Source organism: Triticum urartu, chromosome 3A (assembly GCF_056163025.1).
Source record: "Triticum urartu cultivar PI428250 chromosome 3A, HENAU_Tu73, whole genome shotgun sequence".
Taxonomy (NCBI): domain Eukaryota; kingdom Viridiplantae; phylum Streptophyta; class Magnoliopsida; order Poales; family Poaceae; genus Triticum; species Triticum urartu.
In genome coordinates, this window is record NC_141875.1 from 155871212 (window position 1) to 155943300 (window position 72089).

A 72089-nucleotide genomic window follows, 5' to 3' on the forward strand; every position below is an offset into this window, starting at 1 on the left:
GGAAGTAGACGTTCTCGCGACGGTAGTTGTACATGTTGGCGGTAGTCGAACTTGACGTTTCCATTACACGGTTCTTCGAAGACGGTAGTAGTATACGGTTCTTTCGGCCATGGTAGTCGTACACGCAGTCGGAGAGGAACTCAGCGTTTCGGTGCGGTGTAAGGGTACATGTCGATGGTCGTGTCGTGGTACTCAGTGTTTCGTGTAGTAGGTCTTGCCGGTCTCGGTAACGTAGTTGGACAAGAGCGTAGTCGAACTTGTCGAATCCAAATTCTTGGAGGGCCGCCGTGGTACTTGGCGCTAATCCATGTTCGGTGGTCGAACTTGGCGTCAACTGCAACAGCCAGCAGAGGTGCAATGATGATAGTGGGGTGTTGCGGTCGTCCACTACGGCGGACAGGGCAAGCAGGTCGTGGTACTGCTCGAGGTAGCAGTAGGAGAAGGCCGGGCGAGCAAAGGGGCATCGAGGCGCTGAATATGAAGGAGGCGAGGCAAGAGGGACGGCGCAAGACGACGGAGGAAGCTGCAGGGCGCCGGTGGTGGTTGTGGCAGAGCAGCAGCGGGTCAGGTGGTGACCGCGCAGAGAGACAACGCTCGGCGGCGGGGGCTTGCTGGAGCAGCGGCGGAGGAGACAGCAGTGAGGCGCTGGGCGGAGGCAGAGGGGACGGGATGAGGCGCGGGTGAGGGAGCTGCTCAGCGGAGCGCGATTCCGGCAGGGTCAAGGGAGGAGTGGGCGGCGGAGCATGCTCCTGTCCAGATCCCAATGGAACCGAGGCGGGGCTAGAGGCACGACGGCGGTGGACGCGAGCTTCGGCGGTGGCGCTGGCAACAAGGAGCAACTCCGGCGATGGCGCTTGCCAGCGCGGCACCGGAGGCGGCAGGGCGTGAGGTGAAGGCCGGCAGCGTTGGCGTTGAAGATCGAGAGGGAGGAGGGGGGTTCGAGCGAACGAAGATGGGAATCGAGCCAGGGCTCTCTCTCTCTCTCTGGCGGCGCGAGGGGAACATGAGAGGGAGAGGCCAGGGTATCGTGAGGAGGGAATCTGGGCTAGGGTACGGGAGAAGTGGACCTGGTGGATGGATGGGCCGGCCGGTCTGAGGCTGTAGAGAGGCCAAGGTTGGGCCTTCTCGGCGAGAGGAAGCCCAGGGAAGGACTGGCACTAGTGGGCTGTTGCTTTACTCACTGCTGCTTTCTTTTCTTTTCTATTTCTTCACACAGAAATACAAAAAGGAAAGAGCAGGGGAAAAGGAGAGGAGCTAGAGGAATATAAAATATACTCATGATTCTGGAAATGTGCTCTATTTAACAAAGTTGGTTTGGAGATTTTTAAAGGAAGTAAAAATAATTCAAGTTTGAATTAAATTCAAACTTGAACCATTTTAAACCCTAACCAAAACAATTCCAATTAAGATGAAACTTGGCAGAGTCTAGGTACATGGTGTTAGAATATTGGAGAAGAGATGGACATCAAAAGAGAAGGGGAAAATGGCACTTGCAAAAATGGAAGAAAGGGAAGGAAGGAGTGATGGTGCAAGAGCCACACATGGAGCATGCAACAACACAACATGCATGAATATGACAATGCACATGATGATTAAGAGAATGCAAACAGATGCTACCTCTTGAGCTTGCGTTGGATTTCCCCAAGGAGGAAAGGATGATGCAGCAGAGTAGCGTAAGTATTTCCCTCAGTTTTTGAGAACCAAGGTATCAATCCAGTAGGAGGCCACGCTCAAGTCCCTCGTACCTGCACAAAACGATAGCTACTCGCAATCAACGCAATTAGGGGTTGTCAATCCCTTCACGGTCACTTACGAGAGTGAGATCTGATAGATATAATATTTTTGGTATTTTTGGTATAGAGATGCAAAGTGAAAAGTAAAAGGCAAAGTAAAAAAGCAAAGCAAGATTAAAGTGATGGAGATTGACATGATGAGAATAGACCCGGGGGCCATAGGTTTCACTAGTGGCTTCTCTCAAGAGCATAAGTATTCTACGGTGGGTGAACAAATTACTATTGAGCAATTGACAGAATTGAGCATAGTTATGAGAATATCTAGGCATGATCATGTATATAGGCATCACGTCCGTGACAAGTAGACCGAAACGATTCTGCATCTACTACTATTACTCCACTCATCGACCGCTATCCAGCATGCATCTAGAGTATTAAGTTAAAAACAGAGTAATGCTTTAAGCAAGATGACATGATGTAGAGAGATAAATTCATGCAATATGAAATAAACCCCATCTTGTTATCCTCGATGGCAACCATGCAATATGTGCCTTGCTGCCCCTTCTGTCACTGGGAAAGGACACCGCAAGATCGAACCCAAAGCTAAGCACTTCTCCCATGGCAAGAACTACCAATCTAGTTGGCCAAACCGAATGGATAATTCGAAGAGACTTGCAAAGATAACCAATCATACATAAAAGAATTCAGAGAAGATTCAAATATTATTCATAGATAGACTTGATCATAAACCCACAATTCATCGGTCTCAACAAACACACCAAAAAAAGAAGAAGATTGCATCGAATAGATCTCCATGAGAGAGGGGGAGAACTTTGTATTGAGATCCAAAAAGAGAGAAGAAGCCATCTAGCTAATAACTATGGACCCGAAGGTCTGAGGTAAACTACTCACACTTCATCGGAGAGGCTATGATGATGTAGAAGCCCTCCGTGATGACGGCCCTCTCCGGCGGAGCTCCGGAACAGGCCCCAAGATGGGATCTCATGGATACAGAAAGTTGCGGTGGTGGAATTAGGTTTTTGGCTCCATCTCTGTTCGTTTGGGGGTACGTAGGTATATATAGGAGGAAGAAGTACGTCGGTGGAGCTTCGGTGGGCCCACGAGGGTGGGGGGCGCGCCTGGGGGTATAGGGCACGCCCCTACCTCGTGTCCACCTCGAAGCTTCCTTGGCGTAGGGTCCAAGTCTCCTGGGTCATATTCGGAAAGAAAATCACGTTCCAGAAAGGTTTATTCCGTTTGGACTCCGTTTGATATTCCGTTTCTTCGAAACACTGAAATAGGCAAAAAAACTGCAATTCTGGGCTGGGCCTCCGGTTAATAGGTTAGTCCCAAAAATAATATAAACGTGGAAAATAAAGCCCAATATATTCCAAAACAGTAGATAATATAGCAGGAGCAATCAAAAATTATAGATACATTGGAGACGTATCAGGCATCCCCAAGCTTAATTCCTGCTCGTCCTCGAGTAGGTAAATGATAAAAAGAGAATTTTTGATGCGGAGTGCTGCTTGGCATAATTTCAATGCAAATCTTCTTAATTGTGATATGAATATTCAGATTCGAAAGATTCAAGACAAAAGTTTGTGTTGACATAAAAATAATAATACTTCAAGCATACTAACAAAGCAATTATGTCTACAAAATCATATAGTCTGGCTATGCTCTATCTTCACCACACAAAGTATTTAAATCATGCACAACCCCGATGACAAGCCAAGCAATTGTTTCATACTCTAACTTTTTCAAAACTTTTTCAATCTTCACGCAATACATGAGCGTGAGCCATGGATATAGCACTATATGTGGAATAGAATGGTGGTTGTCGAAAAGACAAAAGGAGGGGAAGATAGTCTAACATCAACTAGGCGTATCAACGGGCTGTGGAGATGCCCATCAATAGATATCAATGTGAGTGATTAGGGATTGCCATGCAACGGATGCACTAGAGCTATAAGTATATGAAAGCTCATCAAAAGAAACTAAGTGGGTGTGCATCCAACTTTCTTGCTCACGAAGACCTAGGGCATTTTGAGGAATCCCATCATTGGAATATACAAGCCAAGTTCTATAATGTAAAATTCCCACTAGTATATGAAAGTGACATAACGAGAGACTCTCTATCACGAAGATCATGGTGCTACTTTGAAGCACAAGTGTGGTAAAAGGATAGTAACATTGTCCCTTCTCTCTTTTTCTCTCATTTTTTTTATTTGGGCATTTTCTCTTTTTTTATGGCCTCTTTTTTTTCTTTTTTTATTTTTCGTCCGGAGTCTCATCCCGACTTATGGGGGAATCATAGTCTCCATTATTCTTTCCTCACTTGGGACAATGCTCTAAAAATGATGATCATCACACTTTTACTTTTCTTACAACTCAACAACTCGATATTTAGAACAAAATATGACTCTATATGAATGCCTCCGGCGGTGTACCGGGATATGCTATGAATCAAGAGTGACATGTATGAAAGAATTATGAACGATGGCTTTGCCACAAATACAATGTCAACTACATGATCATGCTAGCAATATGACAATGATGGAGCGTGTCATAATAAACGGAACGGTGGAAAGTTGCATGCCAAAATATCTCGGAATGGCTATGGAAATGCCATAATAGGTAGGTTTGGTGGCTGTTTGAGGAAGGTATATGGTAGGTGTATGATACCGGCGAAAAGTGTGCGGTATTAGAGAGGCTAGCAATGGTGGAAGGATGGGAAAAGGTGCATATAATCCATGGACTCAACATTAGTCATAAAGAACTCATATACTTATTGCAAAAATCTAGAAGTTATCAAAGCAAAGTATTACGCGCATGCTCCTAGGGGGATAGATTGGTAGGAAAAGACCATCGCTCGTCCCCGACCGCCACTCATAAGGAAGACAATCAATAAATAAATCATGCTCTGACTTCATCACATAATGGTTCACCATACGTGCATGCTACGGGAATCACAAACTTTAACACAAGTATTCTTTAAATTCACAACTACTCAACTAGCATGACTCTCATATTATCACCTCCATATCTCAAAACAATTATCATGCTTCAATCTTTTCTTAGTATTCAATGCACTCAAAAGAAAGTTTCACAAATTTTGAATACCAAGCATATTATTATTAAGCAAATTACCATGCTATTAAGAGACTCTCAAAATAATTTAAGTGAAGCATGAGAGATCAATAGTTTCTTCAAAACAAATCCACCACCGTGCTCTTAAAAGATCTAAGTGAAGCACATAGAGCAAACTTATAACGCTCAAAAGATATAAGTGAAGCACACAGAGCAAAACTACATAGCTCAAAAGATATAAGTGAAGCACATAGAGCAAAATTATAATGCTCAAAAGATATAAGTGAAGCACATAGAGCAAAACTGCATAGCTCAAAAGATATAAGTGAAGCACATAGAGTATTCTATAAAATTTTAATTCATGTATGGCTCTCTCAAAAGGTGTGTACAGCAAGGATGATTGTGGCATACTAAAACACAAAGACACAAATAATACAAGACGCTCCAAGCAAAACACATATCATGTTGGTGAATAAAAATATAGCTCCAAGTAAATTACCGATGGAAGTGGACGAAAGAGGGGATGCCTTCCGGGGCATCCCCAAGCTTTGAATTTTTGGTTTCCTTGGATTATATTTGGGGTGCCATGGGCATCCCCAAGATTAGGCTCTTGCCACTCCTTGTTCCATAATCCATCAAAAGAATTTACCCAAAACTTGAAAACTTCACAACACAAAACTCAATAGAAATCTCGTGAGCTCCGTTAGAGAAAGAAAACAAAAGACCACTTCAAGGTACTGTAATGAACTCATTATTTATTTATATTGGTGTTAAACCTACTGTATTCCAACTTCTCTATGGATTATAAACTATTTTACTAGCCATAGATTCATCAAAATAAGCAAACAACACACGAAAAACAGAATCTGTCAAAAACAGAACAGTCTGTAGTAATCTGTAGCTAGCTCAAGATCTGGAACCCCAAAAATTATAAACTAAATTGCTGGACGTGAGGAATTTATATATTAATCATCTTAAAAAAGAATTAACTAAATATAACTCTCCAAATAAAAATGACAGCAGTTCTCGTGAGCGCTAAAGTTTCTGTTTTTACAGCAAGTTCAACAAGACTTTCCCCAAGTCTTCCCAACGGTTCTACTTGGCACAAACACTAATTAAACACAAAAAAACAACCAAAACAGAGGATAAATAAATTATTTATTACTAAACAGTAGCAAAAAGTAAGGAATAAAAATAAAATTGGGTTGCCTCCCAACAAGCGCTATCGTTTAACGCCCCTAGCTAGGCATACAAGCGAGGATAGATCTAGGTATAGCCATCTTTGGTAGGCAATCCATAAGTGGCTCTCATGATAGTTTCATATGGCAATTTTATTTTCTTTCTTGGAAAGTGTTCCATGCCCTTTTTAATGGAAATTAAAATCTAATATTCCCTTCCTTCATATCAATAATCGCACCAACCGTTCTAAGGAAAGGTCTACCAAGAATAATAGGGCAAGAAGGATTGCAATCTATATCAAGAACAATGAAATATACGGGAACATAATTCCTATTTGCAACAATAAGAACATCATTAATCCTTCCCATAGGTTTATTAATAGTAGAATCCGCAAGATGCAAGTTTAGAGAGCAATCATCAAAATCGTGGAAATCTAGCAAATCACACAAAGTTTTGGGGATAGTGGAGACACTAGCACCCAAATCACACAAAGCATAAAACTCATGATCTTTAATTTTAATTTTAATAGTTTGTTCCCACTCATCATAGAGTTTTCTAGGGATAGAAACTTTCAACTCAAGTTTTTCTTTATAAGATTGCATCAAGGCATCAACAATATGTTCGGTGAAGGCTTTCTTTTGACTATAAGCATGTGGAGATTTTAGCACGGATTGCAACAAGGAAATACAATCAATTAAAGAGCAACTTTCATAATTAAATTCCTTGAAATCCAATATAGTGGGTTTAGCAATGTCTAGATTTTTATTTCTTTCAATCCCACTTTCATCAATTTCATCATAAAGATTTAAATACTCCGATTTTTTAGAACGCCTTCTAGGTAAAGGAAGATCATATTCAGTTTCATCAAGATTCATATTGCAAAACAAAGATTTAATAGGAGACACATCAATAACTTTTAGATCTTCATCTTGATTTTCATAGGAATTGGAAGAACACGCTTTAATAAAGGCATCTTTGGAAGCACGCACCCTAGCGGTTCTTTCCTTGCACTCATTAATGGAAATTCTCATGGCTTTGAGAGACTCATTGATATCATGCTTAGGAGGAATATATCTAAGGTTTAAAGAATCAACCTCAAGAGAAATTCTATCAACATTCCTAGCCAAATCATCAACTTTAAGCAATTTTTCTTCAAGCAAAGCATTAAAATTCTTTTGTGAATTCATAAACTATTTAACACTATTCTCAAATTCAGAGGGCATCTTATTATAATTTCCATAAGAGTTGTTGTAGGAATTCCCATAATTATTAGAAGGATTACTAGGATATGGCCTAGGATTAAAATTCCCTCTATAAGCGTTGTTACCAAAATTATTCCTACCAACAAAATTCACATCCATAAATTAATTGTTATTCTCAATCAAAGTAGGCAAAGGCATATCATTAGGATCAGAAGAAACACTCTTAGTAGCAAATAATTTCATAAGTGCATCCATCTTTCCACTCAAAACATTGATTTCTTCTATCGCATGCACTTTTTTATTAGAAGATCTTTCAGTATGCCATTGAGAATAATTAACCATAATAGTATCTAGGAGTTTAGTAGCATCTCCTAAGGTGATTTCCATAAAAGTGCCTCCCGCGGCCGAATCTAAAAGATTTCTAGAAGCAAAATTCAATCCAGCATAAATTTTTTGTATAATCATCCACAAATTCAAACCATGAGTAGGGCAATTATGTATCATTAATTTCATTCTCTCCCAAGCTTGTGCAACATGTTCATGATCAAGTTGCTTAAAATTCATAATATCATTTCTAAGAGAGATGATCTTAGCGGGAGGGAAATACTTAGAGATAAAAGCATCTTTGCACTTGTTCCAAGAATCAATACTATTTTTAGGCAAAGACGAAAACCAAGCTTTAGCACGATCTCTAAGCGAAAAAGGAATAGCTTCAATTTAACGACATCATTATCGACATCTTTTTTCTTTTGCATATCACATAAATCAATGAAGCTATTCAGATGAGTAGCGGCATCTTCACTAGGAAGGCCGGCGAATTGATCTTTCATAACAAGATTCAACAAAGTAGTATTGATTTCACAAGATTCAGTATTGGCAAGAGGAGCAATCGGAGTGCCAAGGAAATCATTATTATTGGTATTGGTGAAGTCACACAATTTGGTAGTATCTTGAGCCATCACGACAAACAAGCAATCCAACACACGAGCAAACAAAAAGGAAAGCGAGAAAAAGGAAAACGGAAAAGAGAGCCGGAGAAGGAGAAGGAGATTCGGAAAGAGAGGGCGAATAAAATGGCAAGGTTGAAGTGGGGGAGAGGAAAACGAGAGGCAAATGGCAAGTAATGTAATGCAAGAGATAGGGATTGTGATGGGTACTTGGTATGTTGACTTTTTGCGTAGACTCCCCGGCAACGGCGCCAGAAATTCTTCTTGCTACCTCTTGAGCTTGCATTGGATTTCCCCAAAGAGGAAAGGATGATGCAGCAGAGTAGCGTAAGTATTTCCCTCAGTTTTTGAGAACCAAGGTATCAATCCAGTAGGAGGCCACGCTAAATCCCTCATACCTGCACAAAACGATAGCTACTCGCAACCAATGCGATTAGGGGTTGTCAATCCCTTCACGATCACTTACGAGAGTGAGATCTGATAGATATAATATTTTTGGTATTTTTGGTATAGAGATGCAAAGTGAAAAGTAAAAAGAAAAGTAAAAAAGCAAAGCAAGATTAAAGTGATGGAGATTGATATGATGAGAATAGACCCGGGGGCCATAGGTTTCACTAGTGGCTTCTCTCAAGAGCATAAGTATTCTACGGTGGGTGAACAAATTACTGCTGAGAAATTGACAGAATTGAGCATAGTTATGAGAATATCTAGGCATGATCATGTATATAGGCATCACATCCGTGACAAGTAGACTGAAACGATTCTGCATCTACTACTATTACTCCACTCATCGACCGCTATCCAGCATGCATCTAGAGTATTAAGTTAAAAACAGAGTAACACTTTAAGCAAGATGACATGATGTAGAGAGATAAATTCATGCAATATGAAATAAACCCCATCTTGTTATCCTCGATGGCAACGATGCAATACGTGCCTTGCTGCCCCTTCTGTCACTGGGAAAGGACACCGCAAGATCGAACCCAAAGCTAAGCACTTCTCCCATGGCAAGAACTACCAATCTAGTTGGCCAAACCAAACGGATAATTCGAAGAGGCATGCAAAGATAACGAGTCATACATAAAAGAATTCATAGAAGATTCAAATATTATTCATAGATAGACTTGATCATAAACCCACAATTCATCGGTCTCAACAAACACACCGCAAAAAGAAGAAGATTACATCGAATAGATCTCCACGAGAGAGGGGGAGAATTTTGTATTGAGATCCAAAAAGAGAGAAGAAGCGATCTAGCTAATAACTATGGACCCGAAGGTCTGAGGTAAACTACTCACACTTCATCGGAGAGGCTATGATGATGTAGAAGCCCTCCGTGATGACGGCCCTCTCTGGCGGAGCTCCGGAACAGGCCCCAAGATGGGATCTCGTGGATACAGAAAGTTGCGGCGGTGGAATTAGGTTTTTGGCTCCGTCTCTGTTCGTTTGGGGGTACGTAGGTATATATAGGAGGAAGAAGTACGTCGGTGGAGCTTCGGTGGGCCCACAAGGGTGGGGGCACGCCTGGGGGTATAGGGCGCACCCCCCTACCTCGTGCCCACCTCGAAGCTTCCTTGGCGTAGGGTCCAAGTCTCCTGGGTCATATTCGGGAAGAAAATCACGTTCCAGAAAGGTTTATTCCATTTGGACTCCGTTTGATATTCCGTTTCTTTGAAACACTGAAATAGGCAAAAAACAGCAATTCTGGGCTGGGCCTCCGGTTAATAGGTTAGTCCCAAAAATAATATAAAAGTGGAAAATAAAGCCCAATATAGTCCAAAATAGTAGATAATATAGCATGGAGCAATCAAAAATTATAGATACGTTGGAGACGTATCGACAGACACAAGCACAAATGCAATATGACAAGGTAAGCATGGCAACACAAGCGAATAACTGGAAGACACCTGGCACGTCGGTCTCGGGGCGTCACAACACTCCACCACTATGAGAGGATCTCGTCCCGATATCTAGGATGGCACCGAAGAGGAGGGGTAAAACTAAGTTGCTTCTTGGCCAAACGAGTGAAACCAATGAACCTTGAGAGGTTAAACAATTGGAAAGAGGAATACAACGGAGATGAACGTAGTTGAAAACACGCCGTTAGAAAAGGGGAATAAGGAACATTACGGGAACCTTGTAAGTTGACAGACATAAGAAAAAGGTTACAATGGATAAGAAGTACGTGCAAGCACTCTGATAGAAACGAAATGTACAAGGAACGATAAGGATCAATTACGACAACACTCCGGTTAGAAATGGAAGGCATAGAATATGACCTTGGCGAAATGAAAGCACTTGGATGAGACTCCGGTTAGAATTGGAATGATAGACACAACACTCCGGTTAAACAAGATATAGAAGGAATAAGAATGATGTAATTTGGGCAGCACTCCGACTGTAAATGGAAAGAATTCAACATGAACTTGACAAAACAAGATGATGGGTCGAAGAGAGCAACATCAGAATGCCTCCGGAACAAATGTAAGAATGGAATCAAAAGAACAGAGGAGAAAACAACATCTTCTACCTCAATTGAGCTTGAAAAAGCATCTTTAGTAGAAGGGTCGAACGGAGTTGTTGGAAAACCAACAACGAAAAGAGTAAGCTTGTTGTGGGCTTATGGAAAACATCTCAAAACTATGAGGTGAAATTCTGCCACCGAAAGCAATGATTGATCGGGAACAAAGAAGACATGAAAACTTCTTCCACCAAGATGATAGAGAGATAACTTGAATCATTGATAAGCACCACAATAGCAACATTCCTTAGGGAAGGCTTTAGGTGAAATATAACCCAAGATAATTCTAAGGAAGAAAGTGATGGGTTTAAATATCTCATTTCTTGACAACTTTTGAATCATGAAACATGAAGGGAAATTGTCAAGAAAGACATAACACCATCTCAAAAGATGAGATATAAAAGAATTGCACTTCGGAATGCAAGATGAAGAATACTTGAGCTCCTCTAAAAAGATTCTTGATGAGAACTTCGAGAAGGAATTAAATCCTTGATGAACCATCATGTAGAACCTTCATGAAGAACTCCAGTAACAAAAGGATGATCACACGAAAGAAAGAGAAGTCGGAAACACAAGGTGAATCCTTGCAATGATTTAGATGAATCTCCGTGGTGATATAATTGCGAGAGCTTGGAACTCTTGGAAAATAAAAGATAAAGGCATCTCGAACCGAGAATGTGATATGATGAACCACTCCGGAAAGCAGAAATTGAATTTACTCGAAGAAACAAGAATAAGAATTACATTATGCTTATCCTTCACCAATTTAAATTGATGACAAGCAGCGGATTTGACATACTACTTATTCTCGTTGAAGAATTAAGATAGATATAGCGCAAACTTGAGAAGGACTTCACTGATCCGCCAGTAGGATTTGGAAAGAACGAATGAATTGCTATAATAACAACAGAAGAGAAATGTTGAACGAACCACCGTAAGAATTGAAAATGAACGTAGCAAAAGCACAAATTCACCGGGAGGAATTGGAAAATGAATGAAGATACTTGCTAGCATTTAGATACCTGAGAACGAAGTGATCCTGAACTGATTAGAGGATGTTTGAGCGATGCACCAATAAGATTTGGAGAACGAGAGCTGAAAGCTGGAATGAATAATTCTGAGATGATGGGCTTTGGACGAATCGAACTGAAAAGAATCATGAATTGCTCCGGATAGGTGAAAAAATTCTCACAATTGAAAACAATTATGAGGGGATGGCATCAAGCTAGAATCACGAATCTTCGAGAGAATGGACAAGATTGAGAGAGAAAAATCTCCTGCGGTCTTCAAATCCGAGAATTGCGACGAGAAACAGCACCATGAATTTTTGAGGCACTCCTGAATGAAAAATAAAAAAAGTTGAACAAACGATGAAAAGAATTTGAAAGATCTTATAGAAAGACATTTGACTGATGATAACTCATTCTTACGTCAAACTTGGAAAAGAATTTGGGAATAACTCCGCAAAAATTAGAAGAGTCAGGTAAGATCCTGGGAAAAAGACCTGTGGGTTAGGTCCCACTCAAAAGATACACCGTTGAACGATTGCTTGAAAAGAGAGATTGCACCGGTTCAATTAAATGGCTTGAATGAGATAACAACCTCAGAATAGGTTGATCGAATGCGGAGTGGAAACATGAATCTTCGAGATATCTTCAGCACTCCGGAACAATTGAATAGCAAGCGGGGAATGATTATGAGGAGCACCGGTCATAAGAAAAGCATTGGGCAAAATGAAATGACTATGCTCAATACCAAAGCTTGAATTTAATCCACTAGAGAAGGAAAAGAATGAAGAATGATGAACTTGAAGCTCCGTTATAATCTTCCTGGGAATCACCGGATAAGAATATTGGCAGAAAAGAATGGAGAGACTTCACATCAATAATATGGATACTTGATTCAGAAAAATCTGAGTCCTTGAAGAAAAAGGGTGGGAGGGCGGAAAAGATAAAGGCAACTTGGAACGGATGAAACAAACACCGTTGAGAAGACTTAGAATTGATCTTGCGAATGGGAAAAATGATAGGATCATCTTGGAGAGAACCACACCGGTTGAAAATGATTGACATGACAATCTCAATTATCATGACGGATTGGTATTCACATAGGAGTATGAGAACACCGCTTCGGAAAGGTATGGAATCAACACTTGACTTCGAAGCAACTCGAATACCACAATCAAAACAAAACAAGGATTGGCTTGCAAAATAGGCCGAAACAAACATATGATTGAGATTTCGTCCGAAGTTTTCATGGTGGGGCCCACACGGGCTCGATCGTACATCACCATCATGTACAAGGCAGTGCACATGACATATGAAGCGTCCCCGAGTCAGCATAGCCAAGGATTCTTTAAGACACAACGAGACCACTGTAAAACCAACCGTGGATAGGCGGACCACTAGACGTCGAACCCCAATCTCATATCATGCATCTGTCGGAAAGATATCCTAGGAGCTACTTGAATTCCCACTTATAAACTCCCGAAACTTTCTGGTTATGCAATCAGGTGTTGGGGATACAGGGGAAGCATAACATCTCACCCAAAACTAGCAAATCCTACATCCAGCTGTATCCATCCTTCAACACATAACCAAGAAACCTTCGGAAATCATTTACCTCAACCTTTGAAAAGCATCCGTTATACGAGTTATGGCAATACACTCGAACTCCTGCCCCAGTACTGGGTGGCGTCGAGGTTATCTCACCAACAACTGCATAAAAGAGATTTTCGATGTCGGCGAACTCAGGTATTCCAGAACTGCAAAGATAAAATTGTGACGACAACATCTCAGAGCTCAACTCCCCGGGACACTGCCACAACCCCTAAATGTCAGGAGGCACCAAGAAAAATGTTCTCGTCACAAAACCATCGAAACGATTCCAAGATACCCGCGTGCTCCTAAATTTTTTTTCATGAAATTTGAGAAGAGAAGAGTCAAAACTCTACGTCAGGAGGCCTCACCAGAGTGATGAAGGGACTAAGGAGTAAAAAGAATCCTACTCTCTGATATATATATAATCCTATAAGACTCAAAACATTTTTCTAGACACAACAACGCCAGTGATTCGATCAAGCAGGGGCCTCCTAAGTCGGGGATGGCTCTGATACCAACTTGTAACACCCACGATGCGGCTATATCTCCCACGTGTCGGGGCATGACTTAGAGGCATAGCCGCATGGTAGGTTTATCGCAAGAGGGGTAATCTTCACACAATCCCATGTACTAAATAAGAAAGGGATAAAGAGTTGGCTTACAATCGCCACTTCACACAAATACAAGTGAAACATACATCATCTAGAATACAATCAAGGTCCGACTACGAAACCAAAATAAAAGAAGACAACCCCAAATGCTAGATCCCCGATCGCCCCGACTGGGCTCCACTACTGATCAACTAGAAACGAAACAACACAACGAACATGATCTTCATCGAGCTCCCACTTGAGCTCAACTGCGTCATTTGCACTGGTATCAACGGCACCTGCAACTGGTTTTGGAAGTAATCTGTGAGCCACGAGGACTCAGCAATCTCACACCCGCGAGATCAAGACTATTTAAGCTAATGGGTAGGAAAGGGTAGTGAGGTGGAGTTGCAGCAAGCACTAGCATATATGGTGGCTAAAACTACGCAAATAAGAGAGAGAAGAGAAGCAATGCACGGTCGTGAACTAGAAGTGATCAAGAAGTGATCATGAAACTACTTACGTTCAAGCATAACACAAGAACCGTGTTCACTTCCCGGACTCTGCCGGAAAGAGACCATCGCGGCTACACACGCGGTAGATGCATTTTTAATTAAGTTAAGTTTCAAGTTCTCTACAACCGGACATTAACAAATTCTCATTTGCCCATAACCGCGGGCACGGCTTTCGAAAGTTCAAAACCCTGCATGGGTGTCCCAACTTAGCCCATCACAAGCTCTCACGGTCAACGAAGGATATTCCTTCTCCCAGGACGACCCGATCAGACTCGGAATCCCGGTTACAAGACATTTCGACAATGGTAAAACAAGACCAGGAAAGCCACCCGGATGTGCCGACAAATCCTGATAGGAGCTGCACATATCTCGTTCTCAGGGCACACCGGATTGTCCAAACTTCCGGTAGGCCAACCCAGAGTTGCCCCTGGTGGCCACCGGCAGCTGACAGGTTGGACTAACACTCAAAGGAGCGCTGTCCCGGGGGGAGGGTTAAATAAAGATGACCCTTGGGCTCCGAAAACCCAAGGGAAAAAGGCTAGGTGGCAAATGGTAAAACCAAGGTTGGGCCTTGCTGGAGGAGTTTTATTCAAGGCGAACTGTCAAGGGGTTCCCATTATAACCCAACCGCGTAAGGAACGCAAAATCAAGGAACATAACCCCGGTATGACGAAAACTAGGGCGGCAAGAGTGGAACAAAACACCAGGCATAAGGCCGAGCCTTCCACCCTTTACCAAGTATATAGATGCATTAATTAAATAAAAGATATTGTGATATCCCAACAATAATCATGTTCCAACAAGGAACAAACTCCAAGCTTCACCTGCAACTAGCAACTCTATAAGAGGGGCTGAGCAAAGCGGTAACATAGCCAAACAACGGTTTGCTAGGACAAGGTGGGTTAGAGGTTTGACATGGCAATATGGGAGGCATGACAAAGCATGTGGTAGGTATCGTGTCATAGGCATAGCAATAGAGCGAGCAACTAGCAAGCCAAGATAGAAGTGATTTCGAGGGTATGGTCATCTTGCCTGAGATCCCGCAAGGAAGAAGAACGAGTCCATGAAGAAGACAAACGGACGTAGATGAACAGATCCTCACAAACGCGACGTTATCGGAACTAACCCGAAGAAGCAACACCGGAAAGAAGCAAACAACATTGTAAGCAACCATCACAAGCATGGCTTGATGCACAACCAAGGATGATGCGTGTCCGGTTTAATGAGGCATGGCATGGCAAAGTGCACAAGCAAAACTACAAGTTAAGTGGAGCTCAATATGCAACAAGTTGCATATGGACGAAAACACCACATGACTTATTTAGTTCACTCCCGGTTATGTACTCAACAATATTAAATGTTGGTTAGCATGGCAAGAGGTGAAGCATAACAAAACTATACTACCTAAAAAATTTAAATGGGGCCGGATATAACAAGCAACAAATCCGGTAATCCTCATGTGCCTTAGTAATTTAAGCAAACAACAATTGAAACATTCTTGATGTTGTTATCATGATGCGGATGACATTGCAAGTTTTATGAAAAAGTTGACATGAGCATAATGAGAAGAATTTGTCACCGTGGTGGAAAGAAAGAGTGCCACGACGACGAATCCGAAAATGATGCCACGTCACCATATCGGTTCCGGTAGCTCACGGAGATACCGGTGCAAAGGAAGTGTGACGGGAGCGTGTCATGCACGGATGGTGGGGTGATCTCGGATACCGAGTTCCCATGGTTCGACGACGGTGCCAAGCAAGGGAAACAAATAACGTTAACGGGAGGATACAACATCCAAACATGCATCTCAAACAACACATGCATTCGTTCACGGGCGGTCGTCTCAGTGGTATACCTTCGAAGCATGCGTTTCGGGCGGAACAATTTCGTAGTGGAAGTGGGGGAAGTAGACGTTTTTGCGACGGTAGTTGTACATGTTAGCGGTAGTCGAACTTGACGTTTCCGTTAGACAGTTCTTTGAAGACGGTAGTAGTATACGGTTCTTTTGGCCATGGTAGTTGTACACGCGGTCGGAGAGGATCTCGGCGTTTCGGTGCGGTGTAGGGGTACATGTCGATGGTCGTGTTGTGGTACTCGGCGTTTCGTGTAGTCGGTCTTGCCGGTCTCGGTAACGTAGTACGAGAGCGTCATCGAACTTGTCGAATCCAAATTCTTGGAGGGACGCCGTGGTACTTGGTGCTAATCCATGTTCGTTGGTTGAACTTGGCGTCAACCGCAACAGCAAGTGGAGGTGCAATGATGACAGTGGGGCGTCGCGGTCGTCCACTACGGCAGACAGGGAAAGCAGGTCGTGGTACTGCTCGAGGTAGCAGCAGGAGAAGGGCGGGCGAGCAAAGGGGCGTCGAGGCACTGAATATGAAGGAGGTGAGGCAAGAGGGACAGCGCAAGACAGCGGAGGAAGCTGCAGGGCGCCGGCGGTGGTGGCAGAGCAGCAGCGGGTCAGGTGGTGACCGCGCAGAGAGACAACGCTCGGCGGCGGGGGCTTGCTGGAGCAGCGGCGGAGGAGACAGCAGTGAGGCGCTGGGCGGAGGCAGAGTGGGCGGCGGAGCATGCTCCTGTCCAGATCCAAACGGAACCGAGGCGGGGCTAGAGGCACGACAACGGTGGACGCGAGCTTCGGCGGTGGCGCTGGCAACAAGGAGCAACTCCGGCGATGGCGCTCGCCAGCGCGGCACCGGAGGTGGCAGGGCGTGAGGTGAAGGCCGGCAGCGTTGGCGTTGAAGATCGAGAGGGAGGAGGGGGGTTCGAGCGAACGAAGATGGGAATCGTGCCAGGGCTCTCTCTCTAGCGGCGCGAGGGGAACACGAGAGGGAGAGGCCAGGGTATCGTGAGGAGGGAATCTGGGCTAGGGTACGGGAGGAGTGGGCCTTGTGGATGGATGGGCCGGCCGGTCTGAGGCTGTAGAGAGGCCAAGGTTGGGCCTGCTCGGCGAGAGGAAGCCCAGGGAAGGACTGGCACTAGTGGGCTGCTGCTCTACTCACTGCTGCTTTCTTTTCTTTTCTATTTCTTCACACAGAAATACAAAAAGGAAAGAACAGGGGGAAAAGGAGAGGAGCTAGAGGAATACAAAAATATACTCATGATCCTGGAAATGTGCTCTATTTAACAAAATTGGTTTGGAGATTTTTAAAGGAAGTAAAAATAATTCAAGTTTGAATTAAATTCAAACTTGAACCATTTTAAACCCTAACCAAAACAATTCCGATTAAGATGAAATTTGACAGAGAGGCTAGGTACATGGTGTTAGAATATTGGAGAAGAGATGAACATCAAAAGAGAGGGGGAAAATGGCACTTGCAAAAATGGAAGAAAGGGAAGGAAGGAGGAGTGATGGTTCAAGAGCCACACATGGAGCATGCAACAACACAACATGCATGAATATGACAATGCACATGATGATTAAGAGAATGCAAACAGACACAAGCACAAATGCAATATGGCAAGGTAAGCATGGCAACGCAAGCGAATAACTGGAAGACACCTGGCACGTCGGTCTCGGGGTGTCACACTAAGCTTAAAGAAAAGTCTTTGAATGCTAGAATGAAATATGATCCTGCTTTTGCTACTTCACCTATCTTTATTTCTGATAAGGATTATGATTTCTCTGTTGATCCTGAGTTAATTACTTTGGTTGAATCTGATCCTTTTTATGGCTATGAATCTGAAACTGTTGTGACACATCTTACTAAATTAAATGATATAGCCACCCTGTTTAGTCATGATGAGAAAACTCGCTATTACTTCATCCTTAAGTTGTTTCCATTCTCATTAAAGGGTGATGCTAAAACATGGTTCAATTCTCTTGATCCTGGTTGTTTGCGTAGTCCCCAGGATATGATTTATTACTTCTCTGCTAAATATTTCCCCGCTCATAAGAAACAAGCTGCCTTAAGGGAAATATATAATTTTGTTCAAATTGAAGAAGAGAGCCTCCCACAAGCTTGGGGGAGGCTTCTCCAATTACTTAATGTTTTGCCTGATCATCCTCTTAAGAAAAATGAAATACTTGATATCTTTTATAATGGACTAACCGATGCTTCCGGAGATTACCTGGATAGTTGTGTTGGTTGTGTTTTCAGGGAAAGAACAGTTGATCAAGCTGAATTGCTATTGAATAATATGTTGACCAATGAAAATAATTGGACACTTCCTGAACCAACTCCTAAGCCAACTCCGAAGAAAAGGGGTATTCTATTTCTCAGTCCTGAAGATATGCAAGAGGCAAAGAGATCTATGAAAGAAAAAGGTATTAAAGCTGAAGATGTTAAGAATTTACCACCTATTGAAGAAATACATGGTCTTGATAACCCGACACATGTAGTAAAGGCAAATTCTCTCTATAGATTTGATAAATGTGAAATTCCATTTACTAAGTTTTCTAGCCAATGCTTGGATGAGTTTGATGACTTTATGGTTAAGCAAGAAAACTTCAATGCTTATGTTGGCAGACAATTGAAACACAATGCTGATATGCTTGAACACTTGAGTGATTATATGTCTAGAGTTAAAGGTGAACTTAAACTTATTAGTAAACATGCTTCTATGGTTACCACTCAAGTAGAACAAGTAATTAAGGCTCAGAATGATTTGATCAATGAATTAAATAATAAGAAGAATGATAATGCTATTAGAGTTATGACTAGAGGGGGTAAAATGACTCAGGAACCTTTGTATCCCGAGGGCCACCCTAAGAGAATTGAGCAAGATTCTCAGAGAGCTAATATAGATGCACCTAGTCCTTCTAAAAGGAAGAAAAAGAAAAATGATAGGACTTTGCATGCTTCTAGTGAACCTATTGTTGACACACCTGAGAACCCCAATGGTATTTCTATTTCTGATGCTGAAACACAATCTGGTAATGAACATGAACCTAGTGATAATGTTAATGATGATGTTCATGTTGATGCTCAACCAAGCAATGATAATGATGTAGAAATTGAACTTGTTGTTGATCTTGATAACCCACAATCAAAGAATCAACGTTATGATAAGAGAGACTTTGTTGCTATGAAGCACAGTAAAGAAAGAGAACCATGGGTTCAGAAACCCATGCCTTTTCCTCCTAAACCATCCAAGAAAAATGATGATGAGGATTTTGAGCGCTTTGCTGAAATGATTAGACCTATCTTTTTGCGTATGCATTTGACTGACATGTTTAAAATGAACCCTTATGCTAAATACATGAAAGATAATGTTACTGATAAAAGAAAGATACCGGAAGCTGAAATTTTCACCATGCTTGCTAATTATACTTTTAAGGGTGGAATACCAAAGAAACTTGGAGATTCAGGAGTACCAACTATACCATGCTCCATTAAAAGAAACTATGTTAAAACTGCCTTATGTGATCTTGGAGCCAGTGTTAGTGTTATGCCTCTCTCTTTATATCGTAGACTTGACTTGAATAAGCTGACACCTACTGAAATATCTTTGCAAATGGCTGATAAATCAACTGCTATACCTGTCGTTATTTGTGAGGACGTGCCTGTTGTGGTTGCAAACGTTACTATTTTAACGGACTTTGTTATTCTTGATATTCCCGAGGATGATAGTATGTCTATTATTCTTGGAAGACCTTTTATTAATACTGCAGGGGCTGTTATTGATTGCAACAAAGGCAATGCCACTTTTCATGTTAATGGTAATGACCATACAGTACACTTTCTGAGGAAACAACCTCAAGTCCACATTATCAATTCTATTGGGAAAATTTCAACAATCACTATTGGAAGTTTTGAATTTCCTCTTCCTACTGTCAAGAAGAAATATGATATTCTTATTGTTGGGGATGTGCATATCCCCGTAGAGGTAACCTACTGTTATTCGAAATTTCTCCGGTTTCATGTTATTCGAAATGAGTTTGTTAACAAGACCTGATCAACCTTGTTAGTGGATTCCTTTTGATTGGCATGAGATGGATGAAGTTAGAAAACACAACTCTCTGTACCCTCTTTTTACTTTCTGTTATTTAGATTAAATAAAGTAAAAATAGTATTTTCTGTCTTTTTCTGAATTATCCATGCAATAAAAAAATACCCTAAAAATAAAAGTACTCCAAATGCCCTGAAAATGAAATATTTTTTTTCTAGAATATTTGAAGATTTTAGGCACTGAGAACACAGCAGGGGGAGCAGCCACGTGCCCACGAGGGTGGAGGGCGCGCCCACCTCCTGGGCGCACCCCCTGCCTCGTGGACCCCACGTGGGTCCCCTCCACTTATCCTTTCACCCACACACTTCGTCTTGCTCCAGAAAAATCACTAGCTAGCTCAAACCCGAGTTCTTGCTCATCTTGCTGCCATCTTCGATCTCCTTGCTCAAAGCTCCTCTCACAAAACTGCTTTGGGGGATTGTTCTTTGGTATGTGACTCCTCCAATGGTCCAATTAGTTATTGTTCTAGTGCTTTATTTATTGCAAATTTTTGCTGCTTAGGTGACCTTGTTCTTGAGCTTGCATGTCAAATTTATGTGGTCAAAAGTAGTTTTAATGCATGATATAGCCTCTAGGCCCTTGTAGGAGTAGTTGCTATCAATTTTGTTGAGTTTGGTTCACTTTTATTTTAAGTTACTAAAAATTTCAGAAATTATCAGAAAAAGATGAAGAGATTTTTGAGGGGCTCATCGAGCCGAAGCTCGAAGGATAAGCAAGATGAAGAGAACAAGAAGCCCAAGTATAATCTCCCTCGTACTGCGGAGGTTTGGCCGTGTGAATGGCCTTGTGATGAGTTCTTGAGAGAAGCCGGGATTCATGAAGATTTTTATTATTTGGCTGAGAATGCAGGCCTCACCACCTTACTCCATGACCAGCGTGAACAGTATCTCTTACTCACCAATATCTTTGTGCAAAAATTTCATTTCCATGCTAGGAGATCACCACCTTTGGTGGAATTTTATTTATATGTTGAGCATAAGGAGATGTCACTTTATGATTTTTGCCGGGTCTGTTTGATACCCTTTGAGGGCAGCATAGAGGAACCACATCGTAAAGATGTGGAGGGATTTATTGATACAATTGCTGTAGGGGAAACGAGGAAAGTTTCCGATGCAAGAATCACTGGCATACATTTTCCTGTTCTACGTTACTTTGCAATATTTGCTAGTAGATGCTTAATTGGTCGTGGGAACTATGGAAACCTTAGTGCCCCTGATATTGCTATTTTGCGCCATGCCTTGTTTCATGATACTACTTTCAGTTTAGGCGCTATTGTTGCTAAAAGGTTAAATCTGAACCGTACTAAGGGCCTTGTCCTCGGAGGCATCTTTGCCTCGCGCCTTGCTGCACACTTTAACATACCTATCAGGCATTATGAGAAAGAGGAAAAGTTGCTGCCTCCTGTTGTTCTAGGTTATAAGAGTATGGTAGCACATGAGTTTATTGTTAAGGATAAGAATAAGATACTCAAATATAAATTGATATTTAACAAAAAATATTGTGAGTTTATCACCTTGCTCGCGCCCTCTTTGTTCAACATATTTTCAGGCATGTACCTCGTTCTGCCGGAGGCCATTCATGCCTACCGGAGCCAGATTGCAGCTGCAGAGCCGGAGACACCATCTGATCCTCACCATCAGTCTGTTTATCAGTGGAATCCGGAGGAGATCGCCAGCCAGTGGCAATCCGAGGACCCTTCTCAGTACAACCCCAGCTACAACTTTGATCCTTGGGCATAGACCAACTTAGGCCAAAAGCCTAAGCTTGGGGGAGTACGTATCTCTCACCGACATTACATTCATGCTCACACACTCATGCCAGTTGTCGGTGTTCATACTTTTTTATTGTATCATCCATGCTAGTTTATTTTCTTTTTAAGCTTTCTTCTTGTGTGTTTGAAAAACCTTAAGAAAAAATTAGTTGTTGCTTTTAGCTAGTTTATTTTCCATGCTTGTAGTAGTAATTAAAAAGAAAACCCAAAAAGATTTCTCGATCTTCTTTGGCTTGTTGGGAGCTTTCTCGTGTAAATAGTTTTGTTTTTTTCCTTTGGGGGTCGAGAGGAGAAGACCATAATGAAAATGTTGAGTGGCTCTTATATGCATTATTGTTGATCTAACAAAGAGCCCATATTACCTTATCTTCTCCTATATATTGAATACATGCAGATTCCAGCTTAGTCCAGTGCACATGCACTATTATTATTATCCACACTATTCGGTCGTGCAAGTGAAAGGCAATAATGACGATATATGATGAACTGATTGAGATGAGAAAAGCTGGTATGAACTCGACCTCTCTTGTTTTTGTAAATATGATTAGTTCATCGTTCCTGATTCAGCCTATTATGAATGAAACATGTTTGCAATGATAATTAGAGATTATAGTTGCTTATGCCATGCTTAATTAGCTAGGAGTTTCTAATGGTTTACCTTGCGTGCCAACATGCTATTAAAATGGTTGTGATGTGGTATGATGGCGTGTTATCCTCCTTGGAACGATTCGAGTGGCTTGACTTGGCACATGTTCACGCATGTAGTTGAAACAAATTCAACGTAGCCTCTACGATATTTAAGTTCATGGTGAATTATATCCTACTGTAACGACCAAACCTCGAAGGATTTGAGTCTCTGTGCTTACCGTGCTAGTCCCTGGATCAAACTCGCTAGCACACACAGTACAGATGAATACCAGAATAGCAAGTGCATCATTTATTACAACGTATAATCCAGAATGTATAAAATAAAACAATCTGCATAGCACTTGGCTAGCTTTATTCAATCAAATAGCGGAAAGTAGCAGAAAATAACGATGAGTCCCATCATAGCCCACTGGCGATACTGAGTGCAGACTCGCGACCCTAACGGTACCTTACTCTTTGTCTGAATATCCTGCAACATGAGACGTTGCAGCCATATAGGTCAATACTTGGAATGTATTGGCAAGTTACACAGGAGTAATAATAAAGCAAACCTACATGTATATGCATAGTACAACAAAGGAAGGCTTGAGGGTTTATTTTTGCAGAAAGCTGATTTTATCCTCATAACTACCTAATAGTCAAATTTTTATTTAGTTCTTTTATTACTACAATTAAATACACAAGGTTGAGTTGGCAAAATCAACTCCAACCTACCCTTTATTAAGTTGCCCACAAATATTATTAAGTGTCACATCTGTCAAGATCATCCAACAACTGTAGTGACATAGTGGCTCAAATTTACCCATAACCGGGGCACGGCTAATCATGATTAGTTTTAATACTCTGCAGAGTTTAGTACGCTTTACCCACTGGACCCGATCCGAAGATTGAGACGAAGTCTTTCAGAAGAGGTTCCCTTGACCACCTGACGGCCACATCCCACCTACATATGCTACATCTGTCGACACTATCTGGGCCAGGGTTCCAACAACTGATTAACTAAGCCAGAGCCCATATAGCCAGTGGCCGCACATGGAAGCTACTAGTCACTAAGTCTGTCTGATCTTTTTGATCGTGGGCGGCATTCCACTTAGGGTGCACTCTCATGAGCGCATGGCCTTAGAAAAGGTGCAAGACCCCATGATGCCTTCCCTCAACACCAAGCAATACCACTTCCGCCCAGAGGTGAGTTAAATCCTGAGTTACTACTCAATTCGTTAAATATATATAATCCTCACATAAACTCAATGAATACACGAACCACCCCCGTCTACAAAGCATAGCAACCTACCACTACCACGACTTGCAAAGACGGGAAGATAGCTCATCAGCATAGCAAAAATAATATAGTATTCCTATACATGCATATATTCATAGTGTGATATAACTACATGCATAGAAAACAATAGGTAAAGGATGATCAACATGTAACTTGCCTTGGTTCTGGTTCAGAAAGTCACACTCCTGACAATAGCTCGCGTCGCACTCCGGACAATCTACACGTTTCACACAATTCAACAAATCAATCACCGGAACACGAAAAGAACCAAAACAAAACCAACAACAAGAAAATCATTTTTTAAACTCAACAACAGAATCTTAACAGCACCTAAATAGCACTACGGTCACAAAGCAAAAAGAAACACTTAAAACCGACAAACGGTTTGAACGTTACGGCCTCCGGAAGGTTGAATTTGAATTTGAACGAATTCAAATTTAAACAGTGCAACCATGTGCAAAGTTGGTACTGTGATATGTGCTGATTTTTGTGAGTGCACAGGAAAAAGAATCAACTAAATTGGGCATATAGACTAAAAGCTATAGCTATTTGAAGTTAGAGTTGAAAACTGAAAAAGAATAAAAAGAAAACTCTGTTCTGGAAATACTGTGGCGTTTACTGTAGCGGTGCCAAGTGTCAACGCGTGATTGGCTGCAAGATTGCATGCGCGCGTGTTCACCAGCAAAGCAAAGAAACACGGCGGCGGCTTCGGGCGTAGGCGGCGGCGCTTCTTCGGCGGTGCTCCGGCGAAGGTAAGGCTACGGGTGGAGGCGGCGTCAAGCGGCGGAGGCGGTGGTGAGGTCGGACGGCGACGGGGCGTCCTCTGCGGGCAGCAACGGCGACGGGAACGGTGGTGTGCTCCGGCGGCGACGGACGTCGGTGGCGGCAGCGTTCTAGTGCTCTGTAGGGTACTTCGAGGTGTCAAAAGAGTTCATCGTCGAGTGGGGGTTCGAGGGGTGCAGGCAGCGCGGCTCTGCGGTCTCCTACGACGACGGAATCGACCGAAGAATCAGCGGCAGCAGCGGAGCTTCACCCGAGATCCAAACGCCCCGACCAAGGCGTGCGGCAACGGGGAAGATCGGGATAGGGGGTGCGGGGTTTCCCTGGGGTCCTTTGCTCGCGTACGGAGTCCCTGGAGCACACGGAATCAACCAGGGCACGAGAGCGATCCGGGCTCGGCTTCGGCGTGCGTGCGGCTGCAGTGTACGGCTCGGGGTAGGGGACGGGTGCATGGCGGGGTCCGCTGGCAGAGAGAGAGAGAGAGAGACAACGGGTCGGGCGCTGGTGCGGGTCGGATCGGGTGCGGTTCAGGCGCGGTTCGGGCGCGGCTTGCTGCTGCGCTTACCGCTTCGCGGTTAGGTGGGCTGCGAGCGAACGGGAGGCTGCTGGGCCGTGGCGGTGAGCTGGGCCGCGGTGCGGAGCTGCGCTGTGCTGCGCTTCGGTGTTGCGTGCTGTGTTTTTTCTTTAAACAAAAACTACAGCAGCAAAAATAAGTAAAAAAATAAAACAACAGAAACAAAACTAAATAAAAAATACGTAGACACACAGTAAAATCTATACTGATAATATAAACTACAGGAACACTAGTTCCTCACCTAATGCAATTTTAGAAATTCATTTTGATGCAAAAGGCCACACAAACAGTAAAATAACACACAACTAAAATATTTTGAAGATCACAAAAATTACCAGAACATATCAGATGAACTGGAAATAATATTTTGCACATTATGAACATTTTTAAAATAGGGAAGAAGTCATGTTATCTCCACTCCAAATAAATTGCCTTTTGTTGCATAATGATTTGAATATTCTGAAAAAGCAAATAATGCAATAAAAATATGATATGCATATGAATGATCTATTAACATCCTAATTTAGTAAAATTGGGATGTTACAAACCTACCCCCCTTAAGATGAATCTCTCTCTCAAGATTCGGGCTGGCTAGCAAATAGGTGTGGGTGATCCTGCTTGAGATCTTCCTCTCATTCCCAGGTAGCTTCCTCCTCTGTGTGATGATCCCACTGAACCTTGCATAACTTGATTGTCTTGGTGCGAGTAACTCTCTGTGCTGTCTCCAGAATCTTAACAGGCTTCTCCTCATATGTCAAATCACTCTCCAACTGAATTGCCTCAAGTGGCACTGTGTCCCTCAATGGAACATCCATCATCTCTGCATGGCACCTCTTCAACTGAGATACATGAAACACATTATGAACTCCTGACAAGGATTCTGGCAACTCCAGCTGATAAGCTACCTCTCCTCTACGCTCCAAGATCTTGTAAGGTCCCACAAAACGTGGTGCTAACTTACCCTTGATTCCAAACCTCTTAATTCCACGAAGTGGTGAAACTCTAAGGTATGCACGGTCTCCTACCTCATATGTCACATCCTTACGTTTTGCATCAGCATAACTCTTCTGCCTGGACTGTGCTATCTTCAGCCTGTCACGAATCAACTTGACCTTCTCCTCAGCATCTCTGATCAAGTCTGGTCCAAAGAATTGATGCTCTCCAACCTCATCCCACATCAATGGTGTCCTGTACTTCCTGCCATACAATACCTCAAATGGTGCCATCTTCAGACTAGCTTGGTAACTGTTATTATATGAGAACTCTGCATAAGGTAAATTATCATCCCAACTGGACCCATAGTCTAAAGCACAAGCTCTCAACATATCCTCCAAGATCTGATTTACCCTCTCTGTCTGCCCATCTGTCTGTGGATGGAAAGTTGTACTAAACTCTAGCCTGGTGCCCAAGGATTCATGCAACTGACGCCAAAATTTGGATGTGAACTGAGTACCTCTATCAGACACTACCTTCCTTGGAACTCCATGCAGACAAACAATTTTAGACATATAAATTTTTGCTAGCTGAGCACTGGTATAAGTAGTCTTTACCGGGATGAAGTGAGCAACTTTAGTCAAACGATCAACAACTACCCAAATAGAATCATAACCTGACCGAGTCCTGGGTAGACCTGTAATGAAATCCATACCAATCTCATCCCACTTCCAATCAGGTATAGGCAATGGCTGTAACAAACCTGCTGGTCTCTGATGTTCCGCCTTAACTCTTTGGCACACATCACATGTTGCAATATACCCAGCAATTTCCCTCTTCAGGCTAGGCCACCAAAATCTTTCCCTCAAATCCAAATACATCTTAGTATTACCTGGGTGAATAGAATAAGGTGAATCATGCGCCTCCTGAAGAATCAACTTCCTGATATCTGCATCCTGAGGTACAAAAATACGCTTCTCAAACCATATGGACCCATGTTCATCCTCATGGAAACCTTCTGCCTTACCTTTAACCATATTCTCTTTTATCTCAGCAATCTCCTTATCATTCTTTTAAGCTTCTCTGATCCTGTCAAGCAAAGTAGGCTTTACCTCAAGTGTTGCTAAATATCCCTTAGGAACCATCTCCAACTTGAGATTCCTGAACTGTTCACATAACTCGGGTGGCATATTATCAATATTAGTTGCATTAGCATGGCTCCTACGACTCAATGCATCAGCAACAACATTAGCCTTACCAGGATGATACTGCACATTCAAATCATAATCCTTAATAAGCTCCAACCATCTCCTCTGCCTGAGGTTCAAATCCTTCTGAGTAAAAATATACTTCAAGCTCTTATGATCAGTAAATATATCACAATGATTACCAATAAGATATGGCCTCCAAGTTTTCAATGCATGCACAACTAAAGCTAACTCCAAATCATGTGTAGGATAATTGTGCTCATGATTCTTAAGCTGACGTGAAGCATATGAAACAACTTTACCTTCCTGCATCAAAACACTCCCAAGTCCTTAACGAGAAGCATCACAATATACCTGGAAGTCCTTATGTATATCCGGCAGAGTTAAGACTGGTGCCGTCACCAAACGCTGCTTCAATTCCTGAAAGTTGGCTTCACATTCATCAGTCAAAACAAACTTCTTCTCCTTCTTCAATAATTCAGTCATAGGCTTTGCAATCTTGGAAAAGTTCTCAATAAACCTCCTGTAATAACCTGCAAGGCCCAAAAAGCTGCGAATCTCTCCAACTGTCGTGGGTGTCTCCCACTCTGTAACTGCAGCAACCTTAGATGGATCAACTGCAACTCCATTACCTGACACAACATGTCCAAGGAATGCTACCTCATCCAGCCAAAACTCACATTTGCTAAACTTGGCATACAACTGATGTTCCCTTAGTTTCTCCATTACCAAACGCAGATGCACCTCATGCTCTTGCTTATTCTTGGAGAACACCAATATATCATCAATGAAAACAACCACAAATTTATCCAAGAACTCCATAAACACCTTGTTCATCATATTCATGAAGTATGCAGGGGCGTTAGTCAATCCGGATGACATAACAGTATATTCATACAACCCATACCTCGTGGTAAAAGCAGTTTTGGGAATATCTTGCTCATGAATCTTCAATTGATGATAACCAGAACGAAGGTCAATCTTAGAAAACACAGTAGCTCCCTCCAACTGGTCAAATAGATCATTTATCATAGGCAAAGGATACTTATTCTTAATGGTTACCTCATTCAGAGAACGATAATCAACACACATCCTCAAGGTCCCATCTTTCTTCTCCACAAACAAAACTGGAGCTCCCCAAGGTGATGAACTTGGGCGAATAAATCCTTGTGCCTACAATTCTCTTATCCGCTTCTTCAATTCTTCCAACTCTTTAGGAGGAATTATATACGGTCTCTTTGCAATAGGTCCAGTGCCCGGTATTAAATCAATAAGAAACTCAATATCTCTATCTGGTGGCATACCTGGCAACTCCTCTGGGAACACATCTGGATAATCTCTCACAACTGGCACCTCTCCCAGGCTACCCCCCTTAAGAGAGTTCACCTGCACCTGATTACGCTTATACTTACACACATATTTGATCCTCTTCCCTCCTGGTGCACTGAGAGTAATAGATCGACTGGCACAATCAATACGACATTTATATAACTGCAACCAATCCATACCCAAAATAATATCCAGACCTTGTGACTTCAATATAATCAAATCCGTAGGAAAATCATGCTTTCCAATAGACGAAGTCAACTGATGGCAACCAACACCTGCTATCATCTCAGCTCCTGGGGAACTCACTCTAATAGGCATACTAAGTGTTTTGGTTGGCAATCCATGTTTATCAACAAATACCCTCGAAATAAATTAATGCGATGCACCAGTATCAAAAAGAACAAGCGCGGGTACTGAGTTAATCAAGAACTTACCAATCACTGCATCAGGTTCATTATAGACCTCCTCAACATTAACATGGTTGACATGACCCTTTTGGAAGGGGTTTGGCTTGCTGGATCCTGAGTTCTTCGCCCCGGGGCAATCTGTGGCATAGTGCCCCATAGCCTTACACCTGAAGCACTGCACCTGACTCAAATCCCTTGGCGCACGTGTAACCTGGTGGTTCTTGTCATTGTTCCCTCCATTGCCATTACCATTACCATTACCTCTGCCATTGCCATTGTTACTCTTGTGCCCATTATGATGATGGTGGCCATTATGTGTAACATCCCAAATTTTCAATTTGGAATGTTATACATTAGATCATCATTGCATATCATGTTTTATTGCTTTCCTTCCGTAATCCTCGAAATCCTAAGCAACTCAAGGACCCTCGAAGAGAGTTGGGGATTTCCCGGTTTTCATATTTGATTCTTTTATCAAATTTTGAAACAAGGATTTTGGTTTTAATTATTTCTCTCTCCGAAAATATTTCATATTAAAATACAAGAGAGGAGAAAATATGACTTCTCCAAAATAAATGAAATATTGGAGGAAAAATACTAAAATCAAATATTTGTTCCATTTGGATTTTATTGCAATTTTGTTTGCATTAGAAAAATTGCACGTTTTCAAAATTTCATTTTAGGGCCAAGAAAATGTTCATCTCGTTCTAAATATTTTATTTAGACTGTGAAAATTTGTTTTGGAATTTTTAGTTTTTTATTTATTTTTCTAGGATTTTATTTCGGTCGGCGAAATTATTTTTTTTTAAAAAAAAGGTTCCCGCGCCCGACTGGGCCTAAGGCCCAGCCGAGCCAGGCCGGCCCGCCCGCGCCACCGCCTCCCTCGCTCGCGCCGCCGTGCCCGGCACGGACGCCGAGGAGAGTCCGGCTCGGACTCCTCCCCGGGTGCCACCTCGCCCAAGCAAGCCGCTGCCCCCGCCCCCTTTATAAGCCGCCACCCCGCCGCCCAAACCGCCACCCCACCGCCGCCTGCCCCGCTGCCCCAAGCCGCAGCCGCCGCCGCTTGCCGCCGGCGTCGCCTGCCCCGCCGCCGCAGCCGCAGCCGAGCCCCGCCGCCGCCGCTTGCTGCCGCCGCCCCGCCACCCGCACCCCGCCCCGCCGGAGCCCCTCGCCGGAGGTAGTCGCCGGATCCGCCGCCGGTTTTTCTTTCTAAAACCGTTCGGTTTTTTTAGAAAACCCTAGATTCGTTTTTTTGGATCGCCGGTTTTTCTCGGTTCTTCTAGTTAGCGGACGTTCATCCGAACATTCGTTTTAACGAACGGTTCTTTGCCCGTTAGATACAGCTAACGAATGCTCGTCCGTTAGTCTGTTCGTCAGTTTTCTTTTATCGGATTTAATCCATGATTTTCTCTGATCGTGATTTCTGATCCGATCTTAGTTTCTGTTTATCTTTTCGCTCGTTAGTCGGAATCAGGTGATTCAAGCGCCTAGAGTTTCATCTCGAAACCCTCTTTCCGTTTAACCAACTCAAACAAGTTTTTTCTACTGTAAAATTTGACCTAGTTTCAGATTAGTAAACGAAGCTTATTTCTTTCGTCGTTTGAGTTTCGTTGCTCCGTTTGATTTGATTCTTTTTGCGAACCAGAGTTCTTAATTTGAACTTTCTGGTCAACCTCTCTTATTTGAGTTTTGCTTGTGCATCGTTTCTTGTTACTTATGTATGCTATTGTTTGCTTGCGATAGAACACCCGGAGTGCGAAGCGTGCTACTACGAGTCCCTAGATTTCGCAGATCGTCAGCAAGGCAAGTAACACTTTGATCATACCCCTTTATCACCCAGTTTTTATGCATTAGTTCCAATCCTCAAACATTGCATGATTAGGATGCCATTAACATGTGGGTTGGGAAGTAGTTGTTGAGGTAGAACCTATTGCCCTGTTACATTCAAACCCTTGGGAGTTACTCTACGTGTTGCTTATATTACTATGCTATGCTATGCTATGCTTGTAGACGTGGTTTGGGTTTGAGTGAAATCCATGAAAGATGTGAGATTGTTAAATTAATGGTTCAACTTAAGGTGGCAATTTAATCAAACAACTGGGTGGATTGAGGCACCTGGAGTACCCAGTGTTGCATGTATTTTTTTGGAAATCCCGGAGTACCCGTGTGATCTTCCTATGGACCGCCACCCAGGCTCAAAGGGAACTGAGATGATTCATGCTAGAAACTTCCGTGTGCAGCCACAAGCTATTATGGGCTCTAGCATAGTTGAGTAAGTTACTTGAAGCTCTTGAAGAGGCAGATCAACAGGTAGTGGGATGTAGGTTTGGTATGGTCTGTCCGGAGTAGAGAGTTAATTTTTCTGAAAGACTGTGTCTCGGTCATCCGTTTCTCAAACACCCTGTAGTGCGAGAAATCCAACGAAGGAGATCGAGTCTTGTGGGGAAAAGTGCGCAAACCTCTGCAGAGTGTACAATCTAATCATGGTTAGCCGTGTCCTCGGTTATGGACAATTCTTGAGTATCTAGTACTTGGGTTATCACATGTATCTCATCATGTTTAATTAATATTGTTGGGTTGTTAATCACTTTAATTGGGATTGAGTTGGAGGAACCTTCTCAATGATGTTTCAACTACCATGATAGTAAAATTAAAATATATTCCTTTGTTGTCGGGAAAAATTAGCTTTTTGCAAAACTGTAACCATAGAGCTTTCCACCAGCCAAATATGCATGTAGTGATAGCATTATTTTGTTCTTGCTCTACTGTGTTACTTTGCCAGCATATTCCATGTGCTGACCCGTTTCGGGCTGCAATGTATTATGTTGCAGACTTTTCAGACGAGGAGTAAGGTTCGTTAGGTCGTTGCCGTGCAGCTCAGTTATGTCGGTGGAGTTGATGGACTCACTTTATCTTCCAAGCCTTCAGCTGTTATCGTATTAGATGGCCTTAAGCCATATTATTGTAATAAGTTCTCTCTTGAGACATTCGATGTAATAAGTGTATGATTGCTACTCTGTTATAAATCCTTTGAGTACTGTGTGTGTCAGCATTACCGATCCAGGGATGACACTGAAGCACAGAGACTTGACCATCTGAGGTCGGGTCGCTACAAGATGGTATCAGAGCACGCACTAAGTGTAGGACACGACCACTAAGATAAACCCTAGGTCACACCTCTCTTCTCATTTCTGACTCCTCTCCATTTTCTACTCTTTAGGATGACGGAGATGAAGAACAAGTTTGCACAACCGGATGAAGACACACCTTTTGGACGTCACTTGAAGGAAGTCACTAGGTACTTAAACATTGGAATACCAAGCTTCACCGGGACGTACACCGCCACTTTACCCGAAGAGGAGCGCTGGATGATTCAAGTACAAGTTCCAGGAAGGACATTCTCGCCAACTTCTAAACCCATAGAGTTTTCTTTCGAAGCACCCACCTGGAGTCTAGGCAAGAGCATGGCAGCCCACATTACCATTGGACGCATTGGAGAAGTTTACAACAGGGAGCTTAAGGACACTATTTACCAAATATGTGGGCGCCGAGACGAGCAATGGGAAGTAATCAGCACCAGGAAGGATAGATCCATTGCAGCCTTCATTCAGGAGTTAAACCAGCACATTCGATGCCAGGAGAACTAGATGTGCGTGGACATGATGGACTTGAAGAAGGCGAAGACTAGGATCATCGAACTGGAGGAAGAACTCAAGTTTGCACGTGATGGATATGAGGAGGAAATCAAGACACTATTGGAGAAGAATGACGACCTAGTCAAGAAGATCGGAGTAATCATGGGAGGACCAGCACCGGGAGACGAAGACGAAGACGAAGATCCCACTTTCCCGGACAACTACATCATCATCAACGACACCGATTCCGATCCTAGTGATGATGACTATGAAGACGAAGCTGGAGCAGACATCATGGAGTCTTCCACCGATCAAAATTTCTAGATGACTACCATATATCACTAGTATTCCCCCATGTATTTAGTAGTAGTTGAACACTTGTGCGATAGTTCTAGATCGTTTGTATGCCCTTGCTTGATTGATTGAGTGAAATGATTGTGTTTGTCTCATGTGCATATGGGTAGTGTTTTCTCATTAGACCTCTTTTCTATTCTAAATCTCTTCCCTCTAAACCCCTCAGATGCCTTCGAGACGTGACACCGGTTTTGCCTTCCCACCGGAGCTCACCCAGTTGATCCAACAGCAGAATACGTCGATGCAATTGCTAGTTCAGAATCAGGGCAACAACAACAACAACAACACGCCGCCCGTGGACAACCTAGCCCATTTTCTAAGGTTACAGCTGCCGGTGTTTTCCAGTAGCACCGAGCCCATAGTTGCGGACGATTGGCTACGCCATATTGGGAGGGAGTTGACCACCGCAGGTTGCACAGATGCTGAGAGAGTGCGCTTTGCCGCACATCAATTGGATGGACCAGCAGCCTCATGGTGGGAGAACTACACAGCCACTTTTCCTATAGCCAATGTCACTTGGGACCAGTTTCAGCAAGCTTTTCGCACAGCCCATGTCTCCACTGGAGCTATGCAAATGAAGAAGCGGGAGTTCCGCAACCTACGCCAGGGGAACCGTACTGTGGCTCAGTACGTGGATGAGTTTAGCAAGTTATCTCGCTACGCCCCTGATGATGTGGCCGCAGATGCCGCGAAGCAGGAGAAGTTTATGGAAGGGCTGAATGATGAGATGAGCATGCAGTTGATGGTAGCACCCTTCGTCAACTACCAGGAGTTGGTAGATAAGGCTCTTATGATTGAAGGGAAGCAACAGCAGATTGAGAGCCGCAAGAGGAAGTATGGGCAAGGGAAGTATAACTCAGGAGCTCAGCAGAAACCTCGCCTAACCCCGAACTCGGGAGGACTTGTTCATAACCATGGAGGTCACAACCACACTAGAGGAGGATCGCATAACCAGAATGGTTCTAAGAATGGGAATGGTAACGGAACCAACAATAATCATGACCGCCCCAACCCAGCCACACCCGCCAAAAGGGACTTAAGTCATGTTACGTGTTTCAAGTGCGGGAAGACTGGACACTATGCCACGGAGTGCCCGGAAGGAAAGAATGGAAATGGAAATGGGAGCGCTGGGAAGAAGCCAAGTCCATTCAACAAAGGACAAGTGAACCACGTTAACATGGAGGAGGTTGAAGAGCAGCCGAACGCGGTAATAGGTAAGTTTTTAGTTAAGTCATTTACCACTCTTGTTCTTTTCGATACTGGTGCATCGCATTCATACATATCAAGGGGATTCGTGGATAAGTTTAAACAACCAACCCAAACCCTTAGGACCCCTCTTTTAGTAAGTTCACCCGGAGCAGAGTATATGGCTAGCCGATGGTGTGATCAGATACCCTTAACCATTGGTACACATGTTTTTCCGTCCGACCTAATTATCTTGGAGTCACAAGGATTGGATGTGATATTAGGTATGGACTGGATGTCAAAGTTTGGAGGAAGCATTGACTGTGCTAGTAAGTCGATTTATCTCACCACCCCGGAAGGAAAAAAGGATTAAGTATGTATCTAGGCATGTGCCTAGGAGGAGTCAAGCGAATGCCCTTACGAGAGTTGTTTAGGAGGAAGTGCCTATAGTGAAGGATTACCCGGATGTTTTTCCAGAGGAGTTACTAGGCATGCCACCGGATAGAGACATTGAGTTTTTAATAGAGCTGTTGCCAAGTACAGGACCAATATCCAAGAGACCCTATCGGATGCCCGCAAATGATCTGGAAGAAATTAAGAAACAGATCAAGAAATTATTGGAGAAGGGACACATCCGAAGAAGTTCATCACCTTGGGAGCCCCAGTACTTTTGGTTGAGAAGAAGGATAAATCCCTGAGGATGGTTGTTGATTATCGAGCATTAAATGAAGTGACAATTAAGAACAAGTACCCACTGCCGATGATCAACGATCTGTTTGATCAGTTGCAAGGAGCTAAAGTGTTTTCGAAGATCGATTTGCGATCGGGATATCATCAGTTGAAGATATGAGAGAAGGACATACCGAAGACAGCGCTCACAACACGATATGGATTATATGAGTACACAGTCATGTCATTTGGACTGACTAACGCCCCTGCCTATTTCATGAGCGTGATGAACAAGGTGTTCATGGAGTATTTGGACAAGTTTGTTGTGGTGTTTTTTGATGATATTATGGTATACTCGAAGAACGAGGAGGAGCACAAGGAGCATTTGCGCTTAGTTCTCGAGAAACTCAGGGAACACCAGTTGTATACTAAGTTTAGCAAATGTGAATTTTGGTTGAAGGAAGTCAGGTTCCTTGGACATGTTATATCAGGAGAAGGTATAGCAGTAGACCCCAGCAAAATTCAGTCAGTCACTAAATGGTTGGCACCCGTTTCAGTTAGCGAGATCCGCAGTTTTCTTGGACTCGCAGGATACTACCGGAGATTCATCGAGAATTTTTCCAAGATTGCAAAGCCAATGACTGAACTGTTGAAGAAGGATACTAAGTTTAAATGGACAGAAGATTGCGAGGCAAGTTTCCAGGAATTGAAGAAATGTTTGACTACAGCGCCAGTGCTAACACTGCCAGATATACATAAGGAGTTCCAAGTGTACTGCGATGCCTCATGCTTAGGACTTGGATGTGTGCTTATGCAGGATGGGAGAGTTGTTTCGTATGCCTCACGACAACTAAAACCTCATGAGTTGAACTATGCCACGCATGATTTGGAGTTAGCAGCCGTAGTGCATGCATTGAAGACCTGGAGACCGTTGTGATGTGTACACGGACAATAAGAGTTTGAAGTACATTTTCACCCAGAAGGAACTGAACCTTCAACAGAGGAGATGGTTGGAGCTTATAAAGGATTATGACATGAAACTACACTATCATCCAGGAAAGGCCAATGTCGTAGCAGACGCTTTGAGCTAGAAGAGTTATGCTAATATCCTTGAAAGTAAGGGACTGCCGAAGGAATTAGCAAAGGACATCATGGAACTTCGATTGGAGATTGTTCCTAGAGGATTTATTGCAACAATGGAGGTCCAGTCGACATTGCTGGACAATATTCGGGAAGCCCAGAAAGAGGACAAGGAGATTGATGAGATAAAGGAGAAGATGAGCAAAGGAAAGGCCAAAGGTTTTCGTGAAGATGAGCACGATACCCTATGGTTTGAGGACCGAGTTTATGTGCCCAATAACCAGGAGATCAGGAAGTTAATACTTCAAGAGGCCCATGACTCGCCATACTCGATACACTCCGGAAACACCAAGATGTATTTGGATTTGAAGGAACGTTTCTGGTGGACCGGTATGAAGAAGGATATTGCCGAGTATGTCGCCGTATGTGATGTATGTCAACGCATGAAGGCAGAGCATCAGAAGCCAGCAGGACTGTTACAGCCTATGCCGATACCCGAATGGAAGTGGGATAAACTAGGCATGGACTTTATCACCGGATTGCCCAGGACCAAAGCAGGATACGATTCCATATGGGTAGTAGTTGATCGCTTGACCAAAGTAGCTCACTTCATCCCAGTGAAAACCACCTATACGAGTGCAAAGCTGGCCAAGATATATATGTCCAGGATAGTATGTCTGCATGGAGTTCCGAGGACCATTGTATCAGATCGAGGAACACAGTTTACTTCAAAGTTTTGGCATCAGTTGCACCAGACCCTGGGAACGAGATTGGAGTTCAGTACAGCGTTTCACCCGTAGACAGATGGACAAACCGAGAGAGTCAATCAAATTTTGGAGGACATGTTGAGAGCCTCTGCGCTAGATTATGGATCTAGTTGGGATGACAATTTGCCGTACGCAGAGTTTTCCTACAACAATGGCTATCAAGCCAGTTTGAAGATGGCACCGTTTGAAGCCCTGTATGGATGAAGGTGCAGAACACCATTAATGTGGGACGAGGTAGGAGACCGACAGTTGTTTGGACCAGACTTGATCAAGGAGTCTGAGGAGAAGGTTAAATTGATTCGAGATAGACTGAAGATTTCTCAGTCCAGGTAGAAGAGTTATGCTGACTCAAAACGCAAGGAGGTAACCTATGAAATTGGAGATCGAGCATATCTGTGAGTATCACCCTTGCGAGGAGTGAAACATTTTGGAGTTAAGGGAAAGTTAGCCCCGAGATTTGTAGGACCGTATCGTATTTTGGAACGGATGGGAGAAGTTGCCAACAAGTTGGAGTTACCCGAGGGACTATCAGGAGTTCATGACGTGTTTCATGTTTCACAACTGAAGAAGTGTCATGCTGAGATGGCAGATATACCGCCAAGAGATGCAGTACCCCTGGAGGTGATTCAGTTGGACAGTGATTTGACTTATGAGGAGAAACCAGTTAAGATTCTTGAGTTTGCCAGCAGAATCACCCGAAGGTTATCAAGTTTTGTAAAGTTCAGTGGAGCCACCATACCGAGGACGAAGCCACATGGGAACGAGAGGATGATCTCCGCAAAGACCACCCGCACCTATTTTCTAGCCAGCCCGAATCTCGAGGGCGAGATTCATCTTAAGGGGGGTAGGTTTGTAACATCCCAAATTTTCAATTTGGAATGTTATACATTAGATCATCATTGCATATCATGTTTTATTGTTTTCCGTTCCGTAATCCTCGAAATCCTAAGCAACTCAAGGACCCTCGAAGAGAGTTGGCGATTTCCCAGTTTTCATATTTGATTCTTTTATCAAAGTTTGAAACGAGGATTTTGGTTTTAATTATTTTTCTCTCCGAAAATATTTCATATTAAAATACAAGAGAGGAGATAATATGACTTCTCCAAAATAAATGAAATATTGGAGGAAAAATACTAAAATCAAATATTTGTTCCATTTGGATTTTATTGCAATTTTGTTTGCATTAGAAAAATTGCCCGTTTTCAAAATTTCATTTTAGGGCCAAGAAAATGTTCATCTCATTCTAGATATTTTATTTAGACGGTGAAAATTTGTTTTGGCATTTTTAGTTTTTTATTTATTTTTCTAGGATTTTATTTCGGTCGGCGAAATTATTTTTTTTTAAAAGGTTCCCGCGCCCGCCAGTCGAGCCAGGCCGGCCAGCCCGCGCCACCGCCTCCCTCGCCCGCGCCGCCGTGCCCAGCACGGACGCCGAGGAGAGTCTGGCTCGGACTCCTCCCCGGGCGCCCCCTCGTCCAAGCAAGCCGCCGCCCCCACCCCCTTTATAAGCCGCCACCCTGCCGCCCAAACCGTCACCCCACCGCCGCCTGCCCCGCCGCCCCAAGCCGCAGCCGCCGCCGCTTGCCGCTGCCTGCCCCCCCGCCGCCGCCGCAGCCGAGCCCCGCCACCGCTGCTTGCTACCGCCGCCGCCCCGCCGGAGCCCCTCGCTGGAGGTAGTCGGCGGATCCGCCGCCGGTTTTTCTTTCTAAAACCGTTCGTTTTTTTAGAAAACCCTAGATTTGTTTTTTTTTCGGATCGCCGGTTTTTCTCGGTTCTTCTAGTTAGCGGACGTTCGTCCGAACGTTCGTTTTAATGAACGGTTCTTCGCCCGTTAGATACAGCTAACGAACACTCGTTCGTTAGTCTGTTCGTCAGTTTTCTTTTATCGTATTTAATCCGCGATTTTCTCTGATCGCGATTTCTGATCTGATCTTAGTTTCTGTTTATCTTTTCGCTCGTTAGTCGGAATCAGGCGATTCAAGCGCCTAGAGTTTCATCTCGAAACCCTCTTTCCGTTTAACCAACTCAAACAAGTTTTCTCTACTGTAAAATTTGACCTAGTTTCAGATTAGTAAATGAAGCTTCTTTCTTTCGCCTTTTGAGTTTCGTTGCTCCGTTTGATTTGATTCTTTTTGTAAACCAGAGTTCTTAATTTGAACTTTCTGGTCAACCTCTCTTATTTGAGTTTTGCTTGTGCATCGTTGCTTGTTACTTATGTATGCTATTGTTTGCTTGCGATAGAACACCCGGAGTGCGAAGCGTGCTACTACGAGTCCCTAGGTTTCGCAGATCGTCAGCAAGGCAAGTAACACTTTGATCATACCCCTTTATCACCCAGTTTTTATGCATTAGTTCCAATCCTCAAACATTGCATGATTAGGATGCCATTAACATATGGGTTGGGAAGTAGTTGTTGAGGTAGAACCTATTGCCCTGTTACATTCAAACCCTTGGGAGTTACTCTACGTGTTGCTTATATTACTATGCTATGCTATGCTCGTAGACGTGGTTTGGGTTTGAGTGAAATCCATGACAGATGTGAGATTGTTAAATTAATGGTTCAACTTAAGGTGGCAATTTAATCAAACAACTGGGTGGATTGAGGCACCTGGAGTACCCAGTGTTGCCTGTATTTTTTTGGAAATCCCGGAGTACCCGTGTGATCTTCCTATGGACCGCCACCCAGGCTCAAAGGGAACTGAGATGATTCATGCTAGAAACTTCCGTGTGCAGCCACAAGCTATTATGGGCTCTACATAGTTGAGTAAGTTACGTGAAGCTCTTGAAGAGGCAGATCAGCAGGTAGTGGGATGTAGGTTTGGTATGGTCTGTCCGGAGTAGAGAGTTAATGTTTCTGAAAGACTGTGTCTCGGTCATCCGTTTCTCAAACACCCTGTAGTGCGAGAAATCCAACGGAGGAGATCGAGTCTTGTGGGGAAAAGTGCGCAAACCTCTGCAGAGTGTACAATCTAATCATGGTTAGCCGTGTCCCCGGTTATGGACAATTCTTGAGTATCTAGTACTTGGGTTATCACATGTATCTCATCATGTTTAATTAATATTGTTGGGTTGTTAATCACTTTAATTGGGATTGAGTTGGAGGAACCTTCTCAATGATGTTTCAACTACCATGATAGTAAAATTAAAATATATTCCTTTGTTGTCGGGAAAAATTAGCTTTTTGCAAAACTGTAACCATAGAGCTTTCCACCAGCCAAATATGCATGTAGTGATAGCATTATTTTGTTCTTGCTCTACTGTGTTACTTTGCCAGCATATTCCATGTGCTGACCCGTTTCGGGCTGCAATGTATTATGTTGCAGACTTTTCAGACGAGGAGTAAGGTTCGTTAGGTCGTTGCCGTGCAGCTCAGTTATGTCGGTGGAGTTGATGGACTCACTTTATCTTCCAAGCCTTCAGCTGTTATCGTATTAGATGGCCTTAAGCCATATTATTGTAATAAGTTCTCTCTTGAGACATTCGATGTAATAAGTGTGTGATTGCTACTCTATTATAAATCCTTTGAGTATTGTGTGTGTCAGCATTACCGATCCAGGGATGACACTGAAGCACAGAGACTTGACCATCTGAGGTCGGGTCGCTACATTATGGTTGCGGCCATTCCCTCCATGATGATTATGATCATTACCTCCATGATGATTATGTCCATTACCTCCATGATGATTATGTCCATTACCACCATTACCATGATATGAAGTGCGTGGTTTCTGCTGTGGTCCTGAATTATACCTATTATTGTTGTTGTACTTCCTCTTGCGATTCTCTATGGCATGTTGCTTTCCCTCCAACACAATGGCCTTATCAATTAGGTCCTGACAATTCCTAAAAGTGGCCACTGTCAACTGAAGGCTCAAGTCATCATTTAGGCCCTCCAAAAATTTCTCCTGCCTAGCTGCATCAGTGTTAACATCATTAGGAGCATAACATGCAAGATTATTAAATTCCTCCACATAAGCATTAACTGTGCGACCTCCCTGGCACAAACTGCGAAACTCCTTCTTTTTCAGACTCATAGCACCAGCAGACACATGTGCAGCACGAAAGGCATCCTGAAACTGAGGCCATGTGATAGTAGCAATGGGATAAGTGACCAAGTAGTTGTCCCACCAAGCTGCAGCAGGACCCTCCAACAAATGTGAGGCAAACCTCACCCTCTCTGCATCAGTGCATCCAACCGTGCCCAGGTTCCTATTGACTGCACGGAGCCAGTCATCAGCCACAATAGGTTCAGGGGAACTGGAGAACCTCTGAGGATTCAACCTCAAGAAGCTGGTAAGCATATCCACGGGTGGCGGTGGCGGCAGGTTGTTGTTGTTATTGTTGTTGTTCTGGTTCTGAGTAAGCAACTGGATCAACTGGGCCTGACCCTCAATAACCTGCTGTATGTATGGTGGTACTCCATTGCCATTGTTGTCTCCTCCTGCAGTATTGCGTCTAGTATCACGCCTCGGCAGCATCTGGTGGACAAGCATAGAAGAGTTATAGATATAATAGGGCCAAGGCTATGTATATATAAATATATTCTACCCATATGCATAATATGATCAAGCCAACAAACCACAACAACGAATAACACCAACAAACAAACAACAAACAATATGGTAATATTATATATATAGTCGAATAATTTCGACACTAAGCAATTTAACAAACAACTACCAATCAAGCAAACAATCTAGTATCTTCATACCACGAAAGTGGGCATAATCAGATACGCTAACACGATAACGTTGCAATATAAAACAAACATGAATGGTGGTCTTAGCACTAATTCCTACTTAATTATTCAAGATACTTGAGGGGTTTACTAATAAACAGTAAGAAGTATAACTAGCTGATAAAATAATTTTCACTCCTATGGCTTTTTCTAATCCATTTTCTAGGGTCACGTCCTATAGTCAACACACTGCTCTGATACCATCTGTAACGACCAAACCTCGAAGGATTTGAGTCTCTGTGCTTACCGTGCTAGTCCTTGGATCGAACTCGCTTGCACACACAGTACAGATGAATACCAGAATAGCAAGTGCATCATTTATTACAACGTATGATCGAGAATGTATAAAACAAAACAATCTGCATAGCACTTGGCTAGCTTTATTCAATCAAACAACGAAAAGTAGCAGAAAATAACGATGAGTCCCATCATAGCCCACTGGCAATACTGAGTGCAGACTCGCGACCCTAACGGTACCTTACTCTTCGTATGAATATCCTGCAACATGAGACGTTGCAGCCATATAGGTCAATACTTGGAATGTATTGGCAAGTTACACAGGAGTAATAATAAAGCAAACCTACATGTATATGCATAGTACAACAAAAGAAGGCTTGAGGGTTTATTTTTATAGAAAGCAGATTTTATCCTCATAACTACCTAATAGTCAAATTTTTATTTAGTTCTTTTATTACTACAATTAAATACACAAGGTTGAGTTGGAAAAATCAACTCCAACCTACCCTTTATTAAGTTGCCCACAAATATTATTAAGTGTCACATCTGTCAAGATCATCCAACAACTGTAATGGCATAGTGGCTCAAATTTACCCATAACCGGGGGCACGGCTAATCATGATTAGTTTTAATACTCTGCAGAGTTTAGTACGCTTTACCCACTGGGCCCAATCTGAAGATTGAGACGAAGTCTTTGAGAAGAGGTTACCTTGACCACCTGACGGCCACATCCCACCTACATATGCTACATCTGTCGACACTGTCTGGGCCAGGGTTCCAACAACTGATCAACTAAGCCAGAGCCCATATAGCCAGTGGCCGCACATGGAAGCTACTAGTCACTAAGTCTGTCTGATCTTTTTTAGCCTGGGCAGCATTCCACTTAGGGTGCACTCTCATGAGCGCATGGCCTTAGAAAAGGTGCAAGACCCCATGATGCCTTCCCTCAACACCAAGCAATACCACTTACGCCTAGAGGTGAGTTAAATCCTGAGTTACTACTCAATTTGTTAAATATATATAATCCTCACATAAACTCAATGAATACACGAACCACCCCCGTCTACAAAGCATAGCAACCTACCACTACCACGACTTGCAAAGACGGGAAGATAGGTCATCAGCATAGCAAAAATAATATAGTATTCCTATACATGCATATATTCATAGTGTGATATAACTACATGCATAGAAAACAATAGGTAAAGGATGATCAACATGTAACTTGCCATGGTTCTGGTTCAGAAAGTCACACTCCTGACAATTGCTCGCGTCGCACTCCGGACAATCTACACGTTTCACACAATTCAACAAATCAATCACCGGAACACGAAAAGAACCAAAACAAAACCAACAGCAAGAAAATCATTTTTTAAACTCAACAACAGAATCCTAACAACACCTAAATAGCACTACGGTCACAAAGCAAAAAAGAAACACTTAAAATCGACAAACGGTTTGAACGTTACGGCCTCCGGAAGGTTGAATTTGAACGAATTCAAATTTAAACAGTGCAACCATGTGCAAAGTTGGTACTGTGATAATGTGCTGATTTTTGTGAGTGCACAGGAAAAAGAATCAACTAAATTGGGCATATAGACTAAAAGTTATAGCTATTTGAAGTTAGAGTTGAAAACTGAAAAAGAACAAAAAGAAAACTCTGTTCTGGAAATACTGTGGCGTTTACTGTAGCGGTGCCAAGTGTCAACACGTGATTGGCTGCAAGATTGCATGCGCGCATGTTCACCAGCAAAGCAGAGAAACACGGCGGCGGCTTCGGGCGTAGGCGGCAGCGCTTCTCCGGCGGTGCTCTGGCGAAGGTAAGGCTACGGGCGGAGGCGGCGTCAAGCGGTGGAGGCGGTGGTGAGGTCGGACGGTGACGGGGCGTCCTTTGCAGGCAGCAACGACGACGGGAACGGTGGTGTGCTCCGGCGGCGGCGGACGGCGGTGGCGGCAGCGTTCTGGTGCTCTACAGGGTACTTCGAGGTGTCAAAAGAGTTCATCGTCGAGTGGGGGTTCGAGGGGTGCAGGCAATGCGGCTCTACGGTCTCTTACGACGATGGAATCGACCGAAGAATCGGCGGCGGCGGCGGAGCTTCTCCCGAGATCCAAACGCCCCAACCAAGGCGTGCGGCAATGGGGAAGATTGGGACAGGGGGTGCGGGGTTTCCCTGGGGTCCTTTGCTCGCGTACGGAGTCCCTGGAGCACACGGAATCAACCAGGGCACGAGAGCGGTTCGGCTTCGGCGTGCGTGCATGCGGCTGTAGTGTCCGGCTCGGGGTAGGGGACGGGTGCGTGGCGGGGTCCGCTGGCAGAGAGAGAGAGACAGCGGGTCGGGCGCTGGTGCGGGTCGGATCGGGTGCGATTCAGGCGCGGTTCGGGCGCGGCTGGCTGCTGCGCTTACCGCTTCGCGATTAGGTGGGCTGCGGGCGAACGGGAGGCTGCTGGGCCGTGGCGGCGAGCTGGGCCGTGGTGCGGAGTTGCGCTGTGCTGCGCTTCGGTGTTGCGTGCTGTGTTTTTTTCTTTAAACAAAAACTACAGCAGCAAAAACAACTAAAAAATAAAACAACAGAATAAAAACTAAATAAAAAATAAAAAATACGTAGACACACAGTAAAATCTACACTGATAATATAAACTACAGGAACACTAGTTCCTCACCTAATGCAATTTTAGAAATTCATTTTGATGCAAAAGGCCACACAAACAGTAAAATAACACACAATTAAAATACTTTGAAGATCACAAAAATTACCAGAACATATCAGATGGACTAGAAATAATATTCTGCACAATATGAATATTTTTAAAATAGGGGAGAAGTCATGTTATCTCCACTCCAAATAAATTGCCTTTTGTTGCATAATGATTTGAATATTCTGAAAAAGCAAATAATGCAATAAAAATATGATATGCATATGAATGATCTATTAACATCCTAATTTAGTAAAATTGGGATGTTACACCTACTCATGCTTGCATTCGGTGTTGATTAATTTTAATGCATGTTCATGACTGTTGTCGCTCTCTAGCTGGTCGCTTCCTAGTCTCTTTCTAGTCTTCACTTGTACTAAGCAGGAATACAGCTTGTGCATCCAACTCCATAAACCCCAAAAGTTGTTCCATATGAGTCCACCATACCTTCCTATATACGGTATCTACCTGCCGTTCCAAGTAAATTTGTATGTGCCAAACTCTAAACCTTCAAATAAACATTCTGTTTTGTATGCTCGAATAGCTCATGTATCAACTAGGGCTGTTTGTATCCTCCATGCTAGGCGGGTTATTCTCAAGAGGAGTGGACTCCGCTCCTCATTCACGAGAAAATGGCTAGTCACCGGGATGCCCAGTCCCATGCTCAAATCAAATCAAAATAATTGCAAACAAAACTCCCCCGGGATTGTTGTTAGTTGGAGGCACCCGTTGTTTCGGGCAAGCCATGGATTGATGCTTGTTGCTGGTGGGGGAGTATAAACTTTACCATTCTGCTTGGGAACCTCCTATAATGTGTGTATCATGGAAGATATCGAGATCTCTCGGTTGTTATGTTGACAATGAAAGTATACCGCTCAATATTATTCATCTCTATTTCAAAATCGAGCTCTAACACCTCTACAAATCCCCGCTTCCCTCTACGAAGGGCCTATCCATTTACTTTTATGCTGAGTCATCATCCTCTTATTAAAAAGCACCAGTTAGAGAGCACTGATGTCTACTACACAACCTTCTTCTTGTAGACGTTGTTGGGCCTCCAAGTGCAGAGGTTTGTAGGACAGTAGCAAATTTCCCTCAAGTGGATGACCTAAGGTTTATCAATCCGTAGGAGGCGTAGGATGAAGATGGTCTCTCTCAAGCAACCCTGCAACCAAATAACAAAGAGTCTCTTGTGTCCCCAACACACCCAATACAATGGTAAATTGTATAGGTGCACTAGTTCGGCAAAGAGATGGTGATACAAGTGCAATATGGATAGTAGATATAGGTTTTTGTAATCTAAAAATATAAAAACAGCAAGGTAACTAATGATAAAAGTGAGCGTAAACGGTATTGCAATGATAGTAAACAAGGCCTAGGGTTCATACTTTCACTATTGCAAGTCCTCTCAACAATAATAACATAATTGGATCACATAACTATCCCTCAACATGCAACAAAGAGTCACTCCAAAGTCACTAATAGCGGAGAACGAACGAAGAGATTATGGTAGGGTACGAAACCACCTCAAAGTTATTCTTTCCAATCAATCCGTTGGGCTATTCCTATGTGTCACAAACATCCCTAGAGTTCGTACTAGAATAACACCTTAAGACACAAATCAACCAAAACCCTAATGTCACCTAGATACTCCAATGTCACCTCAAGTATCCGTGGGTACGATTATACGATATGCATCACACAATCTCAGATTCATCTATTCAACCAACACATAGGACCTCAAAGAGTGCCCCAAAGTTTCTACCAGAGAATCACGACGAAAACGTGTGCCAACCCCTATGCATAGGTTCATGGGCGGAACCCGCAAGTTGGTCACCAAAACATACATCGAGTGAATCACGTGATATCCCATTGTCACCACAGATACGCACGGCAAGACATACATCAAGTGTCCTCAAATCTTTAAAGACTCAGTCTGATAACATAACTTCAAAGGTTTAATCCATTACAAAATAGTAGAGGGGGGGGGGGAGAAAACACCATAGGATCCAACCAGAATAGCAAAGCTCGCGATACATCAAGATCGTATCACCTCAAGAACACGAGAGAGAGAGATCAAACACATAGCTACTGGTACATACCCTCAGCCCCGAGGGAGAACTACTCCCTCCTCGTCATGGAGAGCACCGGGATGATGAAGATGGCCACCAGAGAGGGATTGCCCCCTCCGGCAGGGTGCCGAAACGGGTCTAGATTGGCTTTCGATGGCTACGGAGGCTTCTGGTGGCGGAACTCTCGATCTATTATCTGTTCTGGAAGTTTTAGGGTATGTGAGTATATATGGGTGCAAGAAGTACGTCGGTGGAGCTTCGGGGGCCCCACGAGGCAGGGGGCGTGCCCTAGGGGGGGCGCACCCCACCCTCATGAGCACCTCCCTTGGCTCCTGACATGGGGTCCAAGTCCATCCGGTAGATTTCCTTCCAAAAATAACTTCTCCAGTTGATTTCGTTCCGGTTCGACTCCGTTTGATATTCCTTTTCTTCGAAACACTGAAATAGGCAAAAAACAACAATTCTGGGCTGGGCCTCCGGTTAATAGGTTAGTCCCAAAAATAATATAAAAGTGGATAATAAAGCCCAATATTACCCAAAACAGTAGATAACATAGCATGGAGCAATCAAAAATTATAGATACGTTGGAGACGTATCAAGCATCCCCAAGCTTAATTCCTGCTCGTCCTCGAGTAGGTAAATGATAAAAACAGAATTTTTGATGCGGAGTGCTACTTGGCATAATTTTAATGTAATTCTTCTTAATTGTGGCATGAATATTCAGATCCGAAAGATTCAAGACAAAAGTTCATATTGACATAAAAAAGATAATACTTCAAGCATACTAATTAAGAAATTATGTCTTCTCAAAATAACATGGCCAAAGAAAGTTCATCCCTACAAAATCATATAGTTTAGTCATGCTCCATTTTCGTCACACAAGAATGCTCTCATCATGCACAACCCCGATGACAAGCCAAGCAATTGTTTCATACTTTAGTAATCTCAAACCTATAAACTTTCATGCAATACATGAGCGCGAGCCATGGATATAGCGCTATGGGTGGAATAGAATAATGAGGGGGTTATGTGAAGAAGACAAAAATGAGAAAGTCTCACATCAACGAGCTAATCAATGGGCTATGGAGATGCCCATCGATTGATGTTAATGCAAGGAGTAGGGATTACCATGCAACGGATGCACTAGAGCTATAATTGTACGAAAGCTCAACAAAAGAAACTAAGTGTGTGTGCATCCAACTTGCTTGCTCATGAAGACCTAGGGCACTTGAGGAGGCCCATTGTTGGAATATACAAGCCAAGTTCTATAATGAAAATTCCCACTAGTATATGAAAGTGACAAAACAAGAGACTCTCTATTCTACGTCGAACATACACCCTGCAAATCACTGTGTTCAAATTTGGCATTTTCCGGGCTCATTTACCATATTTAGGGGATTGTGTGCATTTTCTAGGCATTTATCTCCTATAAATCCAATCCAGTTACAGCTGCACGGGTGTGATGTGAGGGACGTGGATTGCCGTTCGATCACGGCGCATCCTACGGTGCACATGCGCGATCCGCGTGGTTGGGGTTCCGACCAATCATAATGCAACACACAATAGGCTCAGCGCACACTGTTTCCGGAGGCGACGGAGATGAACCGTGTGCGATAATGAATGAGCAAAATTGTAAGGGAAGCCAAATTTTCTTTGTCGTTTGTCGTTGAGCTCTTAAAAACCACCGCACTGTACGGATGCCTGTCCCCTCTGTCCCAGAGCTCTCTCCAAGCATTGTTCATGGCACCGCGGCGCACTGTAACCGGTAAGGAAGCGATGGCATCCCGCCGCGTTGTGTTCCTCGCCGCCCGCGGCCGTACACATGGTAAGGAAGCGACGGCATCTCGCTGTGCCGAGTTCATCGCCGCCGGCGGCCACACAGTTACATGGGCGGACTTTGAGGCTGCCATGGCCAAATGGGCAGTGGATCTAGAGGCGGCCAAAGCCGCACAGAAGGAGCGGAAAAGGCAAAAAGCACTCAAGAAAATAGAGTCCCGCTGCTGCAAGCAACAAGAGGCCACACGCCGTGCTGAGGAGAGCTTGGCGGAGATCGAAGCACGGTGGGCTGCCGCCTACAAGGCCGGGAAGGAGAATGCCTGCGTCTGGCCAGCATGCCCCGATGGCAGCATGTGAGAAGTAGTTAGTGCGTGTGTCTCCCGTAGTCTTCACTACAAAAAATATACACTTCCGTGATGATATGTGTTTGTCACAGTAGGTCACATTTTCTGTCATGCATGTACATCCATGACGATTTTATGATAGAATCAAGATAGTCATATCTGTGTTGTCGTAGAAGTGTTCCATGACATTACCAAAATTATTTTCACAGAGTGTCCCCTTCCATGATGATAAATCACACGTCATAGAAGTGCTTTCGTCAAGGGTGACCGACACGTGGCATTGCTACCTCTTGAGCATGCGTTGGTTTTCCCTTGAAGAGGAAAGGGTGATGCAACAAAGTAGCGTAAGTATTTCCCTAAGTTTTTGAGAACCAAGGTATCAATCCAGTAGGAGATAACACGCAAGTCACCTAGTACCTGCACAAACAATCAAGAACCTTGCAACCAACGCGATAAAGGGGTTGTCAATCCCTTCGCGGTCACTTGTGAAAGTGAGATCTGATAAAGATAGTAAGATAAATATTTTTGGTATCTTTGTTGTATAGATCGGAAAGTAAAGATTGCAAAATAGTAAACGAGATGCGATAATAAAAGAGATGCAATATAATAAGAAAGAGACCCGGGGGCCATAGGTTTCACTGGCTTCTCTAATGATAGCAAGTATTACGGTGGGTGAACAAATTGCTACCGAGCAATTGATAGAATGAAATATAGGCATCCGGCAATGATTGTGCATCTACTACTATTACTCCACACATCGACTGCTATCCAGCATGCATCTAGAGTATTAAGTTCATAAGAATGGAGTAATGCTTTAGGCAAGATGACATGATGTAGAGGGATAAACTCAAGCAATATGATATAAACCCCATCTTTTTATCCTTGATGGCAACAATACAATATGTGCCTTGCTACCCCTACTATCACTGGGAAAGGACACTGCAAGATTGAACCCAAAGCTAAGCACTTCTCCTATTGCAAGAAAGATCAATCTAGTAGGCCAAACTAAACCGATAGTTCGAAGAATTTGCAAAGATATCAAATCATGCATATAAGAATTCAGAGAAGAATCAAATATTATTCATAGATAAACTTGATCATAAATTCACAATTCATCGTGATGCGGCCATGATTGAGGTTGATGATGTAGCAAAGTATGTGGTACCAGCTAGGCGTCGGGTTAATGACACCGGCGCAACTGACACAATGCAGATCATATGAGCAAAGAAAGTGAAGCCCACATTCAGGACTCCATGCCAATTTTTGACAGTGGGGAAAATTCAACTGAAGTTGAATTGAACTGAATTTCAACATACAAGTATTGTGTGTCCTTTTTATTTCTAGGTTCAGTACTAGTAGATGCATGCCATCTACTGTCAAGTGTTTTATCTAGTACTAGTACGTGCATGTGCTAGTTACAAAAGTCAAAGTAGTAGTAGTACAAGCTACGGTCAGCTTGAGAGTCCAATTAGTAATAAGAGTCCTAGTCGTACAAGTCTAGCCGAGTCAAGTGCCTGCGCGCACTATTTATAGGGCCGAACCAGCCGTGTATCAGGGGAGTTTTTTTTACTTAAGATAAACAAGAAACTCGCTATGTTCCTGTGGCCAAGTTCTGCTTGTTTTTTTGGAGAATCCATCTAGGGTTCGTGTTTGCTTGGCATGGAGGATTGGAGCCTGTGACTTCTAATCTGCTACGTGAGTCCAAAGGGCTCGTCCATGTTATTCCGGCGTCTCGCAGGGTTTGCATGTTGTTTAATTAGATTTGCATCTAGTAAGTCTAGTTTTGGAGTAGTCTGGATCGTTGTTATGCCGGTTTGCAGATTGATTTGCTGCTGCTTATTCGGATAGGGGAACGATTGAAGATTAAGGAGAAATACTGATTGTAACTGAATTGTGCCGTGAAAGATCAGGAAAAGTTATTCGCACTGTAGTTTTTCTGTCGAAGGGCGCATCAAGTGGTATTCAGAGCAAGGTTGATCACGGTACAATTTTTTTTCTCGGCTATTTGATTCAATTGTTTGAAAGATGGTGAACTCGCAGCATGAAAAATCTGATCATGAGGAGGGCGATGAACTTTCGGAGGATCTGAATATAAGTGATGATTTACGTATCCATTTGATGTCGATCAAGGGAGCGAACAAGAAGCTTGGGACAAGGGTTGAGGAGTTGTCTGCAAATATTGTTGGCGTCGAGGACAGGTTGAACGAACGTTTGACTGCCAGCGACCGACAGCGCACTGATAGTCTATAGGTGGTGACTGCGAGTCTTAATTGGCTCACCGCAGCAGTTCAGCGCCTTCAGGCGAGAGATGTGGCACCCCGACAGTCCCGCTCACCACGACGACGTTGTGATCGTGACAACGATGATGATGGTGACTTTTCTGAGGATTCCGATGCCCGTGGAGGCGTACCTCACCGACCACGACATGATACTGGGGCTCACCGCCATGCTGGGCGGCGCCGTGACTATGGCGGCAATGGTGCCAACGAGGATGATGGTTTGGGTCGAATCAAGATAACCATACCCGAATTCTCAGGACGTTGTGCTGACCCGGAGAAATATTTGGAGTGGGAGATGCGCGTAAATCAGATTTTTGATGGTCATAACTACTCCGAAGAGAAGAAGGTTCGTGTTGCATCAATGGAATTTACAGAGTATGCTCTTGTATGGTGGGATAATAAAAACCGTACTCACGAGCGACCAACGACATGGGCTGACATGAAGCGAATCATGAGGGAACGTTTCGTGCCTGCTTACTACACTTGCCAGCTTCATAGTAGACTGCGTCGTTTAGTGCAAGGTACAAAATCAGTTGATGAGTACTACAAGGAGATGCAAGTTTTTATGATCCGTACAGCTATGCGTGAGTCTGCGGAGGCGACCATGGTACGTTTCTTTGAGGGGTTAGAAGAAAAGATTCGTGACCGTGTTGATTTAATGCAATATAATGATATTCACGAGTTGCTTCATCAAGCGGAGCGTGCTGAACGTTGGGTATTGGAGAAGCAAGATTCAGAGATTCGTCCATCTTACAACAGTGGGCGACGTGGTTCTTCTCCTATTGAGGGTGGGTTTAGTGCTAAGCCGGTTACTTCTTATAAGTCGGGAAGCATTGAACAAACCAAAGTGGCTGCTGCACCAAAGGAGGTTTCTCAAGTTTCATCTAGTGCGACGTCTTCTCATCACCGTAATATTATTTGCCACAAGTATGGAGGACGTGGACACATGAATCATGAATGTTCCAATCAGCGAAGGGTTCTACTGGTTGATGCGGAATATATTTCAGAATTTGAAGATGAGATGCCTAAGTTAGAGGATGGAATCGAAAGAGGTCGTGGTGACACCATACTATGTTATCCTCAAGATGATCCTGATATGGAGAGTTTGCTAGCACATAAGGTCCAGCGAGATGACAAGGTCATTTTTGAACCAGGACAGCGACGGAGTATTTTTCAAACTGCATGTACCATCAAGGGAGAAGTTTGCAAACTGATAATTGATGGTGGCAGTGCTAGCAATATGATTAGTAAGGATGTGGTGGAGTCTTTTTCTTTGCCAACTTGGGAGCATCCGAAACCATACTATATGAAGTGGATCAATTATGTGGGCAAAGTGAAGGTAACTCACAGGGTGAAGGTTCCTTTTTCTGTTGATGGCTATGTGGATAAAGTGGAATGCGACGTTATGCCACTACATGTTTGTCACCTTATTTTGGGGTGTCCGTGGCAGCATGATGTTAACGCTCTTCTTCATGGACGAACAAATAGGTACACTTTTATGCACAGGGGTGTGTTTCATGCTATGCTTCCCAAAGAAGCAAAGGATATAAGGTGTACTGTTGAAGTGTTTAAGAAAAAATCTGCAAGGTATAGGTCGAAACCGAGGACGGTTTCCTATGATGGGAGGGAGGATGATGCGGCCATGATTGAGGTTGATGATGTAACAAAGTATGTGGTACCAGCTAGGCGTCGGGTGAATGACACCGGCGCAACTGACACAATGCAGATCATACCAGCAAAGAAAGTGAAGCCCACATTCAGGACTCCATGCCAATTTTTGACAGTGGGGAAAATTCAACTAAAGTTGAATTGAACTGAATTTCAACATACAAGTATTGTGTGTCCTTTTTATTTCTAGGTTCAGTACTAGTAGATGCATGCCATCTACTGTCAAGTGTTTTATCTAGTACTAGTACGTGCACGTGCTAGTTACAAAAGTCAAACTAGTAGTAGTACAAGCTACGGTCGGCTTGAGAGTCCAATTAGTAATAAGAGTCCTAGTCGTACAAGTCTAACCGAGTCAAGTGCCTGCGCGCACTATTTATAGGGCCGAACTGGCCATGTATCAGGGGAGTTTTTTTACTTAAGATAAACCAGAAACTCGCTATGTTCCTGTGGCCAAGTTCTGCTTGTTTTTTTGGAGAATCCATCTAGGGTTCGTGTTTGCTTGGCGTGGAGGATTGGAGACTGTGACTTCTAATCTACTACGTGAGTCCAAAGGGCTCGTCCATGTGATTCCGGTGTCTCGCAGGGTTTGCATGTTGTTTAATTAGATTTGCATCTAGTAAGTCTAGTTCTGGAGTAGTCTGGATCGTTGTTACGCCGGTTTGCATATTGATTTGCTGCTGCTTATTCAGATAGGGGAACGATTGAAGATTAAGGAGAAATACTGATTGTAACTGAATTGTGCCGTGAAAGATCAGGAAAAGTTATTCGCACTGTAGTTTTTCTGTCGAAGGGCACATCACATCGGATCTCGGCAAACACACCGCAAAAAGTATTACATCGAATAGATCTCCAAGAACATCGAGGAGAACTTTGTATTGAGAACCAAAGAGAGAGAAGAAGCCATCTAGCTAATAACTATGAACCCGAAGGTCTGTGGTAAACTACTCACACATCATCAGAGAGGCTGTGGTGTTGATATATAAGCCCTCCGTGATCGAATCCCCCTCTGGTAGATCACCGGAAAAGGTCCCAAATGGGATCTCATGGGTACAGAAGGTTGCGGCAGTGGAAAAGTGGTTTCGTGGCTCCCCCTGATGTTTTTAGGGTATAAGAGAATATATAAGCGAAAGAAGTACGTCTGTGGAGCTCCGTGGGGCCCACGAGGGTGGGGGCGCGCCTACCCCCCTGGGCGCGCCCTCCTATCTTGTGGAAGCTATGCCGAGTTCTAGACTTCCACTCCAAGTCTCCTGGTTTGCGTTTGTTCCAAGAAAGATCCTCGCGAAGGTTTCGCTCCGTTTGGATTCCGTTTTATATTCCTTTTCTATGAAACACTAAAATAGGCAAAAAAAATAGGAACTGGCACTGGGCCTCCGGTTAATAGGTTAGTCCCAAAAATAATATAAAAGAGCATATTAAAGCCCATTAAACATCCAAAAGAGATAATATAATAGCATGGAACAATAAAAAATTATAGATACATTGGAGACGTATCAAGCATCCCCAAGCTTAATTCCTGCTCGTCCTCGAGTAGGTAAATGATAAAAACAGAATTTTTTATGTGGAATGCTACCTAACATAATTTTCAATGTAATTTTATTTATTGTGGAATGAATGTTCAGATCCAAAAGATTCAAGACAAAAGTATTCACATAAGAAAAATAATACTTCAAGCATACTAACCAAGAAATTATGTCTTCTCAAAATAACATAGCCAAAGAAAGCTCATCCCTACAAAATCATATAGTTTGGCCATGCTTCATTTCTGTCACACAAAATGCTCCCATCGTGCACAACCCCGATGACAACCAAGCAATTGTTTCATACTTAGCCTTTTCAAACTTTTTCAACTTTCACGCAATATATGAGCGTGAGCCATGGACATAGCACTATAGGTGGAATAGAATGGTGGTTGTGGAGAAGACAAAAAGGAGGAAGATTGTCTCACATCAACTAGGCGTATCAATGGGCTATGGAGATGCCCATCGATAGATATCAATGTGAGTGAGTAGGGATTTCCATGCAACGGATGCACTAGAGCTATAAGTGTATGAAATCTTAACAAAAGAAACTAAGTGGGTGTGCATCCAACTTGCTTGCTCACGAAGACCTAGGGCAATTTGAGGAAGCCCATCATTAGAATATACAAGCCAAGTTCTATAAAAAAATCCCACTAGTATATGAAAGTGAAAACATAAGAGACTCTCTATCATGAAGATCGTGGTGCTACTTTGAAGCACAAGTGTGGAAAAAGGATGGTAACATTGCCCCTTCTCTCTTTTTCTCTCATTTTTTGGGCCTTATCCCTTTTTTATGGCCTCTTTTTTCTATCCGAAGTCTCATCCCGACTTGTGGGGAATCAAAGTCTCCATCATCCTTTTCTCACATGGGACAATGCTCTAATAATGAAGATCATCACACTTTTATTTACTTACAACTCAAGAATTACAACTCGATACTTGGAACAAAATATGACTCTATGTGAATGCCTCCGGCGGTGTACCGGGATGTGCAATGAATCAAGAGTGACATGTATAAAAAATTATGAATGGTGGCCATGCCACAAATACGATGTCAACTACATGATCATGCAAAGCAATATGACTATGATGAAGCGTGTCATAATAAACGGAACGGTGGAAAGATGCATGGCAATATATCTCGGAATGGCTATGGAAATGCCATAATAGGTAGGTATGGTGGATGTTTCTAGGAAGGTAAATTATGGGTTTATGGTACCGGCGAAAGTTGCGCGGCACAAGAGAGGCTAGCAATGGTGGAAGGGTGAGAGTGTGTATAATCCATGAACTCAACATTAGTCATAAAGAACTCACATACTTATTGCAAAAATCTACAAGTCATCAAAACCAAGCACTATGTGCATGCTCCTAGGGGGATAGATTGGTAGGAAAAGACCATCGCTCATCCCCGACCACCACTCATAAGGAAGGCAATCAAAGAACACCTCATGCTTCAAATTTGTCACACAACGGTTACCATACGTGCATGCTACGGGACTTGCAAAGCTCAACACAAGTATTTCTCAATTTCACAATTACTCAACTAGCATGACTCTAATATTACCATCATTATATCTCAAAACAATTATCAAGTATTAAACCATTCAATGCACTCTATATGAAAGTTTTTATTATACCCACCTTGAATGCCCATGATATTAGGACTAATTTTATAACCAAAGAAAATTACCATGCTATTCTAAAAGACTCTCAAAATAATATAAGTGAAGCATGAGAGATCAATAATTTCTATAAAATAAAACCACCCCCGTGCTCTAAAAAGATATAAGTGAAGCACTAGAGCAAAATTATCTAGCTCAAAAGATATAAGTGAAGCACATAAAGTACTCTAATAAATTCCGATTCATGTGTGTTTATCACAAAAGGTGTGTACAGAAAGGATGATTGTGGTAAGCTAAAAAGCAAAGACTCAAATCATACAATACGCTCCAATAAAACACATATCATGTGGTGAATAAAAATATAGCCTCAAGTAAAGTTACCGATAGACGAAGACGAAAGAGGGGATGCCTTCCGGGGCATCCCCAAGCTTAGGATTTTGGTTGTTCTTGAATTTTACCTTGGGGTGCCATGGGAATCCCCAAGCTTAGGCTCTTTCCACTTCTTGTTCCAAAATCCATCAAATCTTTACCCAAAAACTTGAAAACTTCACAACACAAAACTCAACAGAAAATCTCATGAGCTCTGTTAGTATAAGAAAACAAACCACCACTTTAATGTACTGTAACTAAACCATTATTTATTTATATTGGTGTTAAACCTATTGTATTCCAACTTATCTATGGTTCATACCCCCCGATACTAGCCATAGATTCATCAAAATAAGCAAACAACACACGAAAAATAGAATCTGTCAAAATAGAACAGTCTGTAGCAATCTGGAGGTTTCGAATACTTATGTAACTCCAAACATTCTGAAAAAATAGGAGGACCTAAATAATTTGTATATTGATCTACTGCAGTTGAATTGGTATTTTATCGCTCTCTGGCAAAAATAAAAATTCTTTTCGTGAGCGCATACTTTCTGTTTTTATCAGCAAGATCAAACATCAATCACCCAAGAAGATCCTAAAGGCTTCACTTGGCACAAACACTAATTAAAACATAAAAAACACAATCATAAAATAGGCTAGATAAAATATTTATTACTAAACAGGAACAAAAAGTAAAGAACAAAAATAAAATTGGGTTGCCCCCTAACAAGCGCTATCGTTTAACGCCCCTAGCTAGGCATAAAAGCAAGAATAGATATAGGTATTGCCATCTTTGGTAGGCAATCCATAAGTGGCTCTCATAATTGATTCATAAGGAAATTTAATTTTCTTTCTAGGAAAGTGTTCCATGCCTTTCCTTAATGGAAATTGGAATCTAATATTTCCTTCTTTCATGTCAATAACTGCACCAATCGTTCTAAGTAAAGGTCTACCAAGAATAATAGGACATGTAGGATTGCAATCTATATCAAGAACGATAAAATCTATGGGCACATAATTCCTATTTGCAACAACAAGAACATCATTAATCCTTCCCATAGGTTTCTTAATGGTGGAATCCGCAAGGTGCAAATTTAAAGAACAATCATTAAATTCACAGAAACCTAACACATCACACAAAGTTTTTGGAATCATAGAAACACTAGCACCCAAATCACACAAAGCATATCATTCATAATCTTTAATATTAATTTTAATAGTAGGTTCCCACTCATCATAAAGTTTTCTAGGAATAGAAACTTCTAGTTCAAGCTTTTCTCCATAGGATTACATTAAAGCATCAACGATATGTTTAGTAAAGGCTTTATTTTGATCATAAGCATGAGGAGAATTTAACACAGAATGCAACAAGGAAATACAATCTATCAAAGAGCAATTATCATAATTAAATTCCTTGAAATCCAAAATAGTGGGTTCATTGCTATGTAAAGTTTTGACCTCTTCAATCCCACTTTTATTAATTTTAGCATCAAGATCTAAAAACTCTGAATCATTGGGACGCCTTTTAACTAAAGTTGACTCATCTCCAGTCCCATATTTATCAAGATTCATATTGGAAAACAAAGATTTAATAGGGACACATAAATCACTTTTAGATCTTCATCTTTATTATCATGAAAACTAGAAGAACACGCTTTCACAAAGCAATCTTTTTTAGCACGCATCCTAGTGGTTCTTTCCTTGCACTCATCAATGGAAATTCTCATGGATTTGAGAGACTCATTGATGTCATTCTTAGGTGGAATAGATCTAAGTTTCAAAGAATAAACATCAAGAGAAATTCTATCCACGTTTATAGCAAACTCATCAAAGGCATTTCATTAGGATCAGAAGAAACACTCTTATTAGCAAACAATTTCATAAGTTCATCCATCTTTCCACTCAAAACATTAATCTCTTCAATCACATGAACTTTTTTACTAGTGGATCTTTCGGTGTGCCATTGAGAATAATTAACCATAATACTATCTAGGAGTTTAGTAGCTTCTCCTAAAGTAATTTCCATAAAACTGCCTCCCGCGGCCGAATCTAAAAGATTTCTAGATGCAAAATTCAATCTGGCATAAAAAATTGTATAATCATCCATAAATTCAAACCATGTCTCGGGCAATTACGTATCATTAATTTCATCCTCTCCCAAGCTTGTGCAACATGCTCATGATCAATTTGCTTGAAATTCATAATATCGTTTCTAAGAGAGATGATCTTAGCGGGAGGAAAATACTTAGAGATAAAATCATCTTTGCACTTATTCCATTAATTAATACTATTTTTAGGCAAAGAAGAGAACCAAGTTTTAGCATGATCTCTAAGAGAAAATGGAAATAGCTTCAATTTAACAATATCATTATCCACATATTTCTTCTTGTAACATCCCAAAATTCTAAATTTTGGAATGTTATAATAAATAGATAGATTTGATTGATTGACTCAAAGTGACTGAATTCGAAACTTTTGAAAGTTAAATGAGAGGGAATAAAAGGACTTTCCCAAACTTTCATATTTGCTTTCTGATCTCCGTGAATTCAAATTCTTTTCAACCCAAAATCCTAGAGAGAACATGACATGACTTCTTCCATTTAAATTAAATGAAAAGGGTTGTTGAAAATATTTGAATTTCATTTGAAAATATTTTCAATTCTGAAAATTTATGCAACTCAATGATTTTCACGAGAGAAGATAAAATGACTTCTTCAAATTATATGAAATATGAGTTGGGAGTTTCAAAGAATTAAATTCAAAGTTCTTTTGAATTTATTTTCAATTAGGGTTATTTGAGTTTTATTCAAATTATTTTTCTCCAAAAATAAAATATATGGAAATTAGGGTAACATGATTCCCTACAATAGAAAATTGGAGAAAAATTAATTTGAAATCATTTTGGTATTTTTAAAATGATTTTTGTTGGTTTTTAATAGACCAGTAGCACTGTTTGAGTTATCTGAATTTGTGTGGATTTTATTTGATTTTACAAAAATGTTCATGTTGTAGATATTCTTTTTTTGAAAATTTTGATATATTATATGCCTATATAATATTTTCATTTAATTTGTTTTTATTTTTAATTTTTCTGGAAAATGTTTTTCTTTAAAAAAATCCCCGGGCCAACTGGGCCGAAGCCCAGCCAGCCGGCCCAAGTCACCGCCGCCTCTTCACTCCCGTGCACGACCGGGACTTCGCCGGAGTCCGCCGCCTCCACGGCGCCGTCGCCCCTCCTCCACGCCTCCCCTCGCCCTTTTAAGGCCGACCCCGACCCCTCTCGCTGCTCGCGCCGCCGCCCCCTCCCGCAACTCACCGCGCCGCCCCGCATCTCGCTGCCGCCGCACGCCGCAGACCCGCGCCGCCGCCGCCTTGCTTCTCCGCCCGCGCCGCTCCTCGCCTGCGCCGCCGCCTGCTAGCACCGCCTCCCGCTGCCATCGCCTGCGCCGCACCCCGCCGCCCGCGCTGCCGTAGCCTCGCCGGAGCTCGCCGCCCTCGCCGGAGCCGCCGCTCCACCGATCTAAACCGCTGCCGCCGGTTTATTTGCCTCGACCGGTATAAACCGAGAAAACCCACCGGTTTTTTATATATAGTTCGGTTTTTCTTTTAGTACGGTTTATTTCTTTTGGTTTTGTTAGATAGTGAGCGTTCACCTGTTTAGATCTGTAGCGAACGGTTTTCGTCCTTTAAGTGTTCTGTAGCGAACGTTCATTCGGTAGCGTTTCTCTTTTTCTTTTTATTTTAGATTTTCGGCCAGGGACCTATCTGTGAGTGTTTTATTTACAGTTTAGTCCCTGATCTTCAAACTATCACAACTTTTCAACCGTTTATCCAAATCCAACAAAACCAACGCTCACGTCTTCATTACGATCTCCTCTATCCATTAATCCAACTCAAACATGTTTTTGAAAAGTTTAAAATTTGAATTAGATCAGATTTGAATTCAAACTTCGTTTGATCATAACTTGAGTTCCGTAACTCCGATTTAGTTGAATCTTTTTGCAAATTTAAGCTCTTGACCTAAACTATCTGATAAGGACAAATTCACATAATTTTGGTACTGTTAGAAATTGTTTATGTTGCAAGAGTTATTTGCTTGGTTTTGAAGTTTTCCGAATCGTTTTCTTCGTTCTTCCCGATCTTCTGAGTGATTGCTTATGTGTGGTTACTATTGCTTGCTTACGATAGATTGACCGGAGTGTGACGAGTAGAGCTATCAAGAGTTTTGAGTGCGAATCATCTTCATCAACATTGCAGGCAAGTTCACTTTGATCATACCTCTTTCATACCCAGTTTTATTGCATTAGATCAAACCTCAAACATTGCATGATTAGGATCTAATTGAATTGTGGGTATTGGGAAGTAGTTGATGAGGTAGGAACCTATTACCTGTTTATTATCAAACCCTTGGGAGTTACTATTACGTTATGCTTACATTGCCATGCTATGCTCGTAGACGTGGATTGGGTTTGAGAGTATTTCATGACAGATGTGAGAGATTATTGTTAACTAAGGTTTAACTTAAGGTGGCTACTTTAATACACATCTGGGTGGATTGGTTGGGGCACCCTGGGGATATACCAGTGGACTTGCCCGGACATCTGGGATATACTAGTGTTGTCCTAGGAGATCCCGGGGTTACCGTGTGATCATCCTATGGTTCGCCACCCAGGCTCAAAGGGATCATAAGATTATTCATGCTAGAAACTTCCGTGTGCAGCCACAAGCTATTATGGGCTCTAGCATAGTTGACTAAGTCGTGCGAACTCTTACAGTGGTAGACTAGCAGATGTATGGGATGTAGGTGGTACGGTCTACCCATCGTAAGGTGCTAGCGCTTCTGAAAGACTATGTCTCGGTCATCCGTTTCTCAAACACCATGTAGTGCGAGAAATCCAATGGAGAAGATCGAGTCTTGTGGGGAAAAGTGCGCAAACCTCTGCAGAGTGTATAAACTAATCATGGTTAGCCGTGTCCCCGATTATGGACATCTTGAGTATCTAGTTCTTGGATTATCCTATTGATCTCATCATGTTACTTTAAAAGAATATTGTTGGGTTTTAATGATGTTACTTAATTGGGATTGAGAATGCTGTCAACCATTCTCAATGATTAACAACCACCATGATAGTTAAATAAAATTTATTCCTTTGTAGTAGGGAAAATTTGGCTTTTCACAAAAACATATAACCATAGAGCTTTTCCACCAGCCATATATGCATATAGTGATAGCCATTGTTCATCATTCTCTATGGTGTGAATTTGCCAGTACATTCAATGTACTGACCCTTTGTGGCTGCAACGTCGCATGTTGCAGGTTTATCTTACGACGAGTAAGTGTTACGTTAGGGTTACGATTTCTACACTCAACTTTGCCGTTGGTGTTGATGGGAATCCACAACCTTGTTACTTCCGCTATTTTGGATTGAGGTAATAGTATTTACGTTACTTTTTACATGTGATTTACCTCTGTTATAAATCCTCGAGTACTGTGTGTGTCAGAATACCGATCCAGGGATGACACTTAAGCATAGAGACTTGATCCATTCGGGTCGGGTCGCTACAAGATGGTATCAGAGCACATGTTGACTATAGGACGTGACCCTAGAAACTGGCAAGCCCATAGCAAAGATTTTTCTCTACAACTTTCCCTTTCAAAAAGACCTTTTACCTCTCTTCTCTCCTGAGCTTATTCGAAAATTCCCTTTAGTGAGACCATACCCCTTTCCCCTTTTGACCACACGAAGATTCGACTGATGAGACCACTCCAAGAAGTACAAGATATCGGACAACTAAGACCACTTCGAAATGAAGAGTATTTTCCGTGTATCTGAATAATGGAAACTACAACGGTTGAAGACCGAAGACAAGTAGAATTTGAAGGCTCTGAAGAATTCCCAGATTTGTATGACCTAGGAAGGCTACCCTTATGGAACTTGACAGATTATGGAAGTTGTCAATGCACGAGATCAAGGTGTATCGGAGAAAGACTGAAACAAGGAGCATGAGAACTCGAAGTTTTGTCAAAGAAAACCCTAAGGCAGGAGATATCAACTATGGAATGATAGCTCATGGGAATGACAAGAGCAGAAACACGGTTATCCATGATGTCATCGCCCGCTGATGCTATTGTCACCGTGCTGAGTTAAGGATACATTTCTTCAGAATGGATTTGATGGAGCACCTATCAGTAAGATGAAGTTTTAACCTTAGCTGGTGTATCACCAGGATCTGGAGTAGTACATCAAGAAGTTTAAGGTGCAGCTCCATGAAGTCGTATTTTGACAAGTAAGTATTTCATGAGGAACTCAGGACCCTGAAGATGAGAGTAGCCAAGCTGGAGGAGCAAAACCTCGAGAAACTGGAGATTCGTCAGGAACTGAAGGACAGTAGGACCATGGTTCATGCGAAGGATGTTGAAACCAGAAGTTTGGACCGCAACTCCAGAATATTAAAGGACGTCACGAGAGACTTCACGCCAACAGAGATGATCTGGCAAAAGAACTTGAGAAAGACAAGCATGATCGAAGCAAGCCATTGGAGGCATGAACAAGACTTGAAGAGTTTGGAGACATTGAAGATTTATTGACCTTAGAAGACCAAACCCCTGTTATATACCTACATTAGATGCGACGATTGTGAGCTGTCATTTTTTTGATGTTTTTCGACAGCCACAATAAAATCTGTCTTTTCAAAACTGTTGTTTGTATTGTGTGTATCCCTCTCTATCTCTATTATCTCACCCCAAACCCATGGACCCAATAAATGATGAATGGAGATGAGTTTGTATTTTCTGGACCGATGAGTCAGTTGGAGACGGACCGATGGATTCAGAACATGGAGGATCACATGGAGAATAACCCTATAGTTGGACATGATATGACCAGCATGCTCTTTAGTGCTTTGAAAGAGGTGCTGCTACTTGGTGGAGGATGTACCAAACCATAAATGGATGGCAAGGAGTAACCACTTGGAGAGAATTTAAGTTGACTTTGCCAAAGTCTCGGTTTGTGTCCCAGAAGTTGAAGCCTTATGGAAAGGATATGAAGAAACCTGGTGCATGCAAGATTCGTGGAGAAGTATGACACACCCATAAAGAACACAAGGATGAATGCCCAAATTGTGAAGGAAGTCACCCAGTTGAAGAATGCCCAACTAGGCAGATTACTTGTTTCTTGTGTGAAGGGACTACCCACTATCCTGCTCAGTGTCACATTTACCCCATGGTACGAAGAACCGTACAACAGAAGAAAGAAGTAAAGAAAGGAGCCCTCATGGAAATTTTAGAAGAAGCTGTGATGAAGGAAGATGTGGAGGACACACCTAAAGAGGACCCGAGTAGACCCTGCACTAAGTCTTGCTATTCATGTGGAGAAGAAGGACACATCTCCCAGAATTGTTTGAATGGGGATCTAGTAGAATTCCCGACAGAGGAAGTAGAATATGACCCACAGGAAATAGAAGCCATGATTGGCATGGAAAGGTCCAGGAAGAGAAGCAGATTGGATTCCAGGAAGGACCTGAGTCATATCACCTATTACAGGTGCAAGGAGTTAGGGCACTACCTCAACAGTTGCCCAAAAAGGAAACCTCGGTACTTGTCAGAAGTAATATGTTTTAGTTGTAATGGAGCAGGGCACTTTGCCAGAGAATGCCCCAAGGAGAAGGAAACTTGTGCTAGATAGTTGAGTTTGCAACAAAAGAAATGGAGTAGTAGAAGTGAGAACATTTTCTTTTATATTGAGGTGTTGAGTTGAGACTTGTAATGGAAAAGCAAGAGATTGTAATCATTGGAGAATGAATAAAGTAGCAACGTTGGTACTGATATGGATTTTATGAGTTGTTACTCTATGAAGAAGGATTTTGACCATTTGTGAGGATATGAGAAATATGGTCTATGGAAGATTTGTGCATTTTAAGGGTGGTAGTACCCTGTAAGAACCGTTGACCCCTGGAAAAGATAAGGATACTCCACTGAGTGGATTTCGGACAAAATAAATACGAGTTTTTGTCTCGATATGTGTGATACCCCAAGAGTGTGTGGGATGAAGTTGGAGACCGTCAGTTGTTTGGACCAAATGTGATCAAGGAGTCAGAAGAGAATGTAAGTTTATTCGAGATAGACTGAAGGTAGCTCAGTCTAGGAAGAAGAGTTATGCAGACTTAAAAACTCAAGGAGGTAGTCTATGAAATTGGAGACAGAGCATGTCTTCATGTGTCCCCTCTGCAAGGAGTTAAACGATTTGGAGTTAAGGGACTGTTAGCCCCGAGATTTGTAGGACCATACCGACTCTGGGAGCGTATTGGAGAAGTGGCCAACAAGTTGGAGTCACCCGATGGACTGTCAGGAGTTCATGATGTGTTTCACATTTCCCAGTTGAAGAAGTGCCATGCAGAGATGGCCAATATTCCCTTGTAAGGATGCTTGACCCTGGAAAGGATAATGATGTTCCATGAAGTGGAGTATGGACTTCATAAGTATAAGTTTTTAACTCGGTATGTGGGATATTCCACGAGGATGAAGAGATGAATTACTATTGGATATAAAGGAGGTATGAAGTTGGAAATATGGATCAATGGAAACTCCATGACGAGTCTGAGTAAACATGTCCTAGTTTGGTGCAAATAGAAGGAAGGAAGATAGTACAACTGGATGGATTTTAGTATACTAGGAAGCTGGAAGTTGGATGTTGGATTAGAGATCCGTTGCCCCGATGATGAGTTCAAGGTTTGCAAGTGATGAGATGGACCATAACCCACAGGCCCCAGGACCTGCCCAGAAGCAAGCACATTCTTGCTGAAGGAAAAACCCTGGAAGAAGTTCGATTTTATCGATAGACGATCTTATAGGAGTAACGCAAAACCTAAGAGTTGTGAAGGAACGATAGATGGTTGTTTGGCTTGCAGAATCTATGGATTTATCCGAACTTGGTTTGTCGACAAGAGAAATTCTGCAATGCTTGTGAGGATGACCGAGTGTTAGAATGCGAGATTCGCTAAACCGTATACAAGGTAATGATTTGGGTGCGGGATGGATTGATCACCATACCGACTTACTCTTATTATGCCTTGCTATGTGGGATGGTAAATCTAAGTGACATACCTATAGTAGAGAGACGACGATCAAAACCTTGTTTAAACCTTAGAATGGTATAAGAATTTTTCCCCTTGTACAAGGCATCTTTTGCCAACCGTTGGTTATACGGTGAGGATCAACCAGACCCATTTCGTGCAGGAGAAACCATAAATTGTTGACCACCATGAGATATCGATAGTTGTTTAGTTTTGGCGCCAGACCTATCAGCTAAGAAGACCCAGTCTCGGAATAACCTTACCAAGATAAAAGGACAGAAGAATTGTGGAAAAGGTTATGCCACTACCAAAAGAGCCCAGCTAAGAATTATCTTGAAGATCTAAGAAGACCGACACTGTTAACAATATGGGTGAAGTATATGAGCTTTGATGGAACCGTAACCATGCTTTTAAGGGTGGGAGCACCCCAGACCCCTGTGATGATCGATGGATTTTGAGAAGACCCCCAAACCTAACCTATTTGTTGCTAACCTCTCCGAATCTCGAGGACGAGATTCATTTTAAGGGTGGTAGGTTTGTAACATCCCAAAATTCTAAATTTTGGAATGTTATAATAAATAGATAGATTTGATTTATTGTTTGATTGATTGACTGAAAGTGAGTGAATTCAAAACTTTTGAAAGTTAAATGAGAGGGAATAAAAGGACTTTCCAAAACTTTCATATTTGCTTTCTGATCTCCGTGAATTCAAATTCTTTTCAACCCAAAATCCTAGAGAGAAGATGACATGACTTCTTCCATTTAAATTAAATGAAAAGGGTTGTTGAAAATATTTGAATTTCATTTGAAAATATTTATAATTCTGAAACTTTATGCAACTCAATGATTTTCATGAGAGAAGATAAAATGACTTCTTCAAATTATATAAAATACGAGTTGGGAGTTTCAAAGAAATAAATTCAAAGTTCTTTTGAATTTATTTTCAATTAGGGTTATTTGAGTTTTATTCAAATTATTTTTCTCCAAAAATAAAATATATGGAAATTAGGGTAACATGATTCCCTACAATAGAAAATTGGAGAAAAATTAATTTGAAATCATTTTGATATTTTTAAAATGATTTTTGTTGGTTTTTAATAGACCAGTAGCACTGTTTGAGTTATCTGAATTTGTGTGGATTTTATTTGATTTTACAAAAATGTTCATGTTGTAGAAATTCTTTTTCTGAAAATTTCGATATATTATATGCCTATATAATATTTTCATTTAATTTGTTTTTATTTTTAATTTGTTTGGAAAATGTTTTTCTTTGAAAAAAATCCCCGGGCCAACTGGGCCGAAGCCTAGCTAGCCGGCCCAAGTCGTCGCCGCCTCTTCCCTCCCGTGCATGACCGGGACTTCGCCGGAGTCCGCCGCCTCCACGGCGCCGTCGCCCCTCCTCCACGCCTCCCCTCGCCCTTTTAAGGCCGACCCCGACCCCTCTCGCTGCTCGCGCCGCCGCCCCCTCCCGCAACTCGCCGCGCTGCCCCGTATCTCGCCGCCGCCGCACGCCGCAGACCCGCGCAGCCGCCGCCTTGCTTCGCCGCCCGCGCCGCTCCTCGCATGCGCCGCCGCCCGTGCCGCCCGCTGCCATCGCCTGCGCCGCACCCCGCCGCCCACGCTGTCGTAGCCTCGCCGGAGCTCGCCGCCCTCGCCGGAGCCGCCGCTCCATCGATCTAAACCGCCGCCGCCGGTTTATTTGCCCCGACCGGTATAAACCGAGAAAACCCACCGGTTTTTTATATATAGTTCGATTTTTCTTTTAGTACGGTTTATTTCTTTTGGTTTTGTTAGATAGTGAGCGTTCACCCGTTTAGATCTGTAGCGAACGGTTTTCGTCCTTTAAGCATTCTGTAGCGAACGTTCGTTCGGTAGCGTTTCTCTTTTTCTTTTTATTTTAGATTTTCGTCCAGGGACCTATCTGTGAGTGTTTTATTTACTAGTCCCTGATCTTCAAACTATCACAACTTTTCAACCGTTTATCCAAATCCAACGAAACCAATGCTCACGTCTTCGTTACGATCTCCTCTATCCATTAATCCAACTCAAACATGTTTTTCAAAAGCTTAAAATTTGAATTAGATCAGATTTGAATTCAAAATTCATTTGATCATAACTTGAGTTTCGTAACTCCGATTTAGTTGATTCTTTTTGCAAATTGAAGCTCTTGACCTAAACTATCTGATAAGGCCAAATTCACATACTTTTGGTACTGTTAGAAATTGTTTATGTTGCGAGAGTTATTTGCTTGGTTTTGAAGTTTTCTGAATCGTTTTCTTCATTCTTCCCGATCTTTTGAGTGATTGCTTATGTGTGGTTACTATTGCTTGCTTACGATAGATTGACCGGAGTGTGACGAGTAGAGCTATCAAGAGTTTTGAGTGCGAGTCATCTTCATCAACAGTGCAGGCAAGTTCACACTTTGATCATACCTCTTTCATACCCAGTTTTATTGCATTAGATCAAACCTCAAACATTGCATGATTAGGATCTAATTAAATTGTGGGTATTGGGAAGTAGTTGATGAGGTAGGAACCTATTACCTGTTTATTATCAAACCCTTGGGAGTTACTATTACGTTATGCTTACATTGCCATGCTATGCTCGTAGACGTGGATTGGGTTTGAGAGTATTTCATGACATATGTGAGAGATTATTGTTAACTAAGGTTTAACTTAAGGTGGCTACTTTAATACACATCTGGGTGGATTGGTTGGGGCACCCTGGGGATATACCAGTGGACTTGCCCGGACACCTGGGGATATACCAGTGTTATCCTAGGAGATACCGGGGTTACCGTGTGATCATCCTATGGTTCGCCACCCAGGCTCAAAGGGATCATAAGATTATTCATGCTAGAAACTTCCGTGTGCAGCCACAAGCTATTATGGGCTCTAGCATAGTTGACTAAGTCATGCGAACTCTTACAGTGGTAGACTAGCAGATGTACGGGATGTAGGTGGTACGGTCTACCCATCGTAAGGTGCTAGCGCTTCTGAAAGACTATGTCTCGGTCATCCGTTTCTCAAACACCATGTAGTGCGAGAAAACCAACGGAGGAGATCGAGTCTTGTGGGGGAAAATGCGCAAACCTCCTCAGAGTGTATAAACTAATCATGGTTAGCCATGTCCCCGGTTATGGACATCTTGAGTATCTAGTTCTTGGATTATCCTGTTGATCTCATCATGTTACTTTAAAATAATATTGTTGGGTTTTAATGATGTTACTTAATTGGGATTGAGAATGCTGTCAACCATTCTCAATGATTAACAACCACCATGATAGTTAAATAAAATTTATTCCTTTGTAGTAGGGAAAATTTGGCTTTTCCCAAAAACATATAACCATAGAGCTTTTCCACCAGCCATATATGCATATAGTGATAGCCATTGTTCATCATTCTCTATGGTGTGAATTTGCCAGTACATTCAATGTACTGACCCTTTGTGGCTGCAACGTCTCATGTTGCAAGTTTATCTTATGACGAGTAAGTGTTACGTTAGGGTTACGATTTCTACACTCAACTTTGCCGTTGGTGTTGATGGGAATCCACAACCTTGTTACTTCCGCTATTTTGGATTGAGGTAATAGTATTTACGTTACTTTTTACATGTGATTTACCTCTGTTATAAATCCTCGTGTACTGTGTGTGTCAGCATACCGATCCAGGGATGACACTTAAGCACAGAGACTTGATCCATTCGGGTCGGGTCGCCACACTTCTTTTGCATATCACACAAATCAACAAAGTTGTTTAGATGGGTAGCGGCATCTTCACTAGGAAGGCCAGAAAATTGATCGTTCATCACAAGATTCAACAAAGCAACATTAAATTTCACAAGATTCAGCATTGGTAATAGGTGCAATCGGAGTGCTAATAAACTCATTGTTGTTGGTATTGGAAAAGTCACATAATTTAGTATTATCTTGAGCCATCGTGACAAACAATCAATCCAACACACAATCACACAAGAGGCAAAGCGAAACGAGGCGAATGGAAAAAGGGCGAATAAAATGGCAAAGGTGAAGTGGGGGAGAGGGAAACGAGAGGCGAATGACAAATAATGTAATGCGAGGGAGAAGAGTTTATGATGGGTACTTGGTATGTCTTGACTTGAGCATAGATCTCCCTGGCAACGGCGCCAGAAATCCTTCTTGCTACCTCTTGAGCACACATTGGTTTTCCCTTGAAGAGGAATGGATGATGCAGCATAGTAGCATAAGTATTTCCCTCAGTTTTTGAGAACCAAGGTATCAATCCAGTAGGAGATAACACTCAAGTCACCTAGTACCTGCACAAACAATCAAGAACCTCGCAACCAATGCAATAAAGGGGTTGTCAATCCCTTCACGGTCACTTGCGAAAGTGAGATCTGATAAAGATAGTAAGATACATATTTTTGGTATTTTTGTTGTATAGATTGGAAAGTAAAGATTGCAAAATAGTAAACGAGATGCAATAATAAAAGAGATGCAGTATAATAAGAAAGAGACCCGGGGGCCATAGGTTTCACTAGTGGCTTCTCTCATGATAGCACGTATTACGATGGGTGAACAAATTACTACCGAGCAATTGTTAGAAGACCACATAGTTATGAGAATATCTAGGCAATGCTTATGAAATATAGGCATCACGTCCGTGTTAAGTAGAATGAAATAATTCTGCATCTACTACTATTACTCCACACATCGACCGCTACCCAGCATGCATCTAGAGTATTAAGTTCATAAGAACAGAGTAATGCTTTAGGCAAGATGACATGATGTAGAGGGATAAACTCAAGCAATATGATATAAACCCCATCTTTTTATCCTCGATGGCAACAATACAATACGTGCCTTACTGCCCCATTGCAAGAAAGATCAATCTAGTAGGCCAAACTAAACCGATAATTCGAAGACTTGCAAAGATATCAAATGAGGAGGGCTGAGCACAGACTGCAGGAAATTTGCTCTACGTACCTCGATATAGGCTCGATATAGTGGGGTGGCATGGGCCAAAACTAGCATTCACGTCTAGCAGTACGGCACACGCCACCCACACGAGTCCCATCCGACACCAATTTTCTTGGAGTCCATGCTACAGCCATCTCTTCTCCCTAATGTCCTCTTTTCTCAGCCATCGCGCGGTGGGCGGGGTGGGGGTTTGCCGATAGTCGGTTTGCTCAACTGCGGTCCCACTTGTAAGTGAAAATGCAACACCTCACGCATTCCCGCTTGAGCGGCGTGCCGGACGAACCGTGTGGGGGTGCGACGCGAACACAGCAGGCTTTTCCTTTTGAACTCGTAACTTGTAAAATTTGGTTCTGCTCCATGGCGCGACCGATAGATAGAAAATAACGATTTTCCTAGAGTAATGAGAAGTTTGCTTCTGGCTCCGTTCATGCATGGAGTACGTACGAAAATTATGAAGTTGATGCGAAAGGTACGATAATTACTGTAGTATCATGTACTACTACATGTATTTGACGGAAGGATAAAAATACATATGGATCCATCAACGTTCAACGACATCCTCACACCCTAGTGCGCCGGGTCACCAACCGACGTGTGAGGAGCAGCGGCGTTGGCGGCGAGCTCAATGTGCTTCTGAATAGTGCTGTCCAAGGTTGCCCTGCGCTCCAAGAAGGCCAGCGTCCTATCGTCCTCCTCTTGCATGTACTAGTCCTTGTGGACGATTTGCGCGTGGACGTGGGTGATTATGTCGATGATGTCTTGCTACGCCAGGCGCTGCGCGGCGAGCGTGACCTCGAGGTGGACATTCTCCGGCGCGACGGCGGGCAGTCGCAGGGCCACCAGTGCGTCGAAGAGGTTGTTACCATAGTGGCCGTTGAGGGTGATGGGCATCGCAAAGCCTGGGCGCGTCGGCTAGAGGCTTACGTCAAAGTCGTCCGCAAGCTTCTTGACGACAGTGAACTTGTCGAGGAAACTGACGAGGACCTCGTCGAACAAGGATGCGAAGCTGTCGTCCAAGCGGCCCCTCGTCCTGGCGGCCTCAAGCAATACTACCTGCCAGGCCACAGGCCGGCGTCGTGGACCATCTGGCACAGCCGGTTGATGCTCGCGCTCATCGCCTCCATGGGTCTAGCGTAGCTTCTAGTCAATTGATCTTGTGATTCGAGTGATCACTCAGCCCTTGGTTAGCGTGCGTAGGTGCATAGGATTTCGTACTACTCCTCGGCCCTCTACTGCACCTGCCTTTGGTTGTATGATAGGTCGACCAGCCACCCCCTGGGGCCACGTGTCATTCACCTCCCGACCCGTCTCTCACACGCACCCTGTTAGTGTATATACTCCCTCCTTTCCGGTTTATAGGGCTTATCTCAAAATTTTAGTTTTTCCATTTCATAAGGCTCAATTTGGTTGTTTTCCATCACATGTTCAGATTCCAAGGTGCATTAAATCATTGCATGCAAGTACTAAGAGAAAATTGACCAATGCATGTAATTTATGCATGCATGCAATGCAATTAATGCATTGGTAAACATACTTTTTTGAGGAAAACAAGAGCATTAATTGGATGCTTTTGCAAACTACAAAAAGTATTCCACCACTCACCATCTACCTTGGTTGGTGAGAATTTTGAATTGAGCCTTATAAACCGGAAAGGAGGGAGTATAGTGGTTTTCTTTTTCTCTCCATATCAACCATTTTATATTGCGTACGTGTCATTCAAGAGTGAAATGATGGTTGCTTCTTCCGACTAACTTACTGTGTGATTTGACTGCTCCTTAGTGGCCCCTAC

At 42.7% G+C, this 72089-nt stretch overlaps 2 protein-coding genes across 2 annotated transcripts; one reads left to right on the plus strand and one right to left on the minus strand.

Moving 5' to 3' along the window:
• Positions 1-23200: 23200 nt before the first annotated feature.
• On the minus strand, positions 23201-41429 carry LOC147979018 (uncharacterized). The gene is made up of 4 exons (XM_087514986.1): positions 40570-41429; positions 29289-29566; positions 24188-24247; positions 23201-23220 (listed from the first exon to the last, which is right to left on the minus strand). Exons 1-4 carry the CDS (start codon positions 41427-41429, stop codon positions 23201-23203), a joined length of 1218 nt encoding a protein of 405 aa, XP_087371112.1.
• Positions 41430-51645: 10216 nt separating this feature from the next.
• Positions 51646-52905, plus strand: LOC147979019 (uncharacterized). Its single transcript, XM_087514987.1, has one exon. The coding sequence runs from the start codon at positions 51646-51648 to the stop codon at positions 52903-52905; it is 1260 nt and encodes a 419-aa protein (XP_087371113.1).
• Positions 52906-72089: the final 19184 nt, after the last annotated feature.

Excerpts from the sequence above, each read along its gene's own strand:
- LOC147979018 (XM_087514986.1), bottom strand. The coding sequence starts at position 41,429 with ATGCTGCCGAGGCGTGATACTAGACGCAATACTGCAGGAGGAGACAAC. Across the intron at positions 29,567-40,569 it reads AATCATCATGGAGGGAATGG|CCATCATCATAATGGGCACA; the intron begins CCGCAACCATAA and ends ACATAATGGCCA. Across the intron at positions 23,221-24,187 it reads CTTTCTGAACCAGAACCAAG|GATATTCAGACAAAGAGTAA; the intron begins GCAAGTTACATG and ends CTCATGTTGCAG.
- LOC147979019 (XM_087514987.1), top strand. The coding sequence starts at position 51,646 with ATGCAAGTTTTTATGATCCGTACAGCTATGCGTGAGTCTGCGGAGGCG.